This window comes from Anguilla anguilla, chromosome 7 (genome assembly GCF_013347855.1).
Source record: "Anguilla anguilla isolate fAngAng1 chromosome 7, fAngAng1.pri, whole genome shotgun sequence".
Taxonomy (NCBI): Eukaryota; Metazoa; Chordata; class Actinopteri; order Anguilliformes; family Anguillidae; genus Anguilla; species Anguilla anguilla.
The window spans coordinates 37,740,245-37,812,333 of record NC_049207.1 but is presented as its reverse complement, the minus strand read 5'-3'; the positions used below and the strand labels follow the sequence as shown (position 1 = coordinate 37,812,333).

Here is a 72,089-nt window from a genome sequence, read left to right as displayed (position 1 = left end):
GGCATTGATAGGCTGAAAAAGCCTTATCAAATAGACCTAGCTGCAAATAAACAACATCCTGTGTGTTTCAATTCAATTCTAGCTGAGTCGTGTGTACGTACGTCATGCGAGCCATTGACGCAAACAATCAAACCAGCAAAAGAGAACTTGAAAAGTGAACGAAGAGCCATTGAACAAACGAGAGTGATAAGAATCATTGAACAAACAAGATCCATGAACAAGATCCATGGACGAGAGCCAGAGAATGAGGAGTGAATGAAGAGCCATTGAACGAATGAAAGCCACGAACAAGAGCCAGCAACCGAAAGTGAAAAACTCAAATAATTGTTGGAAAGGTCAGAGGTCAGAAATTTTGGGGCAATCTATGTATTCAGGGCCACAGCAAGTCAAGCACAATACTGAACATTAAAGAAGTGAGTGTTCTGTGATGTGACAAAGATCCTGTTGATGGACAGTTCAATACAACAGGGAGATAATAATAAGAGAGCAAGCAAGAAAAATCTATAAACATTGAGGGAAGAAAAAAGGAAGAAAAGGGAAGACATCACTTTCTAAAAAACTTGAAAAGGAATCATTGGCAAAATAAATGTGTTATTAATAATGACAAATGTGTTATTAATATATATTTTGAAACAGTTTAAGTATTTGTTTAATTCTATTAAATAATTCCACCCACATTTTTGATATGATAGCAAATTCAGGTGACAGAGGGGAGACCTAAAATAATCCAGATGTGTTAGGAAAGACTTTTAAAATGGATTTACCCTGAGTTTTGGGATTTAGCTTTGACCCTGAAAAACAGGTTTCAAACAATGTAGAGTCTAATTTCAACTCAAGTGCAGTGAAACCCATTTACCTCGCAGTGCAGCTGTCTTGAGTTAAGGGACACTTATGTGTATGAAATTAAGTAGTGCATAATTGTTCTGGGCATAGATTAGGAGACTCTGCTGCAAGCTAAAGCTAAAGTTGCTCTTTCGTGTTGTGGGTATATTTAATCACACTACTGTAAACAAGCAGGAAGTACGAGTACACAGTTACACAGTTGAGAGTTAAGTGAAACTGCATTATCAGAAATTGATTTTGTAATGCAATACATTACTGCAGTAGGTAAAACACAGTTTATGTTTCTTACAGTAAGCTACTATTCTAGGCAAAACAAAACAAAAACAACACAAAATGGGGACTTATATCATGACAGTGCTTTTGAACACACACACACACACACACACACACGCAAGAAAAAACAGGAGTGGCAGTAACCTACAGATCAAATCTGAGCTCTTTGTTTAGTTGTGCTGCTGTTGTACGCTTGAGCTTAGAAACACATATCAGTTGTACTCCTGAATGAGACAGTGTGCCTGCAGCAATATAAAAAATCTAGCAAGTATGACTTGAAGGAGAACTTAATTTTCTTAATAAATATAGCACAGGACTTCAGCAGAAACTGTGTTTTAAGTGATGGTCACCTTCATCAAGACTTAATTGTGCAAAGAGGTCCACATGTGTACTTTAAATCTGCCTCACATTTGATCTCACATTTTGAGATGTGTGGCACATGCTGGAGAGATGGTGTTTATAGGATGTGGAAGGTGTTAAAATTGTTTTGGGAGCTGTAAAGGGACCTACACAGATTGTGTAAGGTGTGAAATTGTTTAGGGAGATATAAAGGGGCCTTTAGAGAACATGTAAGGTGTAAAATTGTTTTGGGAGATAAAATTCCATTATAGAATCTGTAAAGTGTAAAATTGTTTTGGGAGATGTGAAGGGTTCATCAGAGAATGTGCAAGGTCTGCAGTTGTATAGGACATGTCTTTCATTTTTCCACAAGCCCAGTGAGAGTAATACCCCATCCCCTTAAAGTGCAATCTGCTAACTCTAACAGAGGAGTAGATATGCAATACCCTAATGTACAAACATACTGTAAGTGGTTAGAGGGCTGACAATTGTGCCACAGAGCCCAACTTTTTGCTCAATCAATCAGATTCTATTTTATTTTAAGGTTCTGACTTTCTCAGAATCTCCAGAATCTAAAGGTTTGGGGGAACTTTGCATTTTTATTTTAAGTCTCCAAAGGGATCACCGCTTTGCTTGTATCAAATTTGTAGTAAGGACCCCAGATAATAAACACACAGTATATCACTGCCAGCTAACTGTTACTCTGTTCCCTTATGCAATGCAGTGATTGAATGGCTGATATGTTTTGAATATGTACATGCAGAGGTTTGGAATTGTGAGTTAGTACAGGTGTAAGGGCTTATGAATGTCACTCAAGCTTTCACTTTTTTACACATCTAACTTCACAGTTGCCTGGGACCCAGTCACATAGCTGTAGTCATGTTACCTGAATACACTAGGTTTTACTAGTTATTAATTAATCAAATGAGACACTCAACACGTGTTCTTTGAATTGTGATAAAAGAGCACTTGCAATGTTAAACACAGATGTCAATTTGTAAAAGGATGCGCAAATGCCAATTTTATAAAAGGCTGAGGCATCAGTATATAATTGAAGCAGATTTACTACAAGCGATGCACATTACTCATGCTGTGAGTCATATCATGTCTAAAACTGTCTGCTCTGGACATTAAAAGAATGAGCTTTTTAAAAGGGGCCTTTCCGGACATTATCAGGATGATGCAGTGGAAGCTGCCTTTGTTTTCAGGCTATGGATTTCACATGGGTGCTGGTGGCCCGCGACTGAAGCCTGCTCTATTCATGCTGGTTTCACTCTGGGAAAGATATCCAGCTAATGCTAAACACATTTCGGTTGGTTCCTGTAAACTGTTGTGTTTCTGAAAACACTAGATTTTTTTTCATATCTAGGAATAGTAAAAACATGTGAGTTGTCTTTTCCCGTAATGAATAAGTATTAGTTTACACTGAAAGTGCAGTAAATTCAAATACCACACCTGTAATTATATATAACTGTTTCCTACAACTTTCAGATAATGTACACGGTCCTTGAATAATTAGCACAACAGGAACTGATTCATTTTCATTTTAGCAAATAAAGTTTTTAGCAAATAAACATTTTTACATTTTGAATTATGATCAATGGTGTCCATAGAAACTACATAGTAAATATTCACAGTTCATATTTCATTGGATTTTGCATTAAGGGCCTCATTACTTCTCATTAACTGAGAGATTATAAACATACAATAAGCAGCTAATAAGCACATTAAGCACAAAGTAAACTATAAAATGTTAGTTTTGGATTGTAGCAGATCCATCAAAATCTGAGTAAAATTCAGTTCACTTTTAATCATCCAGATTAAATCTGAAAAAAAATGTTTTTTAAAAAAGCATGTTAGAACTTCCCTGTGTCCCCGTGGGTTTCCTCCAGGTACTCCGGTTTCCTTCCACAGTCCAAAAACATGCAGATAGGCCGATTGGAGCCTCCAAATTGCTCATAGGTATGAGTGTGTGAGTGAATGGTGTGTGTGCCCTGCAATAGATTGGCGGTCTGTCCAGGGTGTATTCCTGCCTCTCGTCCAATCCACGCTAGGATAGGTTCTATAAGCGGGTATAGATAATGGATGGATGGATGGATGTTAGAACTTAACCAACATACATTATTAGGAGTCACGTTAGGACAGGGGTCTCAAACTCCAGTCTTGGTGGGCCACGATATCTGCTAGTTTTTGGTGTGCTTCAGCACAAGTGATTTATTCAGATTTAAGTCACTGATTGGCTTAAGAGTCCGACCATTGTTCTCAAGGCCTTCATTGGCTATTGACAAAAAGGAAACCACAAATACCTGTAGATGCTGAAGCCCCCCATGGAGTTTGACACCCCTATGTTTGGAGGACTAGCATATCATCCATTAAAGATCCCCTTTTGCTTTCATTCGAGCACTCCATATTACCCAAGCATAGGCGTGGGGGTTTCTTCTAGGGAAAGAGGTTACTCTGGAACAGAATCACACTTGTCTGCAGAAAAGTCGTGGACATTTTCTTGAACAGTTTTTCAGTGTTGTATTTTCCAGGTTTCCTATGACTTTTGTTTCAGATAAATGGTCACGTTAGGAATCTACCCACAAAAAACATGTGGAACAATGTTTTCTTTAGTTTGATTATAAAATTATCCTTTAGTTTAGACAAGGTTCTGTGGCTTTTTCCTTTTTTTATTTCCGTAGACTGGGGGATCACACTGAATGTGCCCAAACGGAATAAAATCACATTCAGAACAGGAGTTGTTCCATCTATGGAGGAGTGACAGAGAATTAGCCTGAACAGGGAAAGTATGTGGCTATTTTTGGTCATCCCAAAAGTCATCCCTTTGTTGTTATGCTGTTCATACTGTATCTTGAATGTTCCTGGCTTGGGCTCGACTGTAGTTTTCTACAGATGGGGGGGGAGGAGGGATCTATTTTTGGTTATTGGGATATGGAGCTGCCTCGTCCCTTTTCACACAATAGTCCACATAAACTTCTCAGCCCACCATTAACCTCACCTCCTTCAGCTCTCACAGCCAATGACTTTGCTTCATACTTTGAATATCGCAGAAATCATTAACTCTTGTTAGCAATATCTGGTGCTCTTCTTCTTATGTCAATGCAACTAACCTTCCCAATTTTTCAGCATGTTTATTTAAACCTCATGATCTTTGCTCTCCTGCTACACTGTCCAGTTGTTCCTTTTTTTTTTTTTTTTTTTTTTTTTCCATAGTGAAACTCCACAGGAACTCTCATTAAATGGCATATTAGAGTTGACTGCGTCTAGTTCCCTTGAGTCCTGTACCTTATTATAGGCAGTCAGTGGGCCAATTCTGTCAGTTGCCCCTTATCAGGCCCTCCTCCAGTTAAACCTTCTGAATAATTTATAATGGGTGTTGCACCATTGAAGGGGTGTCCCCTGTTTTTGGGAATGACCAAGATGGATGTTGCTTTTGTTTGTATCCTGCTGTACCCCTGTTTTTAATCCTTCAGTGATAGTTCCAGCCCATGTTATTACCCATGTTCAAGTTTATTTAGGCAATCAAGACCTGTCAGATAATTACATCAGAGGTAATACAGGGCTGTAGCTTGTTGAGTCCTCACCTGGAGGTTCCCATTTATTAGTATTGGTACAGAACAAAAAAAAAAACACATGTCCAAATACCACACGTGAACACCCAACATGGAAACCAATGCTATTTCAAGTCATATATTTTGGTTTCATGTGTACATTTTCATTCATATGTGAAAAAAGCTCCAGTTCACATGTAACATTTTCTGTACACATGAGTATTTTAATTCATGCATGAAATGAGGATCAAATGTTATCTATTAGAGTTGAATTAACGCTGTTAGAGTTGAATTAACACTGGACATTTTACTGAGTATTGGCCAACCATATGTTATTATGGTTGTCTTGATTGCATTTGTGCCGATGAATTTGATGCACTGCACTGTCTGCAGTTTCTCTCTCTCTCTCTCTCTCTCTCTCTCTCTCTCTCTCTCTCTCACACACACACACACACTCATTTTCACTGCAATAGTTCATGTATGAAGCCTTCTGAAAATATACTTATGATGCTGAGCTCTGCGTTTGCTGATTGATTGTCTTTTTTTTTTAAAGCCTAACATCTGTTGCTTGCAACACAGATTATTGTGGACATGGCACATTTGCCTGGTGTCTGAAATAATCGAATCAGGTTATACTATGTTTACAAGTAGGTATTTAGCGGACACACTTATCCAGGGCAACTTTCAAAAACTCCATCCATTTATACAGCTGGATATTTTCTGAAGAAATACAGGTCAAGTACCTTGCTCAAAGGCAATGGCAGTGACCAACCTGGAATCAAACCTCTCAAACCTACTTCCCTAACTATCATACTGTCTGCCTCCTTTAATGCCAGTATTTATCTTTGAGGAACTGTTCAGTAATATTTATTTCAAAAAAAGTAGATCACAATAAAGTGGCATCATTTTTGCATGTAATTCTGATACCCTTGGCATAATAAATAATGTGTTCCCACCCAATAAGACAGCCACACTTCTATATTCCCCTCTTCAGAGTAATGTTAACTATATTTGATTTTCCAGAAGATGCAGTAAATAATAAATATAGTAACCACTGCATCTTCATGGAAGACATGCAACACATACTACGCAGCTGCCCTCAATGTAAAACAGTTTGCTTATCGAGAAGTTTCACACCACATGCTGTAGATGTAAAGATTTCTTCAATAGTCTGGTGTTCTAGTGTTTGTGGTAAATGTGAATTGTCTGCAACTATTATTATTATTTTTTATTGTGCAAGTATCTGCATTTTTCTGTTGGGTGTCAGTTGTGGTAATACATTTGCTCCTGTGAGTCCAAAAATATTCCAGGACCACAATAGAGGACACATGTCAATTACATTTTTATTTAAATCTAACATAATAGCATTCTACGGCTATTCCTGCAGTGTTCCTTGTGAAAAATAACATTCGAATGACGTTGAAGAATCCACACACATTCACGTGGTGTGATCATTCGCCATAACTTTCCAGGAATGTACTGCGACACAAAGAATGTCTGCTGGGTGCCTGCTGTTTTTCTCTCTCTTTTTTCGACCTGCATAGTATTCCAAATGAGGTTCGATCAAACCATGAGCCAAAGTTTTGTGTCTGCTGTTTTCTTGGAACGAGAAGGAGAAGTGCTGGTTTGGAACTGGACCGATTGTCTGCTGATCATCCCCACCCCCATGGAGCACTGTCAGGCCCTCAGAGCGACCATTTGTGCAGAATGCCCTTATTACTGTGATATAGGAGAAAAAAAGATGGCCACTTCCTAGGTGAAATAATAACACATGCCATACAACTAGGCTATAAGAAATTGATAAGAAGGCAGCTATTAATTAATTCATCTTAAATCCCCTGGGGAGTTTAAACCAAGAATGATGGTGGTGGGGGCAGGATCATTTTATGGGAATTGACAAAGCGGAGGGCATTTGTACATGATATATATATAGCTTTAGATATATATCAAGCTCATCACAAACAGAGAGAGGGAGAGAGAGTGAAATGTAATCAACAGTGCAACTTCTAAACTCCTGGAACTTTCAGTAACACATAAATCTGGTCCTTCTGGGAAGTCTCTCAGTTCTCTTCACTGTCCGGTCTGAAATTTGTCGTAGTAATGGTTAAGGTTGCTGTGCATCTGACAAACAGAAAAGGAAACTTTCTTTAAATTTCCGTTCAGAGAGGGACATAATACAGTAGCTCCATACTTTAAGTGCATGTGTGGCCCTTATATGAGAGGGTAAAACACCTTCATGGAGGAAGTTGTTTTCAAGGACCAACTATCATCAAAAATATATACCACCTACCCAACAGCTGTGGGTAAGAGCATTGCCTCACACATGTAAATTAAGTAAGGGTTAAATCCTAGGATGAGTTGCATTTCATTATTCTTGTTAGTTCCTCATTTCCTACTTTGGTGCTGATGTCATGTGTGTGACTGATTCACACCCTCGCTCGCAAAGCTCTCACACAGCTTAGATTTCAGGCAACGGTTTTGCCAGCTTTTATATAACAGTGAACACCTGCAGCTCTCTCTCTCTCTCTCTCTCTCTCTCCATTTCACAATTTCACATTTCAGGAAAACTATATCCTTACCTTTACATTCCAAAGATGCACTGACATAGGAGGGAATTACAGGAGACAGGAATTTGTGCTAACTAGAGTTCAAAATTTAGAATAGGTTGCCTCAGCCATGTCCTCTTCCACCTCAGTGATATTACTTTATACTGCCACCTGCTGGTGTGTCACAAAACTGACTACCAGCAACCTGCCTCCATCTGTCAGACCTTTTTTATCATGGGATATAATATTTCTTTTTTTGTTATTGCTATGAAAAGTTACTGAAGCAATGTAAGTAGTACAGCAAAGTGGTAGTGGCACAGCACTTGAAGAGAGAGTCATTCAGCAGTCAAAGGGTTTCCCCATTCCAGTTTAATCAGAACTTTGATCTTTCCAAGAAACAAGACGCTGCAATGAGACTCTTAAAGCCCTCTCCCTTTCAGTGACATGGGGGACCCTCAGTCAACAAGCCGCTCAGACTTGAATTGATGATTAGACTATAGGCCTCCACACAGACTCCCGTATGTTTGCTTGGATAGCATACTGCTTATCTGGCATTGCAGCCAGTTTGCAGGACTGTTGTGGACATATAACAGTAATGGCTATCTCTGTCATTATGATAATTTGTTCCTTTGAATCACATTTAATATATAATCTAAATTGTTTTCAATATTTTTCTGAGTAAATCAAGTTGAGAAATGCTTCTTGGACCAAAGTGACGCAGGTATTCCAGTTTTTATGTCAATTGGATTTTCCCTCAGAAACAGGTTCACTGCATTGAACAAGAAATCCAAATCAGAAGTTTATTTGAAAATGGTTGCGTAAAAACTTAATAACCCCTCAAAATTTGGAAAATGTTCAAGTCATTATTAAATTCAAATATTTCCTCTGGTCTCCCTGAATCCATTTTGTTTTATTATAATGAAGTAAAGAAAAATGATGCCTTTATTGTGAGTATTAACAAACACTATTTATATGGGATATGCTTTTTGACAGCTCCAGGGCAGGGTTACATTCTTCTATATCAGTTTTCATATAACTGTGTGTTATCCTGGCCCAGATATGGGCCTTTTTGGTTTTAAGCATATTTCTAGTATTGTCTGTAAGGCTTTTAAAGACAGTGACCTAAAAAATTATCGGGGCCCTGATCATCTCAATGGAGAGCATGTTGTTCATATTTTTAATTTAAGTCTTATGTCCAACACTACACCCAAAATCTGGAAGGTAACTTCCATGTTCTCCAACAAGTTCTCCACCAACTAAATGGAGGAGACCCTCAAGATTTGAACAATTGTTGCCATATTTCTGAACTTCTAATCCTTGCCAAGGTTCTAGGATCCCAAGTGAACTCTCAACTGAAGCAAATTCTACTTGAAAATCACATTTTAAATGGAGCTTAGTCTGGTTTGACAGCTGGCCACAGCATCGTATGCTAAAACGGCTGCAACAAATGACAGCCGTTGATAAAAAAGCTGTTGATAAAAAAGCATTGTATGGCTTTATTTGTTGATTTGTCAAAGTCATTCAACTCAGTTGACCACTAATTGTTGTTAACAAGACTCTGAAATATTGGCTTAAGTTCAGTGCTTAAGTGATTCAGGAACTCACAGATAGACCCCAGTATGTCAGTGTATAGGGCCACCATTTAAGCTTTCTTGAGATTGCCAAAGGTATTCACCAATGCTACAGCTTTGGTCCATTTTTGGGCTTCATTTTTATTAATGGCTCAGGCAAGAATATGCAAACTGAAAATATATGCTGATAATACTATGACATATTCTCTGGAACATGCAGTTAAAGAACTCAGGTTGGGATCCACTCACTGTAAGCTCTTCTTTTGGAGCTAAGATATATATATATATATATATATATATACTCAGAAAATTAAATGAAAAGTCTTCACTAAAGCTCATTCCCAGAAAAATTAATATGCAAGTATTTTTATGCTAGAGGATTCTATAATTGGAAGTGTGGCCTCTTACAAATACTTAATATCATTTTCCTAAAACAAGTCTTGTTATGCTTTCCCCTCTGAGGCCAAAAACTCTGGTTCTGTCATCAACTATGGGGACATATTGGATATGCATACAGTCTCCTCGGTATTAAGTGGACTTTATTCAATTTCCCAAAAGTTAAGCAAAGTGTCTTACCCACCACTGTGTATAAGGATAATAATATTATTTTGTCATCTACAAATAAATACTGTATAAACTGCCTTCTCACCTCTGTTGTCTTCTTTCTTTTAATGACTGCACTTATGTTCCACAAAGTTAATGCTTTTCAATCTTCAAGGTTCTTGGAAGATGTAGAATAACTTCCAAAAAAACTTGAACCTGGATGCCCTAGTATCCTTTGTTAATTTTAAACCTCACGTTCACTGTGATTGTTTGGCATTATTCGTTTGGATTGTTGGAGGTTGTGTTTGGTGTGTTGCTGTAATTGGCGGCACAGGTTTGGCATGCACTGTTGCGTGTTTCTTTGACATTAAACTTTATGTACTGTTTTTAATTGCAGCTATCTTGGCCTTGAAAAAGGCATTTAATGTCATGGGACCTCTTGGGTAATATTTCTAAGAAATATTCATAACAGAGTAATGCATGTTTCATGTACAGTGTTATTTTACATGAAGTCACATACTCAGGACTTATATCATTTTAAATGGTAGCAAGCTTGTGTGGTCTATATTAGATTTGAAATCTGCTGATGGCAATACAAGTAGTTGTAATGTGCAGCACCAGTGGCACTGATTAATAAACTATAGGATAAAGAGAGCACTTAGGAAAAGCCCTTATTCTGGACCATATGCACAGGCATAAATAATGGTGGGTTTATATGTTCTCCTCCTGAAATCTACTCATGGGCATATAAGTGTTCATAAAATAATTTAACACAGTATTTTAATAAACTAAATAATATACTGTAGACCACACACCGTATATGATTTACCCCAAGTGCCCCTGTAAGAAATTACTAGACATTCCAGGGGCAGTTGAAGCCCAGACTGAGAGAGATTGCAAAATATGACAGCATTTGTTTTGGATCTTTCTATATCCATATCATAATGTATAGGAGACCAGGTTCACATACTCTGAAAAGATTCTAGTTATACATTGTTTGTAGCGGGCGTGTTTTAGGTTTAGATGAGGTCACAAAGTCAGGTGACCTAACTGGTGTCTGTGAAGGGCAGTGTGAATTCCCCCATAGTACATTTGACTGTGTCAGGTTTTGGTTGCTTGAGTCACCACAGGGGCTACCCTGTCCATTGCATAGTTTAGTCAGAGATATTATCCACTGAAGTAATTCCAAACATTAGTAAATGTTTAGGAGACAAATTTTCAATAAAAAAGTTAAACTTTTTTTTCTAAAATAAGATGAGTACAGCCACCTTATGCAGGTGTTGCATTTTCCATATGTGAGAGGGATCAGATGTCAGATGTACCTGATATCATGGCCTCAACTTTGGCTATTTTAGCAATGCTGTCATTTTCAAATACAGCAAACTTGTAGTACAATTTTAGTTTATGTGTTTCAATAGGAATGTCAGAGTTCATAAACGTTGAAGTGAGCCATCAGTCACTAACTTGGAGCAATCAGAATGCTTTCTGTATTTTGCAAAAAAAGTATGATAATCTCAAATCTGTGATTCACTGATCTACTGACTTTTTTATACTTTCTCTTAAGCTTCCCACATCTCTTACATAAACCGATATCCAAAAGAGAGTGAAAAAAGTTTACACACGGACAAATGAATATATTCATTGTGAACATTGTTGATATACATTTTTGAATACATGTTAAAAAATGTGTTGTAAAGACATCATTTTTGGCATCGTACCAAAATGTAAATGCCTAAAAATGTTAGTTATTGATATTTTTGGATATGTATGGAATATCTTAAAGAGTGCAAAATATGTACAAACTTGTATCATTCATGCTTTGGACTGAATTTATGGACATGTATTTTCAAAAGAACCTCTGATATCCTTTGGGTTTCTCTTATAGTAAAACAGCCCTTCTTTTGTTAACCTTGACAAGTGTAATTTATATCTATATATTACACAGTACTCCAAACCATCCCACTGAAACACAGAACTCAAGAGTTTTAATGAGTGTGTGGGGACTGCAATTGGAGCGGCGGTTGACCATTCCTTATCATGGTAGGCCATATATCACCAGCCGACACAAGCAACCTGCTTGGCTTGAATGCAGATTCATTTCTTGCAGAACAGTGACGGAAAACTTGCATGTTGCTTTTAGAGCAGTGGTCTTATCTTATGTGTGTAGTCTGTGTAGGCCATAGGCTTTTTATGTGTTAAATGAAAAGATAGTTAACATACTGCAGTTTTCAACGCCCCGAGGAGATGAAATAAATTAAAGAATTTTCTCTCACTGTCTTAAGTGCCTCTGGAAGCTCTAATAAAATAATGTTCTTCATATTTCCACATGAAGACATTTTGATATGGAATACAGACTACTTCAACACTGCCAGAACGAAATCATGATATATTACACACAATGGCAAATATCATGTCAATTTATTTAACTGTATCGAGTTGCAAGATATTTTGAATACATACACAAAGTCTTATTTGTGGATTAAATAGAAATATAATTATTGTGCTCAATTATTTGGTATTGTTGCAAGCATGTTGAAATTGACAAAAAGATATAAATAAATATCCAAAGAATGATGTTTAGTCATTAAACAATAATGGATATAAGTTTAAATCCATATGCAATACATGCTTGATTGATCTGAGTACTCTATGACCACTTGCTACTGTATAATTCCCTTGTGATCAGAATATGATATTGATTTAGATCACAAAAAAAGGAATTATCTATTACTGCGATTATAAAATCGCCACTTTTCCAATGCATGAGTGGGCCCCACAACATTGTTTCTAACCTGGCCTCTGCCAGTGCTAATTGTGGCTAGCTGTCCCATAGGGCAACATACAGTTGCCGTTAGCATAACAACAACATGTGCTTATCTGTGCTATCCTGAATCAATGGCAGAAGATTCAGCAATACGTGCTAGTGAATATGATTTGCCATTCTAAATTGGGAGAGGGAAGGTATTTAAAAAACAAAAACCGGAGCAAAACAGTGATCAAAAATATATAGAAACTGTCATTATTTGCACACAACATGCACATGACAATCAATGGTGTCATTGTCCAGCATAACTCTTCAGCGTAGGAGTTCTGTGCACTTTGATTTCAAGGTGCTAACGACTGTTTCTGCCTCATTGCTAATATAAACTTGACCTCTGCTGAAGAATCTGTGTCAACAGCATTCATGTTGTTATCATGTATAGCTTCTGTGGCATAGTAAAGTAATGGATTGATTAATGTGTTGTTTTCCATTGTGGCTGTGTGACTTCACCTGACACAGCTGTAACTGAATCTGAGCAAAGGTTTGGACAGTGATGCTCAGATGTTTGACCACACCTTACATTTGAGTCTAATGAGACTGTCACTGCACAAGTAAGGGGGGTTATTTCAGATATTGGACAGATGAAAGTATATTGTGGGGTCAGCAAATACTGAGGAAATGCAAATACTAAAGGGAAGGACTGCAAATGTTGGCAATACAGTGAATTAAATTTCAACAATATATTTTAATAGTTTTAATTATGATTTTTATATAGTATGCACTTTGTGCACGCGAATGCATGCACAAAGTTACGTGCTATTTATTCATTTTCATTTTTAACAAAACAGACACACATTTTTAAATAGTTATTTAAATTTGCTTCAATAACTATCTTATCCACCCACTGTTTTTGTATACCATACTTCAAAACCTTGACAAGCACTCTTACTTTGATATTATTCAGGCCAGTTATAAATCTGAGAAAATTGCACATTTACTTGGATAATGAGGTTCGTTGCTTGCAGAAGCATTGCTACAAGGTCAACTGATGAGGTAAGCATGTCCACTGTGTGCTTTTTGGACTGACTTCCTTATCAGTCTGATAAATGAATGAAGCGGTCTGATACCCACTCGTTCCTCCTCTGACATCTTAAACAAAGCCTGAAATGGGCGGCCTTAAATCTCCACGCGGTCACTAAAACGACAGAAGTGTCAAAGCCTCCTTCTGCGGAAGGGCCGTATAAGTGTGACAACCGCTCTCTAAATCTGCAAGACAATGAAGTGGAAAACATCAAAGCGGGAGGCGACAAAGTAAAATTCGACAAAGCAAAAAATGAAAACAGGCAGGTAAACCCCCAACCTTTTTTTTTTCTTCTTTTTTCTTGTGGGTGTTGAGACATCCTTTCAGAGGCTCAAAGTGCTGTTTTTTTTTTGTCTTTGAGAAGTACCAGGTACTTGGCAACCTCGTCTCACCTCCTACTCCGCCCCCCCTTCCACCCCCACCCCCAAACCGTCCGACACAATGCATGAGCCGCTGCTGTTGATTGCAAAGCACACGTGGACTGGGAGCACCAAACCCCCATCGGGAGAGCCAGGTCCTCGCAGGGCAATGCAAATTGCACCAAGATGAGGACAAGGACAGGCTGACGGATGGCAGTCGCATTTAAGCAGTCGTTTTGTGCTCTTTGATTGGGGCGGGTGGGGAGAGGATTGGCACATTTTCAGAGGACGGCTTAAGGGACTTTAGTGTTTTGTATTTCTCCTCCCTTTTGTAGCCGCACCCCTCTCACCCCATTTCCAGTGTGGCCTCTTACCATCCTGCCTTCTGGAAATAGCTAATTCAAGGTCGGAGAGCCTTGGCATTATCCGGCATGAGGACATATGCAGACATTTAAGACTACATTGTTCTGCATTCGAGCACGGCCTTCCTGGTCCAACATGCTGAATTTCTCCTTCAACACGATTCATTGATATGCAATTTTGTGCATATGAATTAAACATATTTTTACTTGAATAACACATAACAAATCTGCAAAATAATGTTGTGCTCAAAGCTGATGTGCTAGCAGTAGCAAATTACTGGAATTTATTTTCGCCTTTGGCTTAATTTGAGCAAATCAAAGGTTGCATCAACTGTGTATGTGTTCACAACTCAGAGATCTTTCTTCGATTTCAGTTATAAAATATTTTCCCCTCTGCCAGTTCCCAGATATACATGGTATTGTCTGAATACTCATTCCCACAATAATGTGAAGTTGTAAAGGTTTGGAGGGGCTCCAGGAAAATAATATCTATACTTCAGATATCTAACAGACCGGATAGTTTTAACACCATCGTTCTAGGTTTTGTGTTTTTCATTTTTTTGCATGCGCTGGTCACTCCAGTATCTCATGCCCCGATTGGTTAATCGTGCAGTTAACTTTTAATACCAGTATCTGCCTGTGGTCTATCTTTCCTTCGGTCCTAAAACTAATGACTAATGACAGTGCACACAGTGCTAATGGGAAAATCAATGTACTCAGCAAACGCGCATTTGATGATGCTAGATCCTCTCACAGGCTAATCTGGCACCTTTCTTCTCATAAAACCACTAAGCACACCGTCATTGTGGCGTCAACAGGTGCTGCCAAACGACAATGACTCATTCTCAGTTCACGGAGAAGTCTTGCTTACTAGCAGTGTGCTAATCCTGACAACACCTCTGGCGTCAGCCATGTTTCACAGTTCACGCTGAAACGCTGTAACCTGATCAAACACAGTAGGTGACTGACCACACACAGTAGCTGTTTCTTATTACTGAAGAGACAAGTTAATAGCAAGCTATACTCCACACTTGCAGTATGTGAATGCTTGTGTCAGTTAAAGCTTGTTACTAGTTGTGAGGAGTGAGGAGGGGCAAGTGAACAAGACAGGCCCAACACAAGGCTGGTTAGCAAGTCAGTTTACACTGTGATGCTGAGGCATGAATCTGTCAATAGAAAGTTCAAGATTTGACCACATATCGCACCTAAATTGTTGCAAAGATTAATTAAATAACAGTTCACACTTTTTGCATTGACATTTTTTTCAAATATCCAAGAATGAGGAATATGAGAAAGTAATAGCTACATTTTGTTAGAATTTTTTTTCCCCCCTTTGCTAACCTTGCAAGAATTTGCACAAGATTGATGTTATGATGAATAGCTGTTAAAATGAATGGTCGTTTCCAGTAAAGAACATCCAATAATGTTGCAAACAAAAAAATGTAAAAAAATTCCTGAAAACAAAGGAGCTAAAGACAGCATTTGTTTATGCTGGCTGATAGTAATATACGAATCAAAGATTGTATCGTTGTAATCTGTTCATTTAGCCGCAATTCAAGTAAACTGCCTAGCCAGCACAGCCTGTTTCTTGTTATACTAAATCAGATATGAGCAATTGCTTTGGCGTTTTCCTGTCATTAAGTGACATCAGCTCTCATCGCCTTTCCCCCTAGTCATCCCAGTCATGTGACGTCAGTTTCTGTGATTAGGCTGTTCTGTGGGGACCCCGGGGTTCTCCGCCCTCTGCTGTATCTCTTCCCACATTAGTGCTAGCGCCACAAAAACCAGCAAAAGTGAAGGTGCGCGGTGTGTGGGGCCAGAGCTTATCTCGTATTTTTTTGGGGCGTGTAACTGTTAATGTGCAAGTACACCTACTGGCCAAGGCCCACCAGTCTATCATGATACAATTTTCCTGTCCTTTTCAGTCATATGTTCTGAAGCTAACATAGCCAAAGAGGCAAATTTATTCATCGTGAAGCACTGTGTTTGTAAGACACTGTTCACGTGCAGGAATCTCGCAGGGACATGCACGGAGCAGGTCACGGGTGGGTCTTTGGAGATCACGGAGGGATCTCCGTGTGCTTGACAATCGGCCACATGGAAGCGGGCCGGCTTGGGCCAACCCAGGCTTGGAATCAAAGCAAAAGATACAATCGCGGGCGAGCTCGAGCCCCGATGCCAGATTACGGAAAATGTTTCACGGCTAAAGGTCCAGGTTCCTCTGATTCACAGTGGCTTTGTTCCCCGGGCCTATTTTATTATTATTATTGTTTTTCTACCCGTGATGAATTGAGCTCGGCCTGATTGTCCCAGGAAATGGAGATCAGAGGTACGCTTTGATGAAAAGGTTTCAGCAGAGCTACTTCATCTGAAGACCCACGGGCATCCAATGTTTTTTCTTTTTTTCTGACCATCCCCTGAGAATGCTTGTGTGGGGCACGAGCGGGGAAGGTGTGCAAAGGTATTGCAGTAGGGTAATCAAATAAATAAATAAATAAATAAATAAATAAATAAATAAATAAATAAATACCTTCAAAAAGTGTTCTTAATCCCCTGCCCCCTCCCCTTCCAAATTTCCAGTGCTTCACCATTCTCATGTTGTGGTGCTCATCACAACCTCTGCTGTCAGTTAGGTAGAACACAGACATTGCATTACATTAAATTACATTTTATTTGGCAAATGCTTTTATCCAAAGCGACATGCAATAATTGCATACCGAAGGTCAGTGGAACAACTACAGAACTCAGGTTCTATTAGGTACAATCTTCGTCCATAGCCATGAACATCAAGTCTAGTTCAGCATAGGCAAAGTCAGTAAAGTGTCGGCAAGTCAAACTAGAAGTGAAACACGATTACAAGAGATATGACAAAGAGCTACAACATCAAGATGGTAGTACATGTGCAACACAAAAGTGCTAGAAAAAGATACAAGTGTAACATGAAAGTACTAGAAGATCAAAATACAAGGATACAAGTGTTATAAGACCAAAATCCGAGATTGGGAGTAACCCTGTGGAGGAGTAATGTTAGAGTTAGTCAAGGACAAACATACAGACATACAGTACACTTGCCTCTGAAGCATGTGATGTCAGCTGCCTTGTCTTATTTCACCACAGTTCCCAAAGTCAGGCTTGCAAAATCATGAGTCAGAATACACGTCATGTGTAGTTCGACATGCAAATTTCAAGGCGCCCAATCAACTACCGGGGGGGTGGGGGGTTGCTGACTCTGTCATGCTACGGCCAATCGTGTGTCCCTCCCGAGAGGCCTCAGTCGGGATTGGCGTGATCTGGTGTTGGATAGTGGCGCTTATCCATGCAGTAGAACAGTGCCTCAGCAGCTTGAACAGTAAATCGTTCATGGATACATGTCTGTGAAAATATAACAACAGGCCGACAGCTCACTATACATAGTTACTGTAAAATGGCAACGCTGGTGAGACTGGTGTGGTGCAGTCTATTGAGCAGCCAACACTCAAGGCATATGCCAGTTCGCCCCCATGTGGGCAAGCATTCGATTCCTTTCTCAGCTGTGGTCCCTTCTGTCTGCTATCCTGATAAACAAAGCGAAAAAATATGAAATGAGGGCAAACTAAAACTTTTCTTTAAATGTCTTTGCTTCTCGGTTTATGTAGCTTGGAGGGTATTTACATGTACTGGTCTGGTGCCGTGTAATACCGGTCATTTCGGCATTTTTCTACCCCATTTAGCATTCAACCAGGAAAGCCATTCATTTTGGTTGTGCGCTGAAGTGATTAAATGCAGCTCAGAAAGACATATTTTCATTTTCAGAAAATGTACCCAATTATCACAAAAACATGGGCAGTTTAGCTTTTATGAAATTAACTTCAAATCGCTCATTTCGATGGGGACCCTTGTCGGTATTCTTGTGCCGTGCCAAAGTTGTTTCGGTAAAAAGGTCCAGGTTCTTAGTAATGGTGAATTATGCTGACCAAAGCAACAATATGTCTCTTTGACATGTTTTAATATTTTTTTGAACAACAGTGGAGTTCTATGAATTCCCGTTTATCAGATATGGCTAGATGGACAATAATTGTTTGTATGATAAATTAATTGAGAGTTGAACAGAAACATTATCAGTTTTGGTGTTTTCAAAGGATATGCTGACGATACTGATAAAAATGAAGATTACCGGTGTGACCGTTGAAACATTTGCTCGCTATGGCTTCAATTAGAATGGGGGCAATTTGGGAACCTTCTACTTGCTCGAAGGCCAAGGCTCTGTCCCAAATGATGGAGTGGTCATGCTCAGAGGGATTAGCTGAATGGCTGTTTATGTGATTCCATTGAAGTAGGCTAAAGCTTAAGGGGGAACGGGGTACAAAAGGCACTTTTGGGGCCCGCTTCCCGGGCCATCGTTCAGAGGCAGAGGAGCTACTTTAATCTAGCATAGCCAGGTCAGACCGTTGTTGATGTTGGCACTGAGCATTGCTTTCATGTCGATATTAGTCCAGTGCCTGAGTGCAGGCGAGTCTGTTTTAACCGTTCCCTTCGATTTGGAACGGTGTGCTTCTTTTCGCTTCATGACCCAGGAACTGTTTCATACAGTTACCACACAACTGGAGTCGGCCAATCAGCCGGGTGTGCTATCGAGTGACATCACAGGAGCTGCGCAGCTTACACATGTGCACAAAAACCTCAGCTCAGCTGAACTCCTGGAGAGATAACGACTACGGATAACGGTTGACTGTGGAATGAACGCGAGATAGTTGAACACATTTCATTACCTCTGCTTTGACACTGAGAACAAATAGATATTATCGTGAGAATAAAATAATAGAATAGTAAATTAAATAAAGAAGGAAACCAATTTTGAAGGGAATTAAAATGAGTCATTTTTACACTGTGGTCAAACTGCGTTATGGACAATATAAAATGCATAGTAGACCAGACATGTCTACTGTTTGAAAAGACCATGAGGTATATCCTATTTACGTCCTTTTGCTATACAATGAACCTGAAACTATTATTTTTATGCAAACTGCTGTCAAAGCAATTAATCTGTAGTGTTTGTTCAATTTGTACTGCACTTTTTGTTAAGCAAATCTGATATCACCAGTGAAGAAAGGAACACTCTTAAATTGATTTTTTTTTATTCTAATTGAGAAGTAATTAAATATAGGGTATTGTCTGTGGATATTGCATAGAATTTTTTTTACATAATAACAATATATACAATGTAATACAAAAACATTATGTGTAATATCCACAGAAGATATCCTATATTTAAGAACATCTCAATTAGATTTTAATTCAATTTGAGAGTATACCTTCTTCAGTTTGACAGCAACCAACAGTTTTTATAAATAAATTACATTTACCATATAGGTTAAGTGCTAAGAGTATAGCACCAACACCCCAGCTATGAACCTACATTTGTGCTACAAGCTCATTTCTCTAGCCATCTCTACACATCAGATTATGTGCAATTGTGGGATGATTACATCATTTTAGCCATGTCCACAGATAACATTTTACAGAGCATAGCAGCAGGAAAGTGACTCAGATGTAACAATAAAGTAGGATACATGGGTGGCTTCCTTCAGATCAGCCTGGTGGGATGCAGAATTAATGCTGACTTGGCCAGATGTCTCATGGTGTCCTTTTATTAGTGAGTGCCATATTTTATGTTCAGCTGAGAGTGGCTTTGTGAAATTAGACTTTCCATTAAAATGACAACAATAACCATAATGGTCGCTATACAGGTCACAAACTAAAAAATAACTTTTACTTAATTTGCTAAATCAAAGTATTGTCTACAGTTTGATAAATTATCTAGTTCAAAAGTGATCTCTTTCAATATATCCTAAGATTAGGTAATTAGTTAAATAACGTATTTGTGATTTTGAAATATCACCTCACTCATCTGGATAATACAGAGAGATGATAATCCAAAATAGATATTAGCAAATTATTACAGAAATTGAATAAGCTGAAACATATAAATAAAATTTAATTTGAAATAAAATATCAAAATATTGCACCACTTATTGCCAACAATATACAGATAATATATTAATTATTACTGCTTTTGGATATTGCAGCATATATTTTAAAATACACGTCTGTGAATATATATTTATAGTGCACATTATCACATTACATTCCATTTCTTTAAGGATAAGATCTCATCAGTTTCTGTGCTAGTGCAATCACTGAAAACCTATTCTGCCACTCTCCAAAATAACTCAGCTTTCTTTCAAGAGTGTATGGCCGACTTCAGCAAAGCACCATACAAGACTCAGGGATCCCCTGCAGGAAGCCAAGCACTTATTTACTGTAAACTGGCCTGTCTTCACTTGGACTCAAATAAAGCGATATTTTTGATCCGCCTGCCTATCAGAAATTATAGCGTAATTAAAGGCCTGGATTCCACCTGGGCCTATGATGGCTTTATTACGGGGCGCTGTTCTCTTCTCCCCGTTCTACCCGAATGCCAAGCCGAGGCGTGCACGCAAACCGGCGGCTACGGTTTCACCCACCGAACTGGGGCAGCGCACCTTTATGCGCGATGCGTCTCAGGGATATCGTCCCGGCGCACAGGAAAAGCGATATCTCCCCACCTCGCCCGCCAGACAACCGTGCCCCTTGTGCCAGGGCGTCTTCCTCGGGCTGGCCCATTTAGTTCGGGTTACCGTCGAGGGCCACGCCCTGCACCCGCCTCGCCTCGACCGCGCTCCTGGCCCAGGCTCCGCTGGTTGCCGTGTCTTTGAGTTCACCCGGGCGGCCGGTTTTTGGCAAGCGTACCCGTACCCGCCGCTCCTCTGTCTCAGCTGTGTACCGGCTCAGGTTTTTACTGGCGTGGCTTAGCCAGATTATGTGTTAAAATGTCCTCACCGGAGATTGGCTTTCAGTGTTAAGTGTCACTTAAATAATGACTGTGCACTGTCATCTGATCTCTCGACCAGAAGTTTTGGAATAGCAATGATTTACCAATACTCGGAAATCACAAATTGAATCACAGGTGGTTTTGGGACAGTGAAACATTCTTTCCCATTTTCTCATCTTGTAGTGACAGTTATACAAATAAAAATGAATAAATTACATGACATATCTACATTATAAAAAAAAAAATTGAGAGCCCAGCTCTGGTAAAAATCTGTTTTAAGGCATATGATCACTCTGCTGTCTCTACCATCCTGATAATTTTTGGCAATAGGCATTCATTGTGTATGAGCTGAGGATCAATACAGAGGTGTAGAGGCTTACGAGTGTAAATGAAATATGATGAAGAGTTGGGGGGGGGGGGGGGGGTTGTGTTGTGCTGGATCTTTCATAGTTTGGACCCCAAATAGACAGTCAGGCATAAGAGTGCACACCTCCAATTGTGAAAAGTAAATGGGGGGCTGGAGGGCTTACAAATGGGGGCTGGTGTTGGTGGTGGTGGTGGTGGTGGTGGTGGGGGGGGGGGGGGGGTCTATATTTCACAAGGCAGAAGAGCCAGCACTCCAATCCGGCAAAGTAAACACAGCACCGTGGGGCTGGTAATTGATAGCACCATCCCCTTTCATACAGTAAATACATGTCAAACAGAGGGGACACTCAGGCCAGATTACCCAAGATTTGCAACACCGGAGGATTACCCAAGAATGCCTGCCTTTGATCTCCCACCACTTAGCCTTTGATTCCCTGTAATTATTTAAGCCGGCGAGATTTTGTCCCCCCCCTTCGCCGGCTCGTTGATTAATGATCCTAACGATTTCTTAATTGCGCCGTGCAAGGCAGTCTTATCAGGGCCCAGCCCGTGGGATCAGCACTGAAGCCACAGTAGTCACTGTTTCCCCCGTCCACCCCGTGACCCCCGCCCCCCCCCCCCCCCCCACCCCACCCCCCCCCCACGCACCTCACCCCCGACTCCCGCCCAAACCCCAAAAAAACCCCAGTTGAGAAAGGCGCATAAATTTAAACGCGCGATTTTCATTTGACGGTGCCGGCGTGATTAATGGGGTTGGCTGCTTTCTCCCCCGCGCGGGGGAAAAAAAAAATGTTTACGCGTTACCTACATTTGTGGAGCTTTTTCTTCCTACGTCCGTGTCAGATGGTGGCAGGAAGATGTATTTTACCCTTGTAAAAAAAAAAAGAGAGGGAAAAAAAAAACGTAGAAAATGTCTTGTTTCTCAAAACTGAAAAGCGTAAAAATCAAGCTAAAAGCTTGAGGGTAATGATAATGGCTTCATGAAAAGCACGGTCAGACATCGACGTCTGCGGATTTTGGCGCTCTTAAAAACAGAAGTACTCCAAGTGCTTTAGACCGTGACCTTTGCGCAATGCCATTTTGTTCTCTTCCTCTGCCCAGCTCAATTTGTTATGTAAGGTGTCTTCTACCCATTTATATCATGAGAGTAAAGGTTACAGCTTGAGTTCACAAAGACTACTATGAATAGATGGGTACTCACCAACATTTTTTTGTGCTTCCATCCTCCAAATTTATATGCACATACCTGGCAATATTAAAATGCATATCATTAATATTGGATGCATATGTTTTATCTTTATTGGCCTCCCTCAAGCTCTACACAGTAAAATTTTCAGTGTTAGGTGATAATAACTCATAACTCAGATAATATTTGGTCCCAAATTCCAGAGTGTTATCTGTTAAGATTTGAATTAACACTGTCAAAGTTGAATTAACACTGTGCATTTCACTGTGTAATGTTTGCCTATCAAGATTCAAGAGGTTTATTGTCATGTCCCATTATACAAGTACAAGGCCTTGCAGCAACATATAAAAACAGTTCTAAAAACAATTTATTATGTTGAATACGCGTATTGTAAGTCACTTCGGCTAAGAGCGCGCTGCATGCGCAAGCGGCGCGAATGTCCCGTTTCCTCTTTAAGGACCTGCAGACAGCGATCGGCGGTAGCACGCGACCCCCGGGGAGAGATGGCGGGCGAGATGAAAAGCCGCCCGCATGCAGGACGGGGGGAGGAGATGAAACAGGCGCGAGCACACCGTATCTGAAGCAGCGCCCTTACCCGAGCGCGGCGGGTCGCATGAGGGCCCGCTTACACTCCTCCGCCCGCAAAGAGAGACAAAGAGAGGGAGGGACGGAGAGAGAGGGGACCAAGAAGGAGGGAGGGAGGGAGGGAGGGAGGGAGGGAGAGGCAGGGGAGGCGCAGGAGGGGAGAGGGGGGGGGGGGGGGGGGGGGGGGGGAGGGGGGCAGAAATAAAATAAGAATAATCGCGACGCCTCCGAAGCATCAAAGCCCGCTGCTATCTCTGCAGCTCCCTGGATCTCTGCGCATGCCGCACTTTGATGTGCGCTCAGTCTGGGCTCCAGTCCGCAGGGTGCCACCCGCCCGCCCGCCCACCCACCCGCCAGCAGGGAGGATGTCCTGGTTTGGAGGCCTGGCACGCGTGGAGCCATGCCAGCTCTGTGGCTTCTATGTCGTGCTGATGTAGCACTGGCTTCGTTCCTGTAAACGCCTGCGAAGATCAGACAGGTGTGGCTTAATTACGAAGAGCTCTGATCTAGTGAAGGCAAAGCACATTTCAATTCTGTAATGCAGAAAGGTGGACAGGAGGTGGAGTTAGCGGTAGGTGTTGCAACAGCTACAGCAGATTTTACATTGTGAAGATAGATGGAACAAGTAGTTGCTTTTGTTTTTTGTTTTTTTCTGAAGTGATATGGCTCAATAAGCGACCACAAAGGCTGTTGAGGAATCATTATTTTGAAGCTGGAAGCATTCCATATGTTACAACATTAATAAAAGTTCATTTCAGTAATTTTTTTGTCTAAGAACTGTGGTTATGTCCTGGTGTCAGCTGTGTATTCAAGCTGAGTGAAAAATGTTGACAATCTGAGGTCTATTAGAATCACCTTGATTAGAACACCTGTAATCTGAAAGGAATGTAATATCTCCCCCTGGTGGCATGCTTCTGGATAGCGTTTTTTTCTCGTTTCAGATTGCTCAATGAAAGTTTTCCCAGCACGATTAGCTGGGAGTGGTATGACTGCAAGGCAGATTTTACTCCTATGGGTGGAGCTCTCACTGCAGACCTCAACGCATGTGATATAGCGCATGAAGCTTATTCAAATGTCACAACTGTTTGAATCAAATCGACATCCACAAGACGAGACCTGTCCCCTTTACATGACCATGACGAGAAACACGATGGTCTATGACAACAGCTCCATCTTCATGAGTTTTAAAATAAGCAAATGTATTTGTAGCCTCCCTGCACCATTCAAAGTGATCTCGATATTAAGTTTATCATTTACCCTCTTCTATTCTAAAGCCATTTATAGCAAGTTTTGGCTAAAATAATCAATGTCAAACAAGAAATTACAAGAAGAAAAAAATTACTTTGTAATTTATTTTGTGTTTTTTCATCTATATGAGAACCATAGACTGATACCTTGTTTAATTAAATATCTCCTAACAACAGACCTACAAGTATGCTAGCCAAAGCAATTCATAAGGCAAAGTTTGCACAAACAACACTTTTTTTGTCCTAGTTTTAACCAGGTCACGGTCTGAGTATGTTTCTACAACAAAATGAAAAATTGACTAAGAAATACACCTCTTCTCAGAACATGCTTTACGTGGAACAAGTTTTATCAGACGTCTTACACCTGACAGCCTCCTGCTGCGATCCTTCTCCTCAGCGCTCGCTTGGCCCCCCTCCAGCTAGCCTTGACAGGTCTTCGTCTCTGCAGCAATAAAAACCAAACCTGACCACCTCAGCTGCAGAGAGAGGAAGGGAGAGCGAAAGAGAGAGAGAGAGAGAGAGAGAGGGAGAGAGAGAGAGTTTGAGTTTTAACAAACCTTTATTGTACAAAACATACTGCCATTAGGCACAGCAAAATGAAGAAACCACCAAATCAAAAATAACAGCAAATACCAACACACACACACACACACACACACAAGAAAAACAAACAAAAAAGGAGAAGAAAAAGTTTGAAAAAGTCAAACAAAGCAATAGAAGAGAGAGAGGTTTTTTTTTTACTCACTCCCCATGTGACACATTCTGAGTTGCCCGAGAAGCTATTTGTGACCATGTGAGACAACCACTACAGTTCATTGGAGCCAACGCTACCAAAACAGCAATCAAGCTTCGGAAATAAGGAAAGGTAAAGTGAACAAAATCACAGTCAATCTGACGACACACGTTCTTCTGTCGCCCCCTGGTGGTCCATGTAATTAACACAGGAACTACAACTACTCATAGCTGCTTGGGACCACCAACCTGCCCCCTTGCTCCCCATGATCTCATATTATTGGTCAACAGGCAAATGTGTTGGGTGATGAGGTGATCAGGTGAGATTTTCTATTTATTACTGCCTCAATTCTTTTTCTACTTTCATATTTCAATCGGAGACAGCCACAGTGAAACACAGAAAATATGAAAATAATATAACATACAAAATACAGAAAAAAAGAAAAAAGAAGGGAAAAACACAACTAGACCAAAAAATTTGACATGGAATACCATTACATTATCATAAAAATGTATCATTAAAAAAGGTTACTTGTATAGTACTTGAAAGGGCTGAAGGGAACCTAAAGCAGAAAAGGTAAGAAGAACCTGGGAGCAAGAAGATTTACTTAAAAAATAATGTTTAAAAAACCTACAAAAAGATCTTTTTAAAGTACTTTAATGTGAGTATGTAATAAAAGGACAATTTTGTATTATGAATTTCAGCAATTGGCCCAACGGTGGTGCTATAGAGCACAAACACGTTGTAATGGCGAATACCGTAAATTAAAATTAGAAGTAATAACTGAGAATGAAAATCAGTCAGTCATGATGGCAGAATGCATTTGTTGCCAAGTTCAAGCCTTCTGAACCAGGTTTTTGACCAAAATGTCTTGTTCTTGATTGTTCACTGTTCACAATTCCTTTGAACTTAACAAGAACCACAGACCAGTTATGTAAAACAACCCAATAAGATCAAAAACCCACCACTTTTCACCCCTCGCCCCCGCCCCCGCCCCCCAAATAAAAACAAAAAATAAAAAATAAAAAAATAAAAAATAGAAATTGAAGAGTCGCACAGCACTTGCCAACAGTGTTCCTCTTCTAGTCAGGGCAGTGACTGCAGTTTACATAGATATGGGTCTCATCCACCTGTTATAATGATATATGTTATAATGATAATCCACACAATGAAGGAAATTAATAACTGCTTGTTTATTGTGTTTGAAAGATAAGTGTCCTTCCTATCAAAACATGCTTGTTTCAATTATGCTGTAGTATATTAAAATGACAAATGATGAATTCAGTTTGGATGTATTAAGACTGAAATCAAAGGGATAATGTTTTAAAAACATAATAATGTTTTTAATGCTATTAGGGTTTTACAATAACCCAGTGAAATTGGAATGCCCCCTTAGGTCATATTATCATTCATGTTATTGCAGGATATAAAAAGCATGCGTATTTATTTGCATGTATACAGGAGCATTTTGTTTTGAAAATATACAATATCCAGAGCAAGTTACACAACATTTCAAAATGATTTGATAAAATGAACTGTCCATCAATTTTAAATAACCTCAGTGAGGGTTAAATTCCCTGGTACAATGTGCTGACAATGTAACAGGATTTGTTTTTTAGGCCAAGGACACATTTTAGAAAGCCAGCCAAATGTATCATGCTTAGCTGGGCAAGTGAAATCAAATTCCACAACATAACCATACTCCTGGAGTTACAATCTAATGCCTAGGGCTTTTATTACACAGATGTATGAGGTGAAGCCAGTTTGTAAAGTGAAGTACATGAGTAAAACCTTGATGGAGGATCAGTTTAAGCTGCTGTGCCTAACATTATTTATGCAATGTTCTAAGGACAATTTCAGTTAGGACATTGAGTGGCATGTTTTCATAACTTCAACTTTTTGAAAAAGCAATCTGTAAGTCCAATGAACACATGCCTGTAGTATAATGTGAAAATAGAAAGTCTAATAGATATGTTGTTGATCACAGTTTAATTGTATCCTAGTTAATGCAAAGGTAATGCAGAGGCCTTTCTCTACCAGTGAAACTGTGTTCACATTGTTAGGATATGGCTCAATTTTTGCATACATGGCGCCACCTACTGACATTATATGTCCTGGGTTTGAATCCTGGCTGGGGCCTTTCTGTGTGGAGCTTGTATGTTCTTCCCGTGTCTTGCCGATGGGCTCCAGCAACCCCAACGACCTTGATCAAGAACAAGCAAGTTAGATAATGGATGGATGGTCAATAGGAAAAGTTAATCACTCATGCCACTGACAGTGACCTGTAAACAGTGAACTCTCCAACCCTCTATATATAGTTACACAGACTCAGCTGGTTACTTGCAAACAGAAACATGGCTATCCAAATGTGAACGCACAATGGCATATAACATAAAACATGTTTTCAGATAATGTGATCATTTAAGGAAATATTTCCTTATAATAAGCAATAAAGATATTTTCTCCTGTGAATAAGCTATCAAAATCAGGGCATGTGACGTGCATCCATTCTAATTTAACAACATATTACAGCCCAATGGCCATGAAATTATACACCGGAATCTAACATTGCCTTAAATTATTGCTTTCATTGGTCATTGATTCAAGGTATAGCACATTAACCTGTATACCATTGCAAAGCTTAGATGCAAAAACCCACGTCTTGATGGGTAAAACCACTAGAGATAACACAAGAAATTGACTGAAATTGGCTGAAATTGACACCCCAGGTTGATGATTACTCTTTTATAATCCAAAAAAAAAAAGCCATCTACAAGACAAACAGGTGCTAATCCTTTTCTACTGGGATTTACATGAACTAATTACCCCCTGAGCCAAAACAAATGAATCCACTAATTGCATATAGGCTAGGAAAAGTCGGTGAATTATTTTCCATTGAGCTGAATGCCTTTATAGGAGCACCTCAATCAGACATTCCAGTGCTGAGCCAAATCACCTGAAATCAAGGTCCTACCTGAACAAATCGACCCTTTCTTTGATCTACCCATCATGACTCCAGCCCTTGGAAACGTTGTTATATGTTACAGCCGTCGAACAGTCTTGCAAACTTCAATATCATTTTTGCAGCTTTGAAAATTATTTTACAGCTTCCTTCTAGCTGAAATAATCACTGAGATATTTTATTGTGTATCCAGCAACTTGCAAGAGGACGGTTTTGCAGAGAACATTTAGGCAGGTTGAGCTTTGTGCACGAGCCATCTATTGTTTATAAGGGCTTTATTCATCGGTGTATGCTTGCAAAAGCCAAATCATGACAAGCAAGCAAAAGATGAAGAGTTCTAACAAAGTATTTAAGGAACTGGAGAACGACAGTAGCAACAATGATAGTGACTGGATGGGAGAGCTTCAACTCTGTAGAAGCAGCAGTACACAAAGACAGCTTGAATCCTCTTCAGGAATTGTGAGCCTGAACTGTTTATATTAGTTGTTTACGTATGTTACTATTAGTTGTGTTTCTATGTTGTGTAATTTCATTTGTATTAGTATTTCAGTTCAGTTCGGCTTCTGTATGCGCTAGTCATAAATATGTGCTTTATGTGGCTAATGTTGTATAATGTGTGTGCATTTGACCCCGACTGTCCATTTCTGCAAATCTGTGGCCAGTTTCAGGGCAAAATACATGTTTTTCAATTATATTTGTATTATTGCTAGATTAGTGATTGTACTTATTCTAAAAGCACATAGAAAGGATCTATATATTTTTACATACATACAATGTATAGTGATAAATGACACTATTATTGTTATAGTTTGTGAATTGAGGCTGTCACCTTGTTGTGGTAAGGACCCTTGCGTATCTCTATGACCCTATGAGCTACACCAGTGGAAGGAAACTCCTGGCAAGTTTTTATCGTACTGGACAGATCTAAGATGAAAGGACAGACTAAGCACAGCCCAATCAATTGAGTTATTGTAGAGAACACTACTGCTCACATGTGTGTATTTGTGCCTACATGTGATGATAAAAGACAAGTTGTAGTTGGTGAAAGACATGAGCTGCCTCATTTTACACTTCCTTGGGAAACCTTTGTAAGTCTTGATAACTAGGGTTGCAGAGAACTACACTGAACAAAATATAAACGCAACACTTTCAATTTTGCTGACATTTTTAATGCGTTTAAATAATACCACAAAGATTTGTTCTATGTGCACAAAGATCTTATTTCTCTCAAATTTTGCCCACAATTTTTTTTATATCACTGTTAGCTAGCATTTCTCCTTTGTCAAGATAATCCATCTCCTGCACAGGTGTGGCATATCAAGATGCTGATTAAAAGCCATGATCATTACACAGGTGTTCCTTATGATGGGGTCAATAAAAGGCCACCCTAAAATGTTGAGTTTTTTGTTGTTCAACGCCATGTTACAGATGCCTCATGAGTTAAGAGATCATGCAATTGGCATGCTGACTGCAGGAATGTCCTGTAAAGCTGTTGCCAGAGTAATGGGCATTCATTTCTCCACAAGCCACGTCATTTCAGAAATGGATGTCTGTCTCAGGGAAACTCGACTGCGTGCTCAACGTCCTCACCGGGGTCTTGATTTGCCTGCATTTTGGCGTCACAATCGACGTGGTGGGCAAGAGCTCACCTTCGATGGCCACTGGCATGTTGGATAGCGGTGGTGCTCTTCATTGATGAATCACAGTTTCAACTGAACAGTGCAAATGGCAGACAGCGTGTATGGCGTCAGGTTGGTGAGCAGTTTACTGATGTCAACGTTGTGAACAGAGTGACCCGTGGTGGTGGGGTGTTGTTATGGGCAGGCATATCCTATGGGCAGAGAACTCAAGTGCATTTTATCCATGGCAATTTGAATGCACAGAGATATTGTGATGAGATCCTGAGGTCCATTGCTGTGCCATTCATCCACCGCCATCACCTCATGTTTCAGCATGACAGTACACGGCCCCATGTTGCAAGGATCTGTACACAATTCCTCAAGCTGAAAATGTCCCAGTTCTTGCATGGCCTGCATACTCACCAGGCATGTCACCCATTGAGCATGTTTTGGATGCTCTAGACCGGCACATACAACAGCGTTTTCCAGTTCCCACCAATATCCAACAACTTTGTACAGCTATTGAAGAGGAGTGGGACAATATTCCACAGGCTACAATCAACAATTTGATCAATTCAATGCGAAGGAGATGTGTTGCGTTGCATGAGGCAAGTGGTGGTCAAACAAGATACTGATCGGTATTCTGTTCATTTCATGGTATCTTCTTTTTTGCTGAATCTGTGACTAGCAAATGCAGATCTGTATCCCCAATCACATGAAATCAATAGATAAGTGCTTAATGAATCTATTTCAGTTGACTGATTTACGTTTATTACCTTTGAACTCAATAAAATCTTTGAAATTGATAATTGTTGCATTCATATTTTTGTTCAGTGTATTTGGCTAATTATTATTTATTTTTTATCATCAGTTGTTATAGTATTACATTTAGTAAATATTGTGCTTCAAGAATGGGGCACCTGTATGCAAAAATGTCAGCCACTGTCTTTAGAAGTGCCTGTGGCTCTGCCTCATTTCATACAACCACTGTTTGTATATGCAAATTACTACTACCGCTGATTCCCCCTCCCTCTCCTTCACCTGACAGTTGAGCACAAGTAGACCTGAGGGCGCAGAAAGGATAAACCAAGTGATTTGATGTTAGTGTGTGTGATCAGCAACCATTATGAATAGGTTTTCTGTACAGAAGTTCTCCAAATGGACACCCTTTGACTGAAATACAGGGCTAAGCCAAAAAGAGGGAATGTGGTTTGTGTGGTTCCACAGGGAAACACCCTTGATAGACTTCACTTCTGGAAGTATAAGATAGTTGGGGAAAAAAAGAGGTTAACAATATTCTAATTTGGTTTGGTGCTATTTTGGAGAGGTTTTGGGGACACTTGGGGCCAGCTTCAGTAGAACACGTCAAATCTTACTGTTTTAGTAAATCAACTTCAAACTTTTTTCTCGGTGCTGCAGACATCTTTCTTGGAAAAAGAAATCTGGTTTCAGCCAGTATTAGAAGTAGCCTAGCTGTAATTATTACAGAATAAAGAAAACAAAACGATTTTTGGATTTTTTTTGTCCTGTAGGCTATGTTTACTGAGTGAGGCTCCTGTAAAATCAGATGAAAGGCATGTTCAGTTGGATTCATATTAGATGACTGACTTAGGGATGTCAAGAATTTCCCAGTTAGCTATCTGGGAGCTTTCACACTATTCACACCCACCATAGAGGATTCCATAAAGAACTAAAATGAGTTACCCTGGGGAGACAAGAACCCTGTTTTTCTGAGAGTGTACCAAAGGTGGTTCATCAGAAAATCATCACTTTTGCTCATTTTGAGTAAATTGTGTGAGTGATGCAGCTATTGGTGGCTTGAGATACTATGAGGCTCAAACCCATTGGCAAGAAGCCTCTCCTATAGGAAATAGACAGACAGACAGACAGATCACCCAAAATCAGTGCCTGACCACACTAATACTCTTGTGGCTGAAAGGACGCAAATCCCTGCAGTCATCCGAAATCTAGAGGAAAGCCTCCCCAGAAGAGTGGAGGCTGTTAAAGAAGCAAAGGGGGAACCAAATCCATATTAATGCCCCTGGTTTTGGAATCAGATGTTCCACAAGCACATATTTACATATAATTCTTATATGATTCTAATATAATTTTGAATATAACATATCTCATTACCTTTGATGTTCATTTGGTATTATTTTTTATCAAGGGTGACCATTACATATAATGAGGGGCTCCTTGTCAATTCTGTTCATGCTGTAGGCCTGATGGTGGCAGTTCTATACCATGCACTGTCCCTGCAATGAACATTCGTCTAGAGGTCTAACCTTTAAAACTGTAATGAAACACACGCACAAATACACACACACTCACACACAAATTGGGGACGCATTAATATCCTCCAATGATGTGAACACGGCTGCACGCTGGGGGAAAAAAACATCTTAATGTGAAAAATGTGCTTCTTGCAGTAACTCTTCAAAAATGGCAAAAATGTATTCAGCTAAAATTCGAAAGGCAAATAGCAATCAAGCATTCTAGCGGGCCTGCCACCTTCGCGAACCGAGGTGAGCACTTCTCATCTCGAGCAGATTGCTATGAGTTGTTATGACAACACCACACTCATCCGGAAGTGAGCCCAAAAGTGCCAAAGATGGCGGCGCAGGGACCGATGGCGATAGCTATGCGGCTGAGAAACCAACTGCAGTCCGTCTATAAGCTCGACCCGTTGAGAAATGAGGTATGTCCTGGACACTTTCTTTATTCCTACGCTCCGCTACAGTCAGTCGGGTGGTCTAGAGTCTTACGTTCCTGGTATAAATAGAAGGCAAAAGGCGGCAGCGCATGCATGTCTGTTCGTGTCGGATGAGCTATGGACCGCGGAGTTGTACCCCGTAACTGCGCAGGCGTGAGTGGTAGAGTTTCACTGCCGACTCTTCTCCCTCGATGGACTGCGAGAACTGCGCAGTGAGGTCTTGGTCAAAATTTTCAGATAGGATTTAGCTACTATTTAATCAATGGAAGTTGAAACGTAGTAGCACATTATTTAATAAAAATCATTTCGCAGATATCACAGTTTTAACTACGCGAAAATGTGGTACCTAACGTTGATACCTAAACTACCGAACGCTGGCAGTGCAAAGCAAGTGCACTAGTCCTTGCGAACCCCTTAGCTAGCTAGCAAGCTAGCGTTAATTAAACAAAAAAGGTGGCTGAGCGCACGCAACAATCATGAACATGGTCACATTTATTAGTTTGTCATCGTGGATGTATCAGCGTCAATATTTTACAAACATGACATTGTTTACAAGCGAGAATTTCGTGGAAATGTAGTCTACCCGAAACACAAAAGCGAGTCTAACCTTCGCACAGTCAGCGCTGTCCTTCCTTTTTTCTGTCTTGGTTGACAGCGCAGTCGGTCACGCTGTAGCATTGCTTGCGATAACGTTACAGTCGTCCGGCCAATCTCATTCTCGTCTATTTCCGCGAGTACAGCTCTAAATCGGTTTATCTTATCAGTTACGACAACGGACGCTAACTTAGATAATAAAATACTTTATACGATGGCCGTGTTCTTTGCGATAGAGACACAAGCTAATGTTGCTAACAAAAACGTGTGCGCTTCCCGTCGACAACCCCAGCGCACAATATTGGACGTGATGCGCGAAGTTAGTTGTGGCTTTTTCGAAGGGCCTTTACCCGGCTATGTAACGGGATAACAGTGTTAACGTTACATAGGTCAGTTGATCCTAGCCAGAAAAACATCAGTTTTATAACTTCTGGATAGGTCTGGTTTTATAGGCAGTAGTTGTATTGTAAACTAACGTTGCTCTGAGGCGCGCCTTATAGATTCACTCCGGAATAGCCTGGAATGTGTCCGTTGGTTTTAAATAGGTCAGTCTGGACCGTGGCGGCTGGTGGGTTGTAAACTTGGGAGGCTGGGGTTCCGTTCTTGACCGTGCCTGGCAGCCACCTGCAGGTCTGGGGAATTTCAGAAGGCGATATGACACGAGACCGTTTTCATTCACATGATACAAAATAACGAGAAGTCGCGTATTTCGCAAATAAATGTGTTGCAATTTCAGGTTTATCACAAATCTGCCTCCCCTAGCAACTGGCTGCCCAGTTGTGCATGCGCAAAATAACGAGCTACTTAAATTTTAACCGATTTATTTATTTACTTTTTACTTTGAAGGTAAAACTAACTTATGCTTCAAGAAAGCGTAAGCGTGAGCAGCGTTACTCGATATTGTTTACTGAGAATGTTTCGAGTACTTTGTCAGTTGCCGATTGTACACGTTACAGGGTGACGGAGAATACAGAAATGCACCATGCGCGGAGAAATACGTATTTCTCAGTATACCGGTCAGACCTTTTGTAAGCATATGCTTCACATTTGACTCCACCACCAAGTAAAACTGTAAACACTGTTTCTTCCCTTTCTTCGTCGTCGCCGTCGTCCTGCCTCCAGGGCTGAAATGATTTATTTTCTCATATGTCAATATCGCATGAACCAAAACCAACACTCCTTAGTCTGTAACTTATGTTCATTGAGCATAGTACCCAAAGGGCCAGTTGATGGTTATTGGTATCTGGAAGTGTGGTTTTTGTTTAGTCACTGATTTGGTCTGAGCCAAAGACCTTCACTTGCATTCAAATAAGTTAATGCAAATTGACAGTCAGGAAAAGTGAATACGTGATTTTGAAAGGGCTAGTAGTTAATTGATTGATTGTTTTAAATATGCCACTGAATGCTTTATGCATTTCCAGCTTTGGTGTTTCGTCTGTAAGTCGTTGTAACTGCTGTGTAAGTCGCTCTGGATAAGAGCGTCTGCTAAATGCCTGTAATGTCTAGGTAAATGTGAACACATTACAATATATTTGCATTCCAAATCAAGCACTAAATTATTTCCACATACAGTGAACTAAAAAAAAAAAAAAAAAAATGTAATTTGGATTTGTCCAATGTAGCAACTTGTGGCTATCTGAAGGTCATGAAATAATGAAGAATGATACATTTGTTATGTAACTTAATGTTGTTTGAATGGCATGTATGTGGTTCTGGTGATGCAATACTTAAGCATGTAAAGTACAGAATCATGTTCCACACCTTTTGTAACTGGTTTTACCATCACACACGTGCCGATGTATTGTTCTTTGATCCAAGGTTGACGAGTTATTTTACATTTTACCCATACATGTGATGTTATCAGCAGTGTGCTAATCGTCAGATTCACTTTTTGAAATATTTTTGTCGTTTTCATTCAGGAAGAAGTCAAATTGAAAATCAAAGACCTGAACGAGCACATTGTTTGCTATCTGTGTGCAGGGTATTTCATCGATGCCACAACCATCACAGAGTGCTTGCATACATGTAAGTGTGGAATCAGCGTTTTGTACTTATCCAAGCAGCGATATGTGTGGAAATCGGTCCCGGCTGATGCTGTCCTGTTATATTGGTGGGGAAATAATGAGCCTAAATCAGTGGTGTCAAACTCGTTGCCATGGAGGGCCGTGTGTATGCAGGTTTTCATTCCAACCAATTAATGCTGCCTTAATTGAGTCCAATTACTCATTCAGCCATATGCGTTTAACTGCATTGAAGCACAGAATATAAGAAAATTTTTATTTAGACAATGCGGGTCACCATAGACGTCGGGTCACCATTGTGCACAAACCTGCATCCCTAATTCAGCAAATAATTTAACTAATTATATAATCAAGATCTGAGGCTGGAATGAAAACCTGCATACACACGGCCCTCCATGGCAACGAGTTTGACACCACTGGCCTAGATGAACCGAATGGGCTGTTGCCTTTATTAAATCGTGTTATGTTCTAAAGTCTTCTAATATACCCAGATATTGCCAGTGACATGATTCCTGTTTTTCTCTCCCACTGCAGTCTGCAAGAGCTGTATTGTGAAATACCTCCAGACGAGCAAATATTGCCCAATGTGCAACATCAAAATCCATGAAACACAACCCCTGTTAAATTTGAAGCTGGACAGAGTTATGCAGGACATTGTCTATAAACTGGTCCCAGGATTGCAGGAGAGTAAGTACAGCCTCCCACACTGTTTTATTTATTTAATTTTTGAACTCATTGGTCCAGGCAGCACCAGCCTCAATACCCAGCAGTCCAGAGATAGAAGTCTAGGGTGACTGTATAGGTAGGCAACTCGACTTGACTTAGCAGGTTTCATTCACAGTTGGGGTGCTGCCATTTCACCCTTGAGGTACTGAACCTAAATTGTTTCAGTAAATATCTAGCTGTATCAATGGATGTCTGGGTTTTTCCGGTATAGAGAATTCTGAGGCAGGTGTGATTGAATTTTGTGATGTCATTATACAAGCGTTGCACTCAGTGGATATCTATCATTTGAAACTGCAGTGGCGGCATTACACCTATGTGGTGCTGTATCATAGTCAGCACAATGCACCATGAAAGGCGCTACGGAAGAAGAAAGCAACGCTACAGTACTGTATGCATGGAGTGCATGACCAGACGTCAGTCTGACTTTTCTGCGTTCGGACAGGTAGCCTAAAACTTGTTTTCTTTTGCACCCAAGCACGTCCAACATGTTGGAAAAAGTCTTCAGCTTAATGTTTTCAGTTTTGTAGGTACGGTCTGTAAATAAACAATTTTTTTTTTGTTTTTTGAAAGTGTTTGCAAAGAGGAACAGGAGAAAAGGCAGTACTGTCATCATCTGATCGTTACTGACCATTAAAAAGTGAAATTCACATTACTAAGAAGATGTCATAAATTTGATCTCCTGATCGTGATTAAATCAGGTGATCAAAGGAATCACCACCTGTGCCTCATTTTGAGCCAGGAAAAATTCTGAACATAACACTTAAGCTGTGTAAGTTACTCCGGATAAGACCATCTACTAAATGTAAATGTAATGTAATATAACGTCTGGGGTCCAATCCGAATGAGAAAAAAGTGTGCAAGAGATTGATTTCCTGCAATCTGATATATCAGCGTGGCGTTAGCAGGTCAGACATCTCTTGCCAGCCTCACCCCTGAGCTGTAGCCCCAATTGTGCCTGTGTTGGTCTCCCTGTTAATAGCATTGATTGGTGATTAAATATGGAGATTTCAGATATTTTTTCATATGCAATTTCAGAGGTTCATTGTAGTGTTCAGTACATCCCATGTTTTAAGGTACTGCGAGACACCTTTTTTTACTTGGCTCACTTTCCTGTTGATGAAATACAATGAAATGTAAAGATTAAGGTTGTACAGGTTGTTTTAGCCAATTGAATTTGACTGCTAAATAAAAAAAATACAATCTTGTTTCATGATTTTGAGTTGGCCATTGTCATTGTTTTAAAAAAATCATATTTTGCATATTAAGCACCTAATAGCAGTTATTTTCTTCCTTCTTGACAAGCGAGAATGTGTACTAGTTAGCTGAGTGGTTGACTATCTGGCTAGTTGTCTAACATAAGCTGGCCAAGTACGTAAGGTTATCTAGCTAACAGTAGACTAAATCACTGGCATGTAGCTAGCGATGGAAGTTATGTTTGCTAGTGAGCTAGCTTGTGTTTCAGACACAAGCATTGCTATTTAGCTTGCTAGTTTTTGTATGCTTGGTAAATATTGAATCTTTGGGTTGGCAGCCAGACACAGGTTGGATGAGTGAATCATGTCTGAATTGCTGCCTCCAAGAGCTGTACCTGCACAAGATTATGATTAGTCACAGCTGCCTAATGGACTATTGGTTAAGCACAACCCTTAGAAGTTGCATCACAAGTTGCACTTATCTTGCATCAGACTGTTAATCTGGTCAGGCTTAGCCAGTTAAGTATAGGGTTATGTCAGCACAAACTGATCCTGATTCAGCTGCTATTTTCACTTACTGGTTCTGTATAGGCTTTGGTGAGGAGAAGCTAATCTTGAATCAACTGCTGGTGACACAAGCACTTTCCATTGGATGCTGTCTTTTCTGATGTACAGCTCATTAATATAGGCACTCTCAACCTTATTTTAATGCTTTCCTTCTTGAACCAGGTGAGGACAAGAGAATTAAGGAATTCTACCAGTCGCGTGGCCTAGAACGAATCATCCAACCCTCTGGGGATGGTATGTAGATTTAACCTTTCTGAGACAAGCAGTGCATTCAAATAACATAAAAAGGATGGGCTTTGTGACCGCTTTGAGCCATTTACGATGTGATTGTGATGGATGATGGGGGTTAACGCGGTGTGTGTGCATGCGCGTGTACGATTGTGTGCGTGTGTGTTTCTCAGACGCAGTACCAGACGCTGCAGGCCTGCCGTACACCAGCTTTGATCACTCGAAAGCCCACTTCTACAGATATGATGAGCAGATCTCGCTCTGTCTGGAGAGACAAAGGTAACTCCTCTTCTAGAGTCTTTCTCTGCACTCTTGAGGTGAACTGTAAACATTTTCTTGTGTTAAGCTTTTCTCTGAATTTCTGTGCAAAGTTCTTAAACTCTTATTTATTTATTTATTTTGTGGTTTAATAAACTTTACTCGCAATTATTATAAATTATTATACTCGCAACTTCCAATGTTGATTCGGGAGATCACAGACAAGGGATGTGCGGGGCTCGACCTTGAGTATTGTTTCTACTTAGTCAGTGTTCTACTTGCCCAAGGTCCATTTCCACTGGCCCAGCTGCCAAAATAAATATAACCACTTTTTAAAGGGGATATAGGCTAGTAAAAAGTGTCAAAAAGCCAGTCTACAGCATTGGTTAAAAAAAATGTAAAGAATTGAAAATGCCTTCCTTTATTATATATGAAAATCTGCCACCGCCAAATTATGCACAAGCTTTTTGTCAAGCCCTGATGTGATTGTCATTTTGCCGCCACTTCTTCGACAAGCCAAACTCGCACATATATATCTGATTTAATGTGGGACGATGGGGCTCATCCTTGCACTGGAAGAGTGCGAACCACCCCGTAGTTTAATTAACTCTAATCAATTTTTTAATGAATATCTAGAATGGTTTTTTATCTGTGTTTTTGATGAACGTTCATTCTTAATTCTGTAAAAGGGAACACTAATTCAATGTTGCTTTATTTTAGTATTCCTTCATTGTTGAAAGGTTTTGAATTTTATAAATAAAAAAATAAATCATGTACAGTACATGCATGTACACACACACACACACACACCCATACGCACACTGTGTGTTGTGTCCCCACTATAACTGAAGATCCCAGGTGATCCCCCTCCTTGTCAACACTTTAATATGACAAATCTCAATTAGACAATAAATTCAAACGTTGTACACCGGTAGTCAGTGTCCAACTATTAACATTGTTGCTGAGAACATGAATTGACCGGAACACCGAGCTGTACTAGCACAGCTCCACAGTTCTTTTTAACATTTATTAAACAGAAACATCATGCAAATTCCTGGAATAGAAATTGAATTACTACTCAATTCCTTTTTGTGCTCATGAACCACATATAGTGTATTGAGCACAGATCCACCTTTGTTCAGGCAACTTGCTAACTAAAAGCAGTGTGACTTGCATATTAGTTTACATGTTTTAGTAAAATTGTAGCTAGATTGCTTTAATATTTATCTCAAATGCAGGAGTTTACAAAAAAAAAAAAAAAAAAACAGCAACCATGACACCACTGTTGAACACTTCCCTTGTCTTGCTGGTTGGCCACAAAGATCTTTGTTGTTACTGCTGCATATAATGTTTTACCAGCAGATGTAAAAAGGAAATATTCTTTTTGTGTTCAGATACTTCAGTTGATCTTTCATAATTGATAATAAAGTACAGATCACCCGAAACAATTTGATTTCTGCCCATTGCTTTGCCAGTTTTAACAAGCAAACTGCAAACCATTGGCTACGCTTGGTAAATCAAACTAGCTTGGAAACGGTTATATATAAGCTAGTGGCTACATGGATAGCAAACATGGATTAACTTTCAGGAAGTAACAAGCAGGTGGTTGATACTGAGTAGTCTAACTGCCAGCCAATGAAAACAAAAAAAAAGGCTATAGCAGCTGTCCTACTGTGCTATCCTACCGTAAGCCAAGGGGAGTGCTCGGCTTGGAGAATAAGATCACCAAATACATAACGGTAATGTTATTCATTCGGCTTAGCTGTAGCTTGACACAACTTTAGTTTCCTTAGTCGGTCCATGCTCAGAGGAAATGATGGGTTTGGGAATTGCCGGATCTTAAGTTAATGCAGCATGAAACCTACCATGTGGGCAGTCAGGATATGAAAATAGATATCTGCGAAATTAGCAAGTTATAAAGACTTTTTTTTTACCGCATCATCTGCAGAAAGACCATTTAACCTTCAAAAATTGATTTTTGGCAAGACTTGGCACAGTCCATAGGGCAGTCAACTGTCAAGCCATATACGCCCCGCCCCCCATCTCCATCCCCCCATCCCCCCACGGCCCCTTTTCAGCTTTTGTCCCTTCTTAATATGTTAGTCTCTTTGACAGAAGTTTTTTTTTTTTTTTTTTAAGATGCTAAGCTAATCTGGTGTATAGGGTGTAAATTGTTGGTTGTACTGTGGTTGTACTGTAAACTCCTCAGTTTCCAGGCCCTCTGGATGTTTGCAAGTGCCCATCCCCTGCTGTGCAGAACGGGGAATATAGCAAGAACCTGCTTTGTATTTTGCCTCACTCGCTTAGAGCTTCCACTGCTGCCTGTAGACATTAGCATTAAAAGTACCAGTGCTTATCCACTCATGAAAGCGGTTACAGGAATAATCAATGGCCTGGTGTGTGTTTTTTACGCGATTCCACGACAGCGCCTGACAGACTCCACCCCCCTCCAGCCCCAAGCCCCAGCGCCGTCCTCAGTGATTACTTTGTGCAAACAGCCGCTCGCCAATCAATACCTGCAGAGAAAACAGGCCCCCGCTCGGCTATCGACTTTCCCACCGCTGCGAAACAACGCGAGTCCGTCTCTCAGTCCCGCTAGCCCGGGCGATCGCACGCACGCGAGATCGATGATGTTAAAAACACCATCAGCAAAGCCGAAAGCAAACGTGGTGTTTGGAATTGGCCTTTCGCTCGCCACATCAGTAAAAGAACGGCTAGTAAAGCAGTAATCCTGCATAATTTATATCAAACTTGGGTTGAAAGGCAGGATCAAAGTGTTGTTTTAATGGCTTTATCCTATGGGATCAATCTGGACTGCACTATTTTTGGAGTTTCATTTTTTTTGTAATGAGCGTGATTTTGGTCACATGTCCCATCTCTATTCTCAGCTACATCTAAATGGTAAATGGTAAATGGACTGCATTTATATAGCGCTTTTATCCAAAGCGCTTTACAATTGATGCCTCTCATTCGCCAGAGCAGTAAGGGGTTAGGTGTCTTGCTCAAGGACACTTCGACATGCCCAGGGCGGGGTTTTTTTTTTTGAACCAGCAACCCTCCGACTGCCAGACAATCGGTCTTACCTCCTGAGCTATATCGCCCCTCACATCTGATTAGTTAAGCGATTAAGTATGCGATTGGTCAATGTATAGGTGTGGGAATTAGGGGTGCTGGAGGTACTGCAGCACCCCCTGCTGGTTGGTAGCCTACTGTAATAATGCATTGCGATTTTGAGAATAGCTTGTTGGACACTGATTCCTACCATTTTATTTGCACTCAAAAATTTGGAAATGAAATTACATTTGTGAGCCAGACAGTTTGATAGTAGACAGTCCTGAAATTACTTTTAATCATTTATATTTTAACAAATTGTTGCTGACGAAAAGTGCCATTAAGATGAGATGTTGAATCTGCACCCAGATTCAATAAGCGCGTTAGCTGCGCTCAATAAAACACCAATCTGTGCTATGCTATTGGGCTGCTTCAAAGAAGTGTACAAGTTAACTTGTCTTCCTGTCGTTCCGTTGTTTCATTGGAGAGATTTTTTCTGCTCTTTGTCGGCTAAAGACCTGGCTGAAGATTAACTCACCCGGCTGTTTTAAATGTGCATAGACAGTGACATTCAGGACAGACTGTATGCTTAACTCCACATTGTAATTAGCCTATAAGCAACACGCCAGAGCGCAAGGCCGCGTTTGGGGCCTTTAACTGTAGGCAAGAGATTTGGTTATTCACTACATTGCTGCTGTACAGAATCAGTTTAACTGACAGTGTTTTTTTGTGATGCAGAGATTGACTTGGCTACTATGTAATGTGCTGTAAAAATTTTGAGTGGTGAATGCGAACAAAGACAGTAGCTCAGACAGTGTGAATATGTGGCCTATGCGTGTGGTAATCACTTGAGAGGCCACGGATGTGATCGTTGTGTAACCCGGCTGTGGAATTCACGTGTCGCGGTGTGCATACAAACACAATTATTGTGGCAGCTTAATTCAGATCATCCAAATTGATCATCTTACAGTTCATTTTAGTCTTTGCTTTGTAAGCACTAGTAAGATACAGCCAACTGTGAGCATGCATTAAAAGCTATCTTCACTGTTTCTTTATGTCAGGCTAGTTATTCAGTTACACCAGTAGTAACGTGACAGATTTGTGAATCATTGAGCCAGTACAAAGGGTTACAAAGCAGAAGTCTTGAGTTTTTGTGTTGTGAATTCATTTGTAAAGAGAAGATGGTGTGTATTTGTTTTCGTTTAGTGTTGTGCATCACTCTCTTTGTGTTTGTATTCTGCATGCTAGGTTTAGAGCTATGTGCATGGACATTTGTTCATTTTGTATTCTGCGGGAGCGTTATGTATTGCATTTTTGCAAACTTTATGTTGTGGATATCTGTTTTGCATAGTCATGTGATCATGTGTATGAAGGTAAAATGTATTAGGAAACTCTCTAGTTTCAAGCCCCTTCCTGGTGGTTTAAAAAATACAACCAAAGCAGCTAATATTTAAAGGAGTACCATGGTGATTTCCACACTTTCTCGGTTTTATGTGCTATTTGCACAAGAGGCATTGAAGAAACACAATGAGTAAAGTATTAAATATGTCCGTTCTGTATTTTTGGAGAAATATGCGTTTTAAAAAATTTGTCGTCCTATTTTCAACCGGTTGAGAAAGTTGTCAACTTGGTGCGTCACGAACACAGTAACCACTCCCCTTTCCACGCCCCGTAAACCCATGGATAACTTGAGACCCATAGTTTGCGCCGCTCGCTTACAGGCAAGACAATGCAAATATTTGACTAACGTTAGGTTCACTTAAATTAGAGTGCCTTTTAAGGACTATTAGATTATTTCTGGTTATATTCATTTAGCTAGCTAGCTAACGTTAGCTAGCTAGGTAGTTTGCTTTCATAAGGCAATGTTATCGATAACGTTATCTAGCTAGTTTGCTTTTATGAGGACGTTATAGTTGTGCTTTTATCTTAACTTGGCTAGCTAGATAGGAAAAATTATAATTGGATATAAGTGAAGGTCCTCACCTTAGCTATCTATTGATACTTGATATACTACTAAGGTAGCTAGCTTGTGAAAAGTCTCCCAAAAAGAGCGCGTATCATGGGGGTAGCTATGGTAACGGGGCACGGTCTGTCAATCATAGCTAACTGACAGTTCTCATTACCACGCCCAGACAGTTCGGGTGAACTTTTATAGTGGGAAATTTAGGCTTAGAAAAATATGTTTTAAAGTACATTGAAATGACTGAATAATAAAAAAATTATGCACATTTGTTTTTTTGTTGCCTAAAGACAACTGGGAAGTGTCACGTTCAACCACCATGTTACTCCTTTAAATAGTGACGTCACAATTTGGCATTTCCCTAGGCAGCCATGCTTATGCTCAAAATATCTTCCCGCTCCCCTGGGTCAGTGCGCACAAACTTCCTGTTAAGATATGCATCAACCATTTGCCTTTTGTCCTAAGAAATTATACGTGTATTATTTTACTGTCGGTTAACTTTGTCATTTGCAGTCAATACTCCTGCCCCACCTCCGTGAACCGCTCCCCCTGTCAAAGTCTGTTAACTCTCGTAATACAAGAACGATTTTATTTGATTTTTTTCTGGTACAGACAGATGTTAGTCATCTCTCAGCTCACCGACGCGTTCGTTATTCGGTTAAAGGAAAGCGCAACGGCTCGGATTTAAAACTGGGATCGATCGGCTGACACCCCCTAATCCGGGGAGCGATTCCGCCGAGCGCGGAGTGTAACGGTACACCTCGCCCGCTCCGTCTCCGCCCAGCTGGGGGAAATGCCGGCCGAGCCGCGAGCCCCTTCTCAGCACGCGTAACCCAATCGCCACTGTCCAACAGGCGCTTTTAATACACTCCCGTTCTGCGAATGTTTCTACACTGACTGGCTGGGAGGGTGAAAATGTATGTGGTTTTAATGAATGGTACGACGCTGTCGTTCTGTTTCGGCGCTTTTGTTTTTAATCGGGGCGCGGTGCAAGCGGGCGTAAATAATGTGGCGCTGGTGGCTTGTGCGAGCGGCCGCCTGCTGATCGCCGCGCCGGGCTGACCCGTCGTTAATGCCCGCGCAGCTGCTCGCCGGTCGCGCCTGTGCCAGGGAGCCGCTGCGCTGCGCTCTCGTTTGCGCGTGTCCGCGGGCGGCGGCGGCTGCTGTGATGGCGCTGACGCTGTGTCTGTCCTGTCCTTTCAGCGCTTTGTCTTCATCGGCTGGGAAAGATAAGACCAAGCTGACGCTACAGGTAAGGCCTCTCCGTTCAGCCTCTTTTTCACTCTTAGGCTTGGCCCTGTGGATGTAGACCTGGGACTGCGGTCACTGGCTTGGCCCTATGGTCACAGGCTTGGACCTGTGGTCACAGACTTGAGCCTGTGGACATAGACATGGGCCTGTGGGCATAGACTTGAGCTTGTGGACATAGACATGGGCCTGTGGACATAGACTTGGACCTGTGGACATAGACTTGGGCCTGTGGTCATACACGTGACACTGTGGTTACAAGGTTGACCCCTGTGACATAGACTTCAGTTTGTGGTCACAGACTTGGGCCTGTTGTTTCCCTCTTAAACCTGTGGACATAGACTTGAGCTTGTGGTCACAGACTTGGCCCTATGGTCACAGGCTTGGCTCTGTGGTCACAGGGTTTAACCTCAGCCCTGTTAAATGCTGCCAATGACTGGGAGACTGCAGTAGCTTTGCCCTGTCAGTGGTAGGCAAGGCTTGAGTTGGTCAGGATTCCATTAGTTCCTCCCAGCAATACGGCAGTTGCATGTAGACTATCAGACTACCAGTCATTGCCAGTGATGTTGAAAGTGAGAGTGATGATGACTTCTCCTATTACTGGAACCACTGCTGTTTTACTGTGTGGAGACTAACCAGTATATCGGTTCAGCAAAGGCATCAGCTGATAAGGGATACTTTGAAAATGACCTGCAATTGGCATTCATAGTAAGCACACTTGTAGTCAGCAATTTTTAGTATGGTAACACACAAAAATATTTGTCTACAAATGTCTATTTTCTCCAAAGTGCCAACATTTCTCTATTTCCAGTGAAGTCGAGCACTGGAGCCTTGTGTAATCCAAAAACGCAAGAGCTCTAATAAAAACACAAAAGGTTACATACAGTGGGATTTCATAAAGCACGCGAGGCGTTAATGCTGTCCTGTGTGTGACTGCATGCATATTTGTCTCTGTGCTGATGCGGTGCCTTTGAAACTGTGTGTTAAAGTACTGTGCACGAATGCAAACAGGAAGCTGCTCACATAATTTGAATTTACGATGATGTGAAAACGAAAGTACTTCTTCTTTCAGTTGCACTTTTTCACAGGGCTTCTGCGTGTTGGCTTATCTTTGGGTGAATGAATAATGACAAAGACAAAAAAAAACAGTTCTTATTTGTCACATGAGGATAGATTTATCTACTGTTTTGACTTGTTGAGTACTAAAAGAGGGTTAGTTATTTTGTAATGTATGTAAAACAGTAGGTTTGAAAGAGGGTGTGCGTTCTTTTTCACATTGCTGTACTTCACTCAGAAAATCTGTGAGGTGATTCAGAGACAGCAACAGTCTTGTGGAAAACAGCCCATTGAAATGCGTGGTTTATAGAAGTCCCATCAATAATGTAAAACATTGTGAAAGTGCCATTTCCCCTCAGTTCTTAACGCTTTCATGCCCTGTTAAATATTTCAGCACTTTCTGGTAGGGTAGTCGAAGAGGAAAATAATCTCCAAATAATTTATTTTTCTATATTTCAGATACATTCATGCAGTCAGCCTATACTGTCACATCTGTCATAACTGAAATCACCGTGGTGTATTATTAGTGGTAAATCAATATGGATTGAAATTTGCTGTACTTTTCGGTATGTGCATTATGCCAGCAAAAAAGGGCCTTTTAAAGCATATTCAGGGATATACACTTGCCAAAAATATACCCATATAATAATAACAATAATAATAATAATGATAATAACAACATCAACACCATTTATTATTATTTTATTTAATTATTTGTTTTTAATTAATTTCCTCTTAATTAGTTGAGCTGTAATGTATGCGAATGTCAAACAGTGTTAATTCATTCTCAGATGTGTAAAATATGCTTTCAGACATAAACTCATTTGACATTTGCAACTAAATTCAATTTTCTAAGCTTTGGGTCTGATGTTTCCCTTCGCTGGTTCTGAAATCATGGTGTTATCATAATGTCTGCCAGTAGAGGTCACTGTTTATCATTGCATTAGCCATAAAAGCACAGGTCTTTTCTTCATTGTGTTTTGCGCAAGCAATCGCATTCACATTCACACATCAGTTAATGGCTAATCCGATGCGTTACATTACATTACATTACAGGCATTTGGCAGACGCTCTTATCCAGAGCGACGTACAACAAAGTGTATAACCATAACCAGGAACAAGTATGTCGAAAACCCTAGAGAGAAGTACCGGTCCAAGTGCAGGGAACAACCGCATAGTTCAACTTGGACCCTGAAGGTTAAACTGATTAACACTAACACAAACAAGAACAGCAACAACGCAGTCTATGCAAAAATACAAGCAGTAGTTAAGACAGGTGCATTAGACGATGCACATTTTTTTAGTGGCGGTACCATTACAGGTGTCCCTCTCTAATTGGGTGGTAGCTTTAAAACCTACAGGACTATGATTAGAAAATCTAGGACGTATTGTATCACAGCATTATCTGAAGCCTTTAGCAGGGCGAAGTCCGCTTTACTTTTTAACCATGTAATCCCGCTGGCTATTGCCTTTGGGAATTCAGTACCTTGGACATCTGTACTGCCCTAGTGAGGATCTGAACCAGCAACATTCTCTATTCAGGACAAGCTCCTTAGTCAAACCCCTATGGTTCTGCAGCCTGTTGAGAGCTTCCAGTGTACAGTCAATACAATGTATAATGGGAGCCCGTGGTACAGACTTTTAGTTCTGCATGGCTACCTGATAATGGAGACCCTCGGTCTGCAAGGCCCAATCATCTTCCCTCATCTCCTCCGGTCATTAGTTACCACATACCTTGAACACAGGGGACCAATTAAAGCTAATTATCGAACCTAAGCGAGCAATTAAGGGCCGCGGCGTGACGCGCCCCCGCAGATCGACTTAGCGGACGAGCGGGTCGGCGACCCCCCGCTGGCGTCGCGTCCGTCGAGCGTGCCCTTTGCCCTCCCCCGTCATCGGATCAGCCGCGTGTCCCGGTCCGATCCATAAAGGCCTCCGACCGGAAAGTGCCGAACGGATCGTTCCCCGCACACATGCCATTAGTCCCGGCAGTGCGGGACAGCGGCGTCAATCAAAAGCAGAGCGCCGGCGAACGGGGAACGGTGGCCTCACAGGTCAGCCCAGGAGCAAGGGAACACAGTGACTCCTTGCCGCCCGTTTTCTTCCAGCCAGATTCTGCTTGCTGAAATTGAGGAATATTTAGGATGAACGATCTCAGTTTGGTAGTCAGGGGGATCTCAACCCTGGTCCCAGAGAGCTCATTTGTGTTTTGGCTCTTTGTCCAACTTTAATTGCAATTCCTGAACTATAAAGAGCTGGTAATTGCTTGTAATTAGACAGTTTTAATGTCTATTGAGGGATGATTTATCTTCTGATCTGGAGACCCAATTACTGAAGCTAAACCGTTAGTGGAAAATTATTAAGAGGTCACAAACTGCCTCACCTGCATTATGTAAATCTGTTTCAGCACAAAATGATGGAACCCAGATCAACCTATGAGAATAGATTGGCTTGAACGAAACCAAGCAAGCATGCAAAGGGGTTCCCCTGGACCAGTGTTTGGAACCCAAACTATACATTTAAAACATTTGTTGGTCTTATTCTAACCTTCTTTAACGCCTCAAATTGAACCCGGTGTTCCACAAACTGTAGCCTATTCCATGATCCACCTGTAGAGACCAGCCAATCTAGGCAAACTTTGTATCTGAGAATGAGCAGCAGGGTAGCTGCCTTAGGTGTGGTTTGGAAAGTAAAGGCTAAACAGCTTTGATTTATTTTACCCTGTAGAAGTGCCGAAGTGTTGTGTCTTGTCCTTAGGGAACTGAGTTTGAAATTTCAGAAATGTACTTCTTAGCCCCGAAACTTTGGTTTGGAAACGCACGCTCCTTGTACAACCAGCCCGTGTACACTGTGGCCCGTGCACATTGGCTTGACGCCACTGTGACGTTGCGGTAACTTTTCCGAGGGCTGTCCCCCCACCCCCCCCCCCCACCCCCCTCCCTCTCTCTCCCTCTGCAGCAGAAGTTTGTTCGGTGCTCGGCGAGGGCGGAGGTGCGGCACCTGAGGCGAGTTCTGTGTCACCGGCTGAGCGTGGAGAAGAACCAGGTGAGTGCAGCGCACACAGGAAAAGCTTCCACGCACGACAAGACTTACACTCAGAAACTCTGAAGCAACTGAGGAAAAATAGCTAATTAAGAAATTTTAGCAGACGTATAGGTGCAGCTTCAAGCTAATAACGTTCTAAGTTTTTCGGTCGCCAGTGCTATTTACAAATAAAACGACATGGGTATGGCAGACTATGTAGGCCTGAGGGCAGTTCCTGTGTCTAGCTTTTTTCACAGTGGCAATATATCTGAATACTCTACCACTCTTCGCCTTAATGGTGAAAATTCTCCCAAATACCTCAGTCCTCTTAGGCTTTGAGGTGAAACGCACCCAAAACCTGGAGCTTGCATCGACTGTTAAATGCTAGGTCTAGAATATGAACCTTGCTTATGAGTGCCAGCGCTGACCGGCCGGCAGCCCCCGCAGGTCAACGCACGATTGGTGCTCACGTCACCCGGAGAAGGGAGGGATTCGTTCGTCCAGGATCAACTAACCAATCAATCGAATTTTGTTTACATAGGTCACGTTACTAAGGATATGTCACAGTGCACAGTTTACCATAGCCTAATGGACAATAGCGTGTCGTTGCGCACCAGCTCCCCCCCCCCCCCCCCCCCCCCCCCCCCCACTGGTCCGCCCGTTGACCTGCGGTGAAGCGCGTGAGCCTAGCTGCTGCGTGATACGAAGCGGCGGCTGACATCACGTGTTCCGGAACAGAGCGCGTGATTCCCTGAGCTCTGAAATACGGATAGCGGAGGTTCCAGCAGGAAGCGCTGATTAAGCTTGTCACGGAGTAGCTATTTTCACACTGTGGCTACCTCCATCTGAAACACCACTTAAACAGACATCACCAGTAGTGTGCACTATTTTTTTATTACGAAATACCGGTATTGATGGTGTGGATAGTATTACACCGGTGTAGGCTCGCACGCTGTATGCCACTGGTTAAACCGATTAGAGCTTTAAACGGGCCTAATACTTTCAGCCCAAGCCTGACCTAGAGCCTGCAGCATTTAAGCACAACCCGGTTTGAACCCCGCTGCAGTGAACGCATCCGTTCAAACCGTGCTTTGAGGTATCATCAGTAGTCCTTTTTGGAAAAAAAAACGCAACTGACGTCTGGGTGGGATTAGCGGATGGTGCACAGCTGCAGGCTTGCGCAGTGTACTGTGGTAATGATGGGCTGCAAAGAACCCAAAAACCGAACAGAGCCAGATATAAAATTATGAATTATTAATACAGAATTATGGCCCGACTCGAACTCTCGGGTTCTGGATGAGTTTTATCGGTCCTGGGCGACGAGCCTAGCGTAGATTAATAGAATTGGTCATTCACCATTAAAAATGTTCATTGTACACGGCCAGGGTAGAACCAGAATGCACATGTATTCTTTTGAACATAATCTTGAGGATCACTCTTTTCCCTGGCTTCTGAATTTCAGTGGCAGTTAGCAGTAATGACCACTATTGCATTTGAATAGCAGAATTAGACAGTAGGGATGTAAATTGTAATCTTCTGACAAAGGGATTTTCTCAGCCAAATGGATATGCTTTTTACATCTCTGCATTCATCAGCTTCTCAGTCGACGATGAAAACTGTCAATCATTTATTTCAATGATTCGGGACATTGGTCTCAACCGTCCTTAACCTCTACTGCTATGACTCAGTTATAGGAGATGCTCTTACTGTCTGGTGAAAATATCTGTTTTGACCCCAGAACCCATTTAAATAATGTATAATCATGTAAAATCAGATTTTATGCACTACAGATTCCTGCATAGCTGCCTGTAACCCAATGAGAGTTTAGCGTTTTATGAGGGTTAAATATGACTGCGTTTGACAGTGCACCGCGAGCACTAAAGAGGTGCAGCTAATAGGGCTTAGTGGCTGTTTGCCTTGCCTTCAGTGTATGGCCTTTTTGTTCCACTGCAGGTCCAGATGTTCTTCAACAACGAGTCCCTGCCCGATCATATGACCATGAAACAACTGTGGCTCTCCCACTGGTTTGGCAAGGTACCGCACTCGCACCCCCGAGCCAGAAATTCACGGCGCATTCCTGCTTAATGTGCAGGGTGGGATAAGGCGGACGTTCGGAGGCTAATTTAAGCAGATATTTCCTCTCTGTTTCACGCATAGCATTACGGGCTCTGTTAAACAAACGTTTCCAGGCTCTTCCTACCGTTTATTTTTTTCGAGCGAACACTCGAGAGTCCCGTGCTGGTTTTATTGAGAGGACACACACCACCGACCTGCTCGTGTTTTTTCTTCGCGTGTTCATTAATCTCCATAGCATAATAACAAGCGCGTACACACCTCGGAATTTACATTAAGTGAACATATTTATCACCACTGTTCATATCACTACGTGTTTGCCGAATACACAAATAGAACTTAATTCACTGAATTAAAGAGGGAGAGTACATTTTTCACAAAGGGACAAATGATAGACCCTAATAGAATAATATCACAAATATAGTTGTTGAGAATAGTTGATTTGGTAGCGTGGGCGGTAGAACAGAGTGGTACCAAAACCGAACAGAAAGAAAATAAAGCTGTCAACAGTGTTCCCTCTGGACTGGGGTGCCGTCAACGTCTTTAAGACTCTTCATTCGCGGAAATGCGCAATCACGCAGTATATCCCAAGTTCATTGCACTTTCATCTTGACGTTAAACATTGAAACCAAGCAACTATGCTTATCTTTTCAGTTTTTTTGTGCTTTTCATTCATTTTCAAAACACTCTGCTTGCCAAAGCTCATGATGTTTGTAAGTACTGTAGAAAACAATCTTAATTAATTGCGTTAAGTTAATGGGAGTGTGCGTTTATATGGCAGGTGCATGTTAAATTCAAAATCAGATAAATTGCAATAGCCATTGGATCCATACAGTAATGCATACTGCTGAAATACATTTAAAATGATTGCATTCCAGCTTGAAAAATTGTATCATAAACGTACGTGCATTTTTCCGTTAGAATTTTTGTGCATCCTATGAAGTATGCCAGTTGATTTTTTTCTTTTTTTTTCTAAATTTCTTTTTAGGCACAGCCTTTGGTCCTTCACTACACAATCAAAGACAAGCGGACAAGATAGGACCTGTACCCTTTTTTTAAAGGGTCTTTTCTGCTGTATATATTTTGTATTTTATATATTCTATTTTAATGATATTTCTGTACATATAAATATACTTATTTAGTTTATTCCTTGTTCTACTTTAAAGAAAAATAATAAATTTTGTGATAAGTGACAAACTGCCAGTGTCCTCTGTTTAAACACTTGAGCATCTGACCAGTCCAACCAGAGTAACAATATGTTCACCACGCTTGAGTAATTATTTTGTAAGTGTTTTATTGTTTATACACTAACCTTGTGAGTTTGACGTATATAAATGTGCACGTGCATTTATATTTAACACTTTCTTTAATTACTCAATTCAAGGACAAATTGCACTAGTAAATTGAGAGGGGTTTCATCTGTATAGAAGAACCCATTTTTTGAATTGTGCAATTAAAAATGCTGATGTAGTCGCAGGAAATTCATCTTTTATTTGAAATTAAACTGCTACTAAAGCGAATTTACACCATACTACAAAATGTATTCAAAGATAAATGTGATGCAGTATCATTAGCATAAATACTGAAGTGGGCCATTCACTCAGCTACTTTGCTTTAAAACATTGACATGTTTCAAGGGATTAAAGACGATTATTATGTCAGTGTTGTATTATTATCATCCGAATTTCCGAACGACGTTTTGAAACATTACGGGACAAATCTGTCAAAGATGGCCATGTCGCAGCATTTACGGTTGTTGGTGTATTCAATGCATTTCCGAAAGAAATGCACAGAATCCGTGCACTCAAGAAGGTCCACTAGGTGGCAGGCTCTGCGTACAAGTCAGAATGAAAACCAGCCTTTTGTATTTGTAGTGTGAAAACACGTGGGGGTCACCACCCCTTTTCAGTAAAATGATTCTTAAGGATATGTTTAATGCCATTGCTCTTCTACACTAGCGGGAGTGTATTGCCACAAATGCCATGTACACTCAAAACCAGGATTGAATAAAGTGGGTGCAAAGGTAGGTTCTGGCAACGAACACATTTTGCTTATTCCCCATGCTTAGAATTTCCATTGATTCCCCATTATTACCACTTTAGGACGGAAATGTCTTACAGTGCATTACACGCAATATTGGAAGTGGTAGGTTCAGTTTTTTTTCTTTTGAGATAATACTGGAATATTTAGCTAGAATCATTTGCATCCATAGACTACACAAATGTAAGTAGCCCAATTAAGTAGCCTAATCTGTATTTAACTGAGTAGGAACAACGGCATCACCGACAACGTAATAGCGGTGTGCCTACCCGTAGGCAAGACAGATCCTTGCACCATAGGCGCGCACTGTATACTTTTACACACGCCAGTGATTTCGTGGCGATGTTACTGTGTTTCCGATGCTTTATTACTTCTGCTGTCCGAATGCATAGCTGTCTGAATACTGTCTGTTATTTTCAGCCAACACCGTTTTGCGAGGCAGGAGACCTGGTAAAAATCTACAGAATATTTTACAGATATGATTATTTGTAGAAATGGCCGTACTGCTGCGTGTAGGATTTTAGAAGTCATACAAATACAGCCTGGGTGCTATAGGCGAAGGTGAATTGTCACCAAGTTCAGATCCATAAACCATCACCACCTTTTATCTTATAATCACAACATGGCATAATCATAAAAATGGTACGTGTGTAGGCCCATTTGCTAATAAACGACAATAAACAGTAATAATTATCTGTTATAGCAGGCTCCTTTAGTCGAGGTGATTTACCACACAAAATATTATAGCCTTCATTCGCATTCTTATAAAAAATAAGGATGGCAAATCATAGGTAAATAATTAAATAATAAAAGGGCAATGGTCCACATAATCAAAACATTTGGAAAACATGGTAGGCAGCTTTGAGGCTGGATAATTAATCACTAGTTAAGCCAAATTAATGCCAACGAGAGATGATGACAGGAAAACGGCGGTGCAATTAACCATCCAGAAAATTAGGTTTTCATATAGGAAACCGCCATTAAAAGCGCAGGGATGACACAAGTAACGATTGCAGCCGAATGCTCCCACATTGATATTCAAGTTGCTTGAAAGTATTGTGTTTTCTGTTCGTTTTTTTTTTTTTAAGAAAATACGTGCATGTATATTCTATTCAGGTATTCAACTGACAATGCAGAAATCAGCGCGAAATAATGTGCAGGGCATCACGGTTTCAAGATTAATAAAAATGAAAAGGAAATTCCAGTCTGTTTCAAGTCATTTTGATTCGTGAAGTAGACTACATCCTTTTCATTTGCGATCTCTTTGAAGTGCTGAAACAGGTGGCATTGCAACGACAGAACGACGTATTATACCGTGCTTAAGATGTTTATATTTATGTTTTCACGTTTAATAATACATTATTATTTAATGGAAGTATGTTATAGTGTTGAACTCAACACAGATGCTACTGAACATTTAATTATGTTATTGCAGTTTGACAGTTTTACTGGAGAAATCTTTTCATACTTTATGGCAGGAAGACAAAACGAAACGTAAATGGATGATCGAGACAATTCTTTACAAAGAATATTATCTGTGATTAATGTTTAATGTTATTGTTTTATACTCCATTGAAATTGAGTATAAAACGCATTGAAAAACATGTAAGTTGCATTGTAAACGTATCATTGTCCCAAAATTTACGATCTTTAATTTAGGCTACAATTGTTGTTTCTGCTCCTACTTGCTGCTGCTACTACTACTACTACTAGTACGAAATAATAATAATAATAATAATAATAATAATAGTTTAATAGCCTCTTACTGTCATTAGGCCTATGAAACCTAAAATATAGGGTCCCACATCGCACGCATTAGCACAAATACATAGCGATACGTTTTTAAACAACTGTCCATTGAAATTGAATCGGCATACCTGGGTACAATTCAGATATTACAAATTATTGACGTTTGTGGCCATGCTTTTGCAATTTTGTAGACTATTTTAAACTGACTGAGCAAGGAAATCCAATATCGGTGATATGTTCGTTCTTGTAGGACTGTAGGTATGCTGTGTGATTCATAGCTAGTCTTTTGATTAAATTATTTAGGAAGTAAAGTTGCCAAAAACGTGCCATCTGTTTTCAGCTTTGCTTTCCATTTATCAGTGCAGCAGGGAAAAGTGGGCTAGGTACGTGATGCGATTTTTAAACGCTTTTTTGTATTTTTCTTTTTTCTTTTATTTTTTTGCCTACACTATACAGAAGGCTATGCTGTGGAAATAATACATCCCCGTAGTCAATAATGACAATACTATTTTATTTTTTCCATCATAAATATTCCCCAAATCAGTTATCTATTTAGAATCAGACTTTTTCTTGAAGTACTAATAGTATATTTTAAATCACAATGGTGGCAACAATAAATAAATGAACACCTCAAAAACGAATCATGCTCCCTTATACAGTGACACATAGCTTGAACGGATACAAACAAATAATTCAAATACACAAAGGCCTATTACATGAGCTCAATATCGTGGAATGCATTTTCTTTAGAGCAGAACATAACAATGACCACCTGTCTCTGCGCTAGGTGATAGCTCTGCGGCCTCTGCCACAAAATAAGAATTCAGAGCCTAAAGGCCGATCCGCTCGATCCTGTCGCTGGATTTTAATGTTTCAGAACGCCATTTGAGTATGCTAAACATGAGCGTATATTAAAGTTGGGGCCTAAAAGGAAGGAGTGGTGTTTCAGCAAAATAACACGAGCTCCGACTGCACATATATATAATAATATAATATATAATAATAATAATAATAATTTTAAATTATAAATAAACTACATGGTAAAATGTTCAGTGTTGATTTAACACTAGTACAGTTTGAGTCATCGAGGGATCAAACGTAGAATGCTGTACTCCATCAGTGCTGATTTAAAACTGACGATTTTATTGTGTACGATAACAAAAATACAAAAAGCGATAGGCAACTTGTGTAAATCTCACCCCAGCCTTGCAACGAAAGTGAACTTTTCCCTGTTCCAACACGTGAAATGCATATAAAGCAGCGAAAGTGTAATAAAAGAGACTTACAGCTGCGCTAAAGAATGTGATATGTCCGTAAAGCATACCAAGTATGTTCAGGAGGTCCTTATAAAGTAGCAAAATAGACCAGACTTAAAATAGAGTACTGACTACTCTTAGAAAACAGGCATACACAACGAATCGCGTAGTCAATTAAACACAAATGTTTACACAGAATGAAATATTGCTGCATCTACTGTTAGGCGTGCTTGATTTCAACATGCTGTCGGTATTGATTATTATGAGACCTGTAGGCTGCCGTGTCCATAGCTTTCTTTTACTTAATTCGGAGACCGTAGAACTGCAGTTGTAATTATAGTTAGTTTTAGGTAATATATGTTTTTGTGTGAAACTAGTGTGGAATGCTGTAGAAGGAAAACACGTTTAAAAAACACCTTGCAATTGATTTGACCTCGAAACAAACATTTTCATAAATAAAAAAAAGGAATCTTGGAAAATGAAGCTGAAGAAACGGCAACTTTCTTTTTTGCTGTAGTGCTACACAACGTTTCTGGCACGTCACTGGACCCATTTTCACGATGCAACAATAAAAATCTACTTGACTTTTCAACCCCTTCGCGATTCCAGGCGACTGCGCCAATTGTGTGTGCCACAGTCCCGTATTTCTCCCTAGCCGTAACAGCTTTCCTTGATCTGGTTAAGTGTTACAAATGGCCCGAGAGATGTGCCAGCAGACCGCAGGCCTGGACAACAAGGACGCGGGGGAGAAAGGCAGCGACCCTCCTCTTTCGGCCAGCCTCCTATTGAGCTGTATTCATTAGTAACCCCTTGCTAATCAATTGCTATTCATGGGCGTTTTTCTTAACACAAGCATTAAAAGAAGCACAGATGCGTGGCGGTATTGCTGACGGCTCACAGAAACTGTTTAAGTACGGAGAGGCGGGTTAAACTAATCAATCACGCTGACTAGTTTGTGCTGAAGAAAATTCAGAAACCATATGGCATCGGGATGCTCACGACCTTTTTTATGCCAGTCCCGAGTCCGAACTCCCTTGTGTCAACTGTGCTTTGAAAAGAAGTGAAATGAGGTAGACGAACGAGTTCAATTGCCTCTAATTGAGGCTTCAGCCACTTAACGCTTAAAGTGAATGTTTCTCAAGTCGCCTATCCTTTGCATTAGCCTACAGTTTGTATGGGACGCGCAAACACTTTGTCAGCTCCAAATGTTGATGTAAAAATACATGCATTCCTACATTCAGATGTGCTAAATGCAAAGTATAGCGTTCGTAATGGTTTTCTAAATAGATATTAAATCGTGTATGGGGATCCAAATAACCAAACCCAACCTACAGGGTAGTAATTTAAGTTGTATTTTGTCTTTACCATCGCTTAGTCCACGGACCAAATAAAATACACAAGACAGCCAGATAACACATCAAAATGTGCACTTATCAAAGACAGCATATGACGTCAAAAACATCGTGAAATACCATATTCCTTTATTTACATAGATGGTGATTAAATAGAATGTTACAATAAAATTACCATAATAAGATGTCTCTAATTTATTGAAAGTATATACACAGCTGTTTGACGATAGGTGCTTTGTTGTGGATTTTTCTTGTAGAATCAGGCCATACTGTCGATCAGTTATGAGGTCAAAAACAAACACTAGTCGGTATGCAAATTCAGGTAAATAAAAACCTAAACATTTGGGGACACGTTTTTACACCAAAACGCCATATCGACAATCCATAATTTCAATTGTAATTTCGTCAACACGTCCGTACATGAGAAAAATGCCGATTCGGCAGACCCATATTTCCTTAGCAGCTATGAAAAAAGTGAGTGTGATCAATGATTTATCAAAAAACACAAATTGCACGACTTTCCCATGAACTTTGTGAAATGAACGTCAACCTACATACACAGGCATACGTTGCGGTCTTGATCCTGTACCATAAACCACAGAGAATTTTTCAAAATTGCATTGAAAAAAGTCTTGCATTTTCATTCAACCATACATTGTTGCAGCTGATAAAGAAATATCTCCATATCTAAAACTTGAGTCAATTTCAAGCCGTCTCAATCTGAAATAATGAGCGTTTCTTTTTAAACCATCCTTTAAATAAATAAAATAGAAAAACAAAGAAAATTCCCCTTCATTTTACATTGTTCCCCCTTGTCCGTGCGCAGATGAAAAGCATCCCTCCAAAAAACGGCGGTTACTTTTAATCGTCCACTTCAATTTCTTCGTCTTCCTCTGAAAATTCGTCCGTGGTTTGGTCTCTAGATGAAGCCGGAGACTGGGGAAAGACCCCGTGACCTTGTGAGGACGGAGAAATACTGGGCGATATAGCCCCCGAACTTCCTTGGGGGTCGTCAATGTCTTCCATGGCAACCAACTTCTGGAGCGTCTGCGGGGGTATTTTCTTCAGCGACTCTACGTCCGCCTTCATCTCCTCCAAGTCTCTCTTGAGCTTGGCCCGTCTATTCTGGAACCAGGTGATAACCTGGGCATTCGTAAGGCCCAGTTGTTGCGCTATCTGGTCTCTGTCTGCTGGGGACAAGTATTTTTGGTACAAAAACCGCTTCTCCAGTTCATAGATTTGATGGTTCGTAAAGGCTGTGCGGGACTTCCTCCTCTTCTTAGAGGCCTGCCTCTGACCAAACGCATTCAGATGCTCGCGACCTTCAATGGAAACAAATGCAATAATTATGCTTCAGGAAACTTTAAAGTCTATTGATTTCTTCAGAAATGTATCGCCCCAAAAGTGGAAGGCTTTATTTAAAATCGTAAAAACGCACATTCGAGACATGATCTATTCATATAGTTACATTGTCAAAATAATTTTATAGGCCACATTTTTCAACACAACTGCAGAATCCTGGTTATCAAAACCTACATTACATTTACGTTTTTGCGGACTCTGATCCAGAGCGTCTTACCAAGTGCATTCAATTTCAGCCTTAATGGACCAAACGGAAAATAACCCATCATGCACCTTGAAACTGAGTAACTTTAACCGATGTGTGAAAAGCATGTTTTACGGATCATCGTGTCCAGTGGAACAACCTCCTTCTGCCAGTAAATGTATAGGCTATGCATACGTAAACTATATTAAATCTAAATAATGAAAATTGACAAATTTGCCGGTTTAATGATGATTACAACAAAAAAGATAACTTTCGATGAGTTTCTGCGTGTCTCACGTTTTTTTAAAAATAGCGTAATTAAATCTATAATACAACTGTATAGTCAATAACAAACTCTCAAACTATCCATGGTAGTAACGACATATATCTCTTCACGTTGGTGTGGAAGGTTTATTAAATTGTTTATAAAATTACAACATAGTCATTTACGTTTTTAAAGTATTTTTCCGGTTAAATAATTTGCATATCAAAAGTGATATTAAAATTCACGTAACGTACGCCAAAGAACTCTAGTGTGTTGACATCCTCCTTGTTAGTCAGCTCTTGTTTTCACAAATCAGTCAGATGTCTTGTTAAACATTAAATCACATGTAGGTGCGCGCTTTATATCCTGATTATAAACACTACAGGGTAGTGATGTTAATTACAAATCATAAACACTTACTGTATCAGTAATATACTGCAGTTTATTTTTACATGTGAAGGGCCCTTGAGATTTTTTTGTTAATATTCTGCACATGCCATGACAAACAAATATAATGACTGGACATTCAATTGCAGTTAACTGTAATTGTAGGCTACGTTCACGGCAATAAAATATTTCAAAGTGAATCAAATAAGTGTGTGAGTTTAATCGAGAGTAAATTACAAATGAATACCTTCAGCTGCTTGGATTACGCTGACTTCTAGACCTTTAAAAGTTTTGCTGGCAAGTTCCTCCAATGCGCAGAGCGGGGAGGACGGAGTGGTTATACCGTTCCTGACTGCGTTCGAGGCAGTCACTTTCTCCAAAACCCTCGGTGGACAGAGGGTGGCAACGGACTTCTTTATGGAAGGCTTGTTTAAAATATCCTCAATGCTGAACGGGGTGAGTGGCTTGTTGGAGTTAGCGGGTGGTGGAAGCTGATCAAGCGGACCCCGTCTCCGCTCCTCGCCGCTAGATTGCAACGCGGAGCCTGCCTTCATGTCTGTACTGGAGGTCATCGCAGTCCCAACGTTTGCCACTAATATCGACAGATTATGTTTCATTCAAAGGGTCATCGAAACTTCCAGGGTTGCTCTTGGTTTGTTTTGCTTCGTTTCCCTGCCGTGTAACACCTCACACTGACACTTTAAAACTTCTCTTGCCTGAAACGTTTTTCCAAAATAGTCATGTTGGGGCGAGGGCTGCTGTTTCATGGACGGCAGAATTGTATTTCCTTTAAGAAAGCCAAGGTCCTTCTGAGAGGCTCCATGGAGATCTTCAGAAAGTATAACGGCACTGCCCGAGGGCTGATTTGCTACAACAAGAAAAAAAACGGTTTCAAGGAATAATAAAAGCACGGAACTGCTAACGAGTTATTGGTGATTGGGCGAAGATCAATTAGAAAAACACTACACTGCTCACTGACCCGGCGCTGAGCCTTAAAGGGCCAGACCACATTAATTAATTGGACGCGAAAATAGGAGGAGTTTCCCCTCTGTTACCAAAACTTGAGAGAGAGAGAGAGAGAGAGAGAGCGGGTGGGGTGGGGGGTGGTTCAAGGCGTATGTATTTGCCTTTCCTCGCCTCACTTAGTAAAAACCACGTGCTCTCGCGCTCTTCATGTTTATTTCATGGAAATATAGCTGAAGTTTAATCTGAAAACTGTTTCTGTAGTAGTTACTACGTCATCGCCGTTCTACTAGGGACACACTTTTAAAGCATTTACATTTGGGCGTGGTACCATACAATGCACAAGTTTAAAATAAAAGCTCAAAATGCCATTAACCTAATTTTATTGTATACTGTGGATTTTATGGTCACAGTCGACTATACATGGTGTGCCGCCTAAGGGCTATACCGTCAATGTATATGCAACTGACAGAAAGGATTATTATTGTTATTATTATTATATTTTGTTTTGTTGTTGTTGTCATCGCTCGGTTATTATCGTCTCTTACAGCAGTGAATTCCTAGACATGAAAAGTACTGTCAGATCTGAAGTATGTAAAGCGCTTCATTCACAGCACAGCTGTTTTCAGCGTGTCCATCAAGCCTTTCACAGCGCGGGACAAGTGTTTCAGGCAGAAACTTTAATTTTCTCTCTCTTGAAGTAGGCTTAGGAAAGCATTTCAATAATGTTTTGCCTCTACCATCTGCGGACCGAACGAAATTGGGAAGGAGAAACTCTGGCAATTTCAACCAGATGAAACCCCAATTCTTGGCGGGTTCGTTAAATTTATTAGCTCTTCGTTTTTTTTCCTAATGCACCATAAAAAAAGCCAGAGAGACAACCTGGAAATGATTATAAGAGAAATTGGATATTTCTGTGTGGTTTTGAGTTACACCGGAGTGAAGCGCCATAAAATGTCGTACAAATAACTCACTGATATAGGCTAATACAGTGTTTTCAAAGTCCATATTTCCACTCATGACTGAGAGCGTTCGCAGGTTAAGCAAGGAACGGGAACTAATTGTCACAGTCCTATGCCCTTCCAGCATCACCACTGATGAATATTAAAATTCAGATGCGGTGGGGGCTGTTTGTAATCGTAAGTGACTGAAAGAACGCGGAAGTCCGTTGGAGGCAAAGGACCAGGTAGGTACCTTTTTTAAAAAGAGATCATATAAATGACAAGTCTTGCGTCTTTTAAAAAAAATGCTAAATGTTAACTACTTATGAAATACATTGGTTGTGTTATTAACTTGGCACACCACCATCAATATCGTTGTTTAATTGCCATCAATGGCGGTATATCTACCTTGTGATAGAAGATCCTAGGATGCTGAAAATGATGACGAAAATGATGCTGGTGATGATGATGACGACGATGACATATTTAAGTCTGCAGGAATATGTTAGTGCCAGCCTTTAAACAATATAAATGTCAATATCAATTTATGTGCCGACTGCAATATGCGTTGGTTTTAATCAGACATCACGCATGTACATTTCTGTTGTATGACTTACATGGAATTCCAATTAACGTATAATAAAATGTTACGACCGTGTGGGATGTGCTACTGCCCACGTGCTCGGTGCATTTCAGGCCTTTTTATTTATGTTTGTGTTTTGATTGAATGTGTTTTGAGAGATATGCAGTGTTTCAGTATTTGGGATCGATCAATCAATCAAATTTTCTTTACATTGCACATTTCATACAACAATTGCAGCTCAATGTGCTTTACATAAAAAGACAATAAAAGGAAAGGAATTAGGGTATAAAGGAAATAAAACGATAAAGACTAAAATCAATTTTTAAAAGCAATTGTACAGTGTAATGCCTTACATTTACCATAAAGTCATGGTTTCCTTTGCCCTAAAATGAAATTATTTGCAGCAACATTTTCTGAAAAATAAACTGAATTTACAGTGATACAAATGTATTTTGGGATGGTATACCACTTAAAAATACGAATACACAGATACAGAGTCAGTTTATTTTTTCTGACAGGCTATAAATATTAAAACATGCATGCACTTAATAATAATAATAATAATAATAATGATAATAATAATAATAATTAACAATTACTGACTTGAAATACATTGATGGAGTTGAAAGCTTTCCTGGAATTAATTCCAGAATGTGTCTTTTCTCTTAAAAGTCTGCGTCTCCAGCATATGTGGTAATTGCTCGTTTACTTTGTCATTTTCGGGATTTCTATTATGAATTATTTATAACCTAAGCACATCTTCTCGCGCTCTCTCGACACGTGATGGAAAGATTTACAAATCAGGGGTGACAATATTCGAGCTTATTCTTCCCGCCTTTGTTGAGAATGTCAACCCAGTGAATTATTTTGAATTGTAGATCAGATGAAGTTCAGTTGGCCAAGGTAAGGAAAGAAAAGGATGCTGTCTGGATCTGATGTGTTTTTCTTGTGGTTTAATAATCGATCGGAATGATAGATGTCTCTTTTACACGAACCATTAGCGATGAATGGAGTCCTTACAGAAACATCACATTGTTCTTGCCAAAAACACCATATGGTGACATTCGTGTAGGGACAAAACGGGGCAAAATAGCACAGGACTTATTAAAACAGCACGATATTCTATTACACTGGGTAGAGATTCTCTAGTGTGAGTGTTACTGAGCAACCCGAAAAAGGCACATGTTATCAAACAAAGGATAATTTATTCAGCACATATGTCTAACATGGTAAAGAACTCGGGCGGGTAGGAAAATCCAATGAGATTTTAAAACTGACAAAGCCTATCACAAAAAGGCAAACAATAAAAAACAGAAAGCCAACAATAGTGTTAAAGCAGTAACCTAAACAACAATACAGCAAGCATCTACATGAACAAAAAGATTATAGATGACGCAAAACAAGTACCTGTTTCAAAATACGTCTGCTAATATAGCCTATTATTTCTGGCTTATTCTTAGAGAATAATAAATAAATAAAAATATGCTTTGGGACTGTACATTGAAAGTGATTGAATGCAAAGGCATTTTTAGTACATTATATTGTAGGCTATTTTAAAACATAGGACCTATAATATATATATATTTTTATATATATATATATATATATATATTAAACATACTAATCTTTTGAGATGTGCTATTAGGCCAATGTTATGTGGTTTTGTTGAATACAAGCCGTTCTAAAACCATCGTCTTGTTGAAATAACGAAATTATATTACTGGTCCTAATTAGTATATTATTGGTTCTAATTAGCCTACCTGTCAAATCAGACCTGACTCCAAAAGTGATATAAATGGGAAAGATATTTAAAAAATGAGTGGTTATATTTAAATATAGCCGAAATAATAAACGTACAGTGGAGTATACAGTTAGGCCTACTTGAATCCAAACGATGCCTTTCGGGCGCCAAGAATCACAGCTCACAACTGGAGTCGAAGGGTCTTAGACAGCGACATCGCAGCGCTGCTACAGGCCGGATAGAAATGGTGTCTCCCAAATACAGATGGCAATAATAGCCTAGATCTGAAGCTAAGGCCGCCAATATTTCTTTTCAATATATGTTTTAAATGATCGTTACGGCTCCAGTGGAGCAGTGCTAATTCGAAAGATCTTCTTTGGCCTAATTTAAACGTTAATTAGAAACAGAACACCTGACCTCATCAATCATCACGTCTTACGGGAGCTCCGTTTTATTTTCTGCATTGCACTGCATCTGCATCTTTCTCCTACTTTGAAAGACGGCCGCACGTCTCTTGTTGCACATAACTTTTCAGTCTTGTTTTGCTCGTCTTATGTATATAAATAGAGGGTGAATACTGAAAAAAAGTATCGCGACTAATCACATTACCTCCTGAAATTTGCTGTGCTTTGCACAATTTGTTGCAGTCAATGAATAAGGAATTTTAAGATGGGTACTACTTGGGGTTGAGTTTTAGACTTAGTACGTGAAAGCCATAATCACTGTAGGGCTGCTATAATAATAATAATAATAATAATAATAATAATAATAACTATTATTATTATTATTATTATTATTATTACTATTATTTTTATAAGGCAGTTTTATGAAGCGACAGATAAGTGTACCTGCGTACATTTTTGTAGTAGGCTATAGGCTGCAGGTCATTTTAATTATTTTATTTTTAATTACTTTTTAAAAATTATTTTTTGTGTAGTGTTCATCTTGCATTATCCACAATTAGTAATGTACCCTATGTTGAGAAATCATACAATAATTGTTAAACAAAATATATTGGGCAAATGCTATTTAATCGTTGATTTTTGCGGCACTTTAAAATCCGCGGCATCAGGAAGATATTCGATACATGTTATTGTACAGCGGGACAATTTAGCCAGTCAGATGAAGTGTAAGAATCGGATCTCTGTTTCAGGACACGCGGTACTCGGCAGTTGTTAACCTCTATAACTAAGCAAAACAGCTGCACTCGTGGCAATATCAGCATGGTGTGGGTGCGTGCGTATGGACTTGTGTGCATAACGTTGATAAACACGCTCCGTAAAATATTGTGCATTGGACTTCAGTTTGTCAAACGTGCCTTTCGTAATATAGGCTACAGCATAAAACCAGAAAAAAATGAGCGGCTTACAGGAGCAGGTATAGCGTCCCAGGACACAGAAAGCGAAGGACATGCAGCCCAAGAAAAGACGATTGTTTAATTTCCGGAGAGAAAGGGGTGCTTATCCCCTATCCATCATTTAAATACGTGATTGCACCCCAGTATAAGCAATTTCTTTCTGTCAATTATCCACCTCGATGATTTCCTACGAGCAATTTAGCCAGCGTATATTGTTCACGATCATAATATAAACGAGTGGTACAACCAAAAAACACCTACATCAACACTAACCCATTGATGGATTGTTATTGGCACTGGCACAACTTAACAATGAGGTCTAGGGCGAGAGATCAGTCTAATCAGATCACGTGACCAGTTTTGCAACACCTTGCAACACCTGTCATACACAAGCAATGTAGTTCCAAATATGAATCAAAGACAGACGAACATAATGCATATTTAACATTATTCAGCTTGCTAGAAGTCTTCTTTTTCTTTCTTTTTGTATTCAGCATTCACACAGAGATGACTGTGTAGGACGTATTGTCAGTAGACTAAATTTAGATTTTACCCATAGGCTACTTTTCCGAGATTTGTTGTTTAGAGGCCTGAAACTGAAATGTTAATTTCTGATTATTTTCGTCGGTAAACCATAGTCCTATTAATCTCTGGGTGTCTATCATTGCATAACGAGTGTTCATTGTTTTTGTTGTTATTATTATTCTTATTATTAACAACAGCAACAGAAACAACAACAGCAATAATAATAATAATAATAATAATAATAATAATAATAATAATAATAATAATAATGTGTATGTTGCCAACATACTACAGTACCACAATACACAAGACTGAAACACAAAGTAAAATAAGAATTAAGCAAAAGACTATGGTACATTTCATAACTGTGCAATTGCCTTAGTATTATTATTATTATCATTATTATTAGGCCTGTTATTATTATTATTATTATTAGTATTAGTATTCTTATTATTAGGCCTGTTATTATTATTATTATTATTATTATTATTATTATTATTATTAGCCTATTACTGCAATAGTAGTAGTAGTAGTTGTAGTAGTAGTAGTAGTAGTTTAAAAACCAAACCAACTAAATTTATGGAGGCTTTAACTATAGGCTATAGTTAAGGCACGCAATCGAAAAGAATTTAGTGACCCCTTCTAGCCCGTCGTGCAAAGTGCGCTACACGAGTTATAGCAGGCAGGCCTCTCATTCTGGTAGGTTGAAAGAACAGCAACTGACGGCACAAGAGACAGTCCTTCTATGGCATTTTGCTTACGTGTGCGTCAAACCGCTTTGATTCCGGCCTATGATTTTTTAGACCTAACAAGTAAGCAAATTAGGCCTACAGTAGCCTATACCTTTGCTCTTACAGCAATTGTTGTTCGCTTATTTATGGACGTTTCACGGTCTTAAGAGCAGCCTTATGGCCTCACGGTATAAACTAGGGTCAACTGTTTGTACAGTTTCATCACCGCTTTACAAGGTTTGTAAAGCGCTTTATAAATCAACCCAATATTTTACATTTTCTGGCTATCTCAGACGTTGTTTTGATGATACGCCTGATGTATTACCTTCCCGATTACAAAATCGTGACTATTGTAAGCTAAATATTTCACGTCACCGTACAAATTAATAAACCGACAAGAAAATAAATATTATTTCCAATTAAATACGTTAGCAATAATTTAATAACCTTGTTGACTAGGCCTAACTGTACGTCTATAGGCCTATCTGGTGGGCGAAATAATGTTCATCTTCAGTTTATATTTTCGAAAATACAAACTTATATTTTAAAACAGGCGCCATAATTGCGTAATTAATGTGCGGTTCCTTTGACAAATGTAACAAGTGAAGGGGCACGATGACATATAAAAGCATGAGTTTTCTAGTCTTTTAATTATTTAAATCTAGGCGAAAATAAACCGAATCGTTCATGAACATGAACCTTAGTTCTTTGCCTCAAGTAAATCTTGTGGGACCAAATTATTTTTGTTTTGTTAGAGTAGGTTTTATGCCGAATAGGCTTTGGCATATACGGAATCCAAGTATGACAACAGTAGCTAAAAAGCTTCTCGTTAATGCAAGGAGGATACAACACAATAGAACGTCATTCTCATCAGAGTCAGCATTGATAGTCTTTGGCTTTGAACGCGGTGTGAGATTCCGTATTGTGTCCAGTAGCGTCGCGTGTTTAGTACCACTTGGTTTCCCTCTTCTGGATGACAAATGTTTGTTTCTCAACAGGGAACCTAGAACCCCCAACGACGCCAAAAGGCGCCTTGGCGATCTCACCTCTGCGGAGTTCATTTTCTCCCGCGGATCATGGAGCCTTAAACCCCTGGGGTACAATGTTACTGAACCCTAATGCTCCTCGGGGGTCCGTTTAAGATCATAAAGAAAGATGTGGGAAGCTGAATGCATGTGCGGTGGGTGGATTGGATTAGAGGCTATTAGGGGGTATACTTGTTTCTGTTAAGTAAGCAAATAGGTGGCTAAATAAGCAATGGGAACACGTGAAATGGGAAATAAACGTTTGGATTTGACTGCTTTTCCAATTGCCCTTTAAAGGCACAGCATCTGACAATCTTGCTTTTCTTTAGCGCGTCCATCCTTTACAGACAAACGTTACTATGCATATTCTGCTTCAGTACATGATACCATTCCTATTTATAGTTTCATTTAATAGCCTTCACTTTATTCAATAAATAAATAAATAAATAAATAAATGGAAGTTTTTGAGATGACAGATAGGCTATTGATATCGTTTATAATTTGTCATAGCTATTTTTTTAGGTCCTGACGGCCTATGGTAGTCTGTTCAATTGGAAGAATTAGTTAGAATTATCATCGGGATTAAGAATCTAAATAGCCTAATCGTGTTATTCTTCGTCCTGAAAAAATAAAACCATCGCACCATGGCCGAAGAATTTGAAATTAATGCCCTTTTCTTTAAATTCTATGAATGTAAACCCTGTCAGTGTTTAGTGCTTAACAAAATGCATTAGACAAAGGTCTTTGCTCAGGCATCATCATTTGAAAACAGAACGCTAATTCTTGTGGTAGTTGTATAATTTAGTATCCTACATTTTTTTTTCAAGAGCAGCTTGACCTCTGCAGCCACAGACATATAATCACCCATTAATGTTTCCTATTCAGATCTATTTAACAGAAAATCAGCGATAATGCAGATTGTAAAATAATACCAATTTTGAGAAACTGGTATATCCCCTACAATATCAATTTGTTCTTTCACGAATGGAAATATGTCGTTACTATGATTAATATTCGACTATCTTCGTCTTCCTCTTCTTCTTCTTCTTCTTCAAATAATAATAATAATAATAATAATAATAATAAGAAGAAGAAGAACATAGTCTATACTGCAGCCTACATGTTTGTTCTCTATAAAAACTGGATGTAGCTATTTTCATAATTTAGAATAAGTTTGTAGGCTATGCAATTATTTTTTTACTTGCAAGCAACGTTTTTCATTGGAGGTTGAAAGGAGATAATACCTAGCTTATTGTTAATAATTGGACACCAAGAACTAATTATACTACTATACCCCGACAGTTTATTAAAAATAGGCTCACAAATTATATTCCCAGAGTAATACAGTATGCCTAATATAGTGATTATTATAACTTTAATGGTATTACAGAGTCATATAGATCATGCTTTCAATAACCAAATTTATATAGCCTATCAAAACGATGCAGATCGCAGATTTGGTTGGGAAAAGCACCCTTTAAAATAATTGCTAAAATGAAATAGCGACTTTCTCTCTCAATCTACTAAGTATGAACATATTTCAAATCTTTATTTTATAATTGCCATTATGATTAAACTATTGTAGCTGCATTTAATCAAATGTATGGGATTTTAGAGAGCTCGACAACACGTACCTACACCCGGCACTGTACTTCATGTATAAGTTTTTACAGACGAGTAACGTCGCAACCGATCATCTGTCATTAACAGTCAATGTATTCGATTAATTTCAGCATATTTTGAAAACTTGAATGGACGCATCAAAGTTTCTTAGGATTTAATAAAGGCCTTATCCATGTTCACCTTACACTCATTCTTATGTGCTAGACTAACCTTCGTAGTTAATTTTCTTAGACTTATCTTAAAACATAATCACGGACATCTGAGCTGATGCAATTATATTTAAATAATCCTGTCCTCCTTTAACACCTTTTTAGTTCCATTAGCAGTTTTAACAAATAGGCTAATATTCTTTCGGCATGCCTTTTTGAAATCATATTATGTAGGCCTATACAACTATTTTACAACAGCCTCACGTCACTCACACAGGAGTCTATCGTCAAGTTCAAGTTCAAGTCTCGAATCTAAAAATTACTGAACATTCCTGTGAACACCTGACCATAGGCACTCTAGAATGATGCTTTGCGATAACAGGCCACTGTAGACAGGGCGTGGTCATTTTGACGTGCTCAGATGAGCAATGATGCAGTAGCGTGTTGAATTCTCGCATCAGTGCGAAACTGCAGGACGACTGCCCAGGACAATGGACAGCGGGAGGCCCGGAAAGATCAACGAGCACCAGCGTGCCTTCAAATCGGCCGATGTAGGGTAGACAGAGTCGGGCAGCGGACCAAAGTGGTACAAATATGGACAAAGTAAAGACTGAACTGAGAAGACGCATTGCTATAGCTGTGACGAGCGGGTTATCAAGTTACTTTTTTATTGTTAAACTGCAGAATACAACAAATTCCCATTTTAAAAATTAGAAAATTATAAATTGGAAGCTTTTTTTTGCATGAGTATTTTCCATTACGCATAGTGGATAGGAGGATGCACACACATTCTTTAAAGTCAAACACGGTTTGATCCTGATCAACGAACATTATACAATAAATGCACTCAAAGAAATTGCGGGAAAGTTATTTATTATTATTATTATTATTATTATTATTATTAATAATAATAATAATAATAATAACAACAACAACAACAACAACAACAACAACAACAACAACAACAACAACAACAACAACAATAATAATAATAATAATAATAATAATAATAATAATAATTTAATTTAAGACTCTTCTTCCACAGTCCAGAAAAGGTCCCTTATACTGTATATTTTGGCTAACCCTAACCCTCAACCTCTCATATGGCCTTATATAAATGAGATCCAAGTTGGTCTCTTCATTATGTTAGTTATGGTCAGTTCCTTTAATAAACTGGTGGACCAATAGCATGCATTACATTTGCAAAAAATAACAATAAAAAATAATATAAAATAATAAAATAATAATAAAAATGAAAATAAACAAAGGAAGCAGTTATCCATCAAATGGAAGGCAATCATTTCCAAGGAGAGGAGGAATTTTCAAATCAAATTCAAATCCTAGTTTGATGTATGGCCAGTAGAAGAAAAAAAAAAGATTTTGTGGAAAGTTTTGTTTATGAGTGGCAGGTTCTTTGATGAGCATTAGGTTTCCTTGGCAATATCGTCCTTATTGACAATATATGTGGTCAACATCAACATTAGTTCCTTCTCTGCAATAGATAGTTTTGTTTATTTATAGGCATTGGACCGTACCAGGAATTAACCAATTCATAAAAAAAAACAGAGTAACCAACCATCAATGCCTACAAAAGTCTATGCTATGCACATCTGTTCATCAGAACTTTATATCTCAAAATTGGAGAAGCTACATACAGCACTTACTGGTTCTTTGCCATGCAAAGCCTGACCAATCAGTGTTTAGCATAGAAAAACTAGCTGACACATGGACTGACACATTACCAGGTATTAGCTTAGCATTTCTGCAACATGTCCTGTTTATTGTCCAGTAAAGACTACTTGTTTTAATATTGCTATCTTTTGATATCAGTCATCTGTCTGAGGCATGGAGGTCCACAAAACAAATGAAATATGACCCAAAAACTTACAGAGACCTCAGAAAACATTAGAAAACAAACAAAAGAATAAGAGAACCAAAAGAGATACCAATAAAAGAGATTGGGTCTAAAACAGACTGTAAAAGATCATTTGTTAATTCGCCTTGCATTGGTTTCAGTTCGAGGTAAAAATTTTTTTATCTCAAATTCAAAAACACTTTTTTGTAGGGGTGGTGCTTTTTGTTTAGAGATCCTACTCTAGGCTGATATCTGTGCTGTGTAGGATGAATACCAGTGTGAGCGTACAACCTTCTGTGAGAATCAGTCACTGCAATTCTAGACCCTGCCACTTGGGCACCAGGGAAAAACCTTCCTCCTCTTGTTTTCACATGTCTGAGGTAATGGGGGAGCATTGCCGTAACAATTTACAGGGAACCCGCTGCATTTTCAGAAATAAATAACCAAACTCTCTCTGGAGACGTGCAGTTTCCGAGAACGACGGGGCGTTGGGACCCTGAATAACTCTCCAACTCATGCATCAGGATTTAATTAAGCTGTGATCAAGGCTTGCCCTCCCCCCTCTCTTTCTCTCACTCTCTCGTGCACCTCTTTGCTTGGAATAAAGTGAGGAAATAGCTCGTCTGGCCGCTGACAGACCCTGGGTTTAGCCGCAAAGATAAATGACCCAAAGTATTAAAGTTTAACACTTTGACAAAGCCCACCTGATCTGGGGTATTAATGCAATGAAAAATCCATCTGCCTGGGACTCTGAGGAGAGCTACAGCCCAGCTCTGAGAAGGTCAAACACCATTTAGGATAAGTACATATCCAGCACTGAGACGGGAGACTTTCCCAAGCCATATATATTGTGCACACACACACACACACACACACACACTCACACAAAAACGTGACCACAGAGATGTGCACATTCGTTTATAAAGATATTCAAGTCAGAGACCTTACTCTGCTGACTTTACCAGTTTTAGGGTTAAAAAGCTCAGCAAGGCCCAAACTCAAACTTAAATCTAAATGCAAAGCACTTAGTCCTTAAATTTGATTTTAACTACATTCTATTTTTTCCAAATTTCTCCAACAGAAGTTTAAAACGGTATGCCCAAGTAGCTGCTGAATATGTTGTTCAGAAGCAAACTATTCATATTTCTGGGTGTTATGTGAAATTTGGGGCCAGTAACACTGCAAATATTTAGAAAATGAGGGCTGTGTTTCCATAAAGAAAGGCATTCATTAAGTTAAAACAAAATGGTACAACATAGATACTAATTATTTACAATATATATACATTTTTTATATGTTTAACAATTATTATGAATGTAACTTGTTATGTTTGTGACATTTGGACATGGCAAAGCCGGTTTATGCAATATTATGGAAGCGTGAAGATAGATAAGCTTCCTACAGTTAAAGCTCCCCAGGGGAACAGGATCATGAATTGTGAGCAGGTTCCTGAAACTGAAACCAAAGAAAATCTCCACACCCTTCTCACTGTATTCTATGAACACCCAC

General features: G+C 39.7%; 2 protein-coding genes and 1 long non-coding RNA gene across 6 annotated transcripts; 1 reads left to right on the top strand and 2 right to left on the bottom strand.

Moving 5' to 3' along the window:
* Window positions 1–23,589: 23,589 nt before the first annotated feature.
* On the bottom strand, window positions 23,590–33,803 carry LOC118232218. Its single transcript, XR_004766229.1, has 5 exons — window positions 33,101–33,803; window positions 27,304–27,402; window positions 26,257–26,329; window positions 24,829–24,942; window positions 23,590–23,680 (listed from the first exon to the last, which is right to left on the bottom strand). It is a non-coding gene; the product is annotated as an uncharacterized LOC118232218 (long non-coding RNA).
* Window positions 32,346–51,688, top strand: pcgf1 (polycomb group ring finger 1). 4 transcript variants are annotated; one of them, XM_035426985.1, is made up of 9 exons: window positions 32,346–32,478; window positions 35,007–35,112; window positions 35,643–35,795; window positions 37,757–37,828; window positions 37,996–38,101; window positions 44,295–44,343; window positions 48,357–48,440; window positions 50,373–50,453; window positions 51,481–51,688. In XM_035426985.1, the coding sequence occupies exons 1-9, from the start codon at window positions 32,392–32,394 to the stop codon at window positions 51,529–51,531; spliced, it is 789 nt and encodes a 262-aa protein (XP_035282876.1). In that variant the 5' UTR covers window positions 32,346–32,391; the 3' UTR covers window positions 51,532–51,688. The 4 variants fall into 4 exon arrangements, with proteins under 4 accessions (XP_035282876.1, XP_035282875.1, XP_035282877.1 ...); XM_035426984.1 differs by having other exon boundaries at window positions 48,354–48,440; XM_035426986.1 differs by lacking the exon at window positions 32,346–32,478 and adding an exon at window positions 32,584–32,646 and having other exon boundaries at window positions 48,354–48,440.
* Window positions 51,689–57,014: 5,326 nt separating this feature from the next.
* Window positions 57,015–60,100, bottom strand: lbx2 (ladybird homeobox 2). Its single transcript, XM_035427172.1, has 2 exons — window positions 59,335–60,100; window positions 57,015–58,211 (listed from the first exon to the last, which is right to left on the bottom strand). The coding sequence occupies exons 1-2, from the start codon at window positions 59,702–59,704 to the stop codon at window positions 57,751–57,753; spliced, it is 831 nt and encodes a 276-aa protein (XP_035283063.1). The 5' UTR covers window positions 59,705–60,100; the 3' UTR covers window positions 57,015–57,750.
* Window positions 60,101–72,089: the final 11,989 nt, after the last annotated feature.

Bases quoted from the DNA above. Each gene is read 5' to 3' on its own strand.
- pcgf1 (XM_035426984.1), top strand. From the start codon at position 32,392: ATGGCGGCGCAGGGACCGATGGCGATAGCTATGCGGCTGAGAAACCAA. The intron at 35,113-35,642 runs GTAAGTGTGGAA...CTCCCACTGCAG, and splicing joins CACAGAGTGCTTGCATACAT to TCTGCAAGAGCTGTATTGTG. The intron at 48,441-50,372 runs GTGAGTGCAGCG...GTTCCACTGCAG, and splicing joins TGAGCGTGGAGAAGAACCAG to GTCCAGATGTTCTTCAACAA.
- lbx2 (XM_035427172.1), bottom strand. From the start codon at position 59,704: ATGAAACATAATCTGTCGATATTAGTGGCAAACGTTGGGACTGCGATG. The intron at 58,212-59,334 runs GTATTCATTTGT...TTTCCATTGAAG, and splicing joins CGTAATCCAAGCAGCTGAAG to GTCGCGAGCATCTGAATGCG.